At 40.5% G+C, this 72,089-nt stretch overlaps 1 protein-coding gene across 3 annotated transcripts; it reads right to left on the reverse strand.

The window, feature by feature from the left end:
• Positions 1 to 10,198: 10,198 nt before the first annotated feature.
• Positions 10,199 to 52,145, reverse strand: SHISA7 (shisa family member 7). 3 transcript variants are annotated; one of them, XM_034419502.3, is made up of 7 exons: positions 51,699 to 52,145; positions 29,563 to 30,208; positions 26,640 to 26,794; positions 24,143 to 24,208; positions 14,437 to 14,589; positions 12,046 to 12,667; positions 10,199 to 10,564 (listed from the first exon to the last, which is right to left on the reverse strand). In XM_034419502.3, exons 2-7 carry the CDS (start codon positions 30,111 to 30,113, stop codon positions 10,495 to 10,497), a joined length of 1,617 nt encoding a protein of 538 aa, XP_034275393.1. In that variant the 5' UTR covers positions 30,114 to 30,208; positions 51,699 to 52,145; the 3' UTR covers positions 10,199 to 10,494. The 3 variants fall into 3 exon arrangements, with proteins under 3 accessions (XP_034275393.1, XP_087747969.1, XP_034275395.1); XM_087891843.1 differs by having other exon boundaries at positions 10,199 to 12,664; XM_034419504.3 differs by having other exon boundaries at positions 10,199 to 12,667.
• Between the last annotated feature and the right edge of the window lie 19,944 nt (positions 52,146 to 72,089).

The raw sequence follows: 72,089 nt of genomic DNA on the forward strand, positions 1-72,089 counted from the left end.
CAACTGTTGTAAATGCATGCCAGTTGCCAAGTGCCCAAATATTGATCATGTGACCATGGGAATGCTGCAATGGTCATAAGTGCAAGGACTAGTTGATAGCTGTTCATTCTATCCATTCTGGTTGAGGGAGGAGCTGCTTTAGACTGGAGGTGATGGGGCTCGATCCTGCATCTTCTCCTTCTACTTCCATTGAAGGCATTTGTACTAGGGTTGTAGCGGTTTTGTATCCTCGGGCACTGATACAATGATTATTATGAAGTGCCAACCAGTTTATTTAAAAACTGATCGATTGGTTTCTTGACAGCCTTGAATTACATTTGTTATGAGTGGAAACTGTTTTCTCTCTGAAACATGATAAGCATGAGCCAATCAGGTGGACAAGTAGTCTTTTGATGACCGAGGAGAACTTGATTGGATTTGCCGCCACAGGAAGTAACGCAGATCTCGGTTATAGGGTGGCAGAGCACACAGGAAAGTTACACTTGTGAAATTTTGCAAGATCCACTTTAAGAGAAGGAGGTGGGTTGCTTGGGACTTTTTGGGATTAGAGACTAGTGTACCAGTGGTACTTTGGGAGTAGTACTAGTAGTCCCAAAGATGTTTTTCTTTTTCCAGGAGGCAACTTAGTTGTAATTTTTTTTAGTGTCATTGTAACTTTGAATGTTTGCTAAATGAATGGTTGCAAGTCAAAGACTTGTACTTATCTACTCCTCCTTCTTACCCTGTTTCCCCCCAAATAAGACATCCCCTGATAATAAGCCCAATCGGGCTTTTGAGCACATGGCAATAAGGCCAAGCGCTTATTTCAGGGTTCAAAAAAATATAAGACAGGGTCTTATTTTTGGGGAAACACACTAATATTATTGAAACTATATATGCTTTTCAGAAAAAAAAAATAGTTCTTATTCCCAATGAAAATATACAGAAACTTCAAAGGTTCCTCTCTAACACAAGGTCATTAGGATAAGATATAAAATTACCTAGTTGCCTATAAATGATAATGCATATCAATCCATGATTCCATCACCATGCATCTGTACATGGCCTATGTAAAAAGCAAATTATCAGCTATTCTTTTTCATTATCAAAAGACAATGCTTTAGGTCTAAAAGCAAAGATAGAAACACAGAATTACTCTTAAACATATATGAATGTATTGATCATCGATTTCCTAATCTTTAATGCCGTTTCAAAAGACTCCCTTCGTAACAAAACTCAGTGTGTGTTACAGCAATATAGAAATATAGTTCTTAATGTAAGACAATGCAAGACAAGCTGAGGATTACAAACAGCAATCCATTATCTAAGTAATCTTTAATTACTAATCCTTAACAACAAATTGGCAAAAAGAGAACTCAGTGTATACCTAAATAACAAACTGCTCCCATACGAGGCAACACCAAAATACCTGGGGGGGTCACCTTAGACAGGACCCTGTCCTTTAAGAAACATATCCAGAATATGGCTGCCAAGGTTAACAGCAGAAATAACATCCTACAAAAACTATGCGGAACAACTTGGGGAGCTTCAGCCCCAACTCTCCAATGTGCAGCCCTCGGGCTTTGCTACTCTGCAGCCGAATACTGTGCACCTGTATGGATAAACAGCTCACATACACGACTTATTGATGTTCAACTTAACCATACGATGAGGCTAATTACTGGGTGCATAAAACCTACACCTAGTTACTGGTTACCAGTTCTTAGTCACATACTCCCCCTGCACTTACGACGACAAGAAGCTCTCATTCGGGAGTATAGTAAGATCCTATTAAATTCCTCTCTACCCATTCATGGATACATTCCTGATCTCTTAAGATGCCAATTAAAGTCAAGAAATCCACCAATCTTGACAGCGCGTAAGTTGATGGCCGATCATCAGAACACCACACAAAAGTGGATGGAGGCATGGAATAGCTGTTCCCCCCAAGATGTCTCCGAGCATATCAGTCCTAGTAGTATACCTCCAGGATTTAGCCTACCCCAACACATATGGGTGACATATAATAGAATTAGAACAACTCATGGGGTGTGTGCTGACTCCCTGTATAAATGGGGAAAGACGCCTTCAGCACAATGTGATTGTGGGGCCCCTCGACAGACTATCCAGCATATAGTGAGGGAATGCCCTAACAGAAGGTATCCAGGAGATTCTAGGGACTTCCTCTGCATAACAACGGCAGCTACTGACTGGATCTCCAACTCGACATTAAACTTTGAAATGTTATTTCTGTTTTCCTTTTAGGTTTTCTTACTGTTTTTTTATTGTTTTAATTGTTTTTAACCTGTAAAAATGAAGTGTTTTAATACTGTGTGTGACCAACCATACGCTAAATAAATAAATAATTACTAATCCAAAAAGACATGAATTTTAGTAGTGTTGACCAACCAGAGGAAAAAAAAAATCCACAAGAAGTAGCTGGAAACATCAGTTTATTGAAAACAAAATCACACCAATTCAAGAGGAACATGATAACAAATGGATCTAGTCCTTAAACAACATCAACTTTTGGGCCCCCAGGAAAACAAACCCAGATATTAAGGAGTATCGCTTGCAACTCCAACATCTGATTCCATTCAATTTTTGTACTTATGTCCACATAGATTTGCTTTTAAAAACATTGAGTATTCTCCAATTACAGTTGTGGACTTCTATTTTCAATCCTCCAAGTGTAAGCCCCACCAAACCTTGTGAGAATTATTTCTGAATAAAATGTGTATAGAATTGCACTATAAATCAGGACCCGGAATGTTGTGTGCCACACATTTTCAGCTGGGGAACAGTATAGGGAGATGGTTAGATCTCAGCTAGATATGAATCTAAGCAATCATGTTGTCTTCCTTGTTTTTCTTTTCCCAAACTGTCTTTCTATAGATGCCCCGTTACATTCCAGTTAAGAAAGCTCATTTTTTTTCCAGGATGGAGAAGAAGGCACCCGGGGGCCTTTTGAATAAACCAATGCAGGGATGTCCATGGGGAGAAATAAACAAGATCAAAATGCCATGATCAAAATTTTGCCCTGTTTTTATATGTAGTGTGATAGGTGTATCTGATTCACCATCTGATTTTTTTTTTAATGCACCCCTGAACCGATGGCAAGAAGAAAAGAGATAAGCAGCTGTCTTATGCCAACAGTCTATTTTCGATGGAAATTAGCCAAAGAAGGTTGGGATTTTAGTGTTTTCGGAATATTTTCCATTTAAAATCTGAGGAAAAACTCATGAAACATTTGATAGAAGGAGGCTGGATCATACATCATTTTGTTTCTGTCCCCACAAATCGCGGTGCTTGTCATCCAAAGCTTCTCTGGGAATAAGCAGGATGGTGCTTAATGGATACATTATCACTGAAAAATATTTTCCAGTGAAAATGCTGCAAAATAAAGTTTCTGCATAGCAGGGGAGAAGGAAATATTCCAGAAAATGCATAATTAGCCAAAAGAAAACAGAAAATTCAAAGGGAAATATTCAAATGTTAAGAACTTGGAATAAATATTGTGAAAACAGATTGAAGAATATCTGCTCCAAGCCAATCAGCTAGCCTTTAAAACACCATATTGTTCTGAAGATATTTCCTGTTCTAAATGTTATATACTCATGCTCAATAGTTTTGCAGAAGTGAGATAATTTCTAGGCTTTGAACATGCATTTTGCCCTGCTCCATTTATGGAAACATTTCCCCATCTTTTCCCACTGCTTTTTCCAATCTTCTTTATGCACATACACCTATGCATGCACATACAAGCTCACACCCTCCTTCATCTAATAGGAGTAGATGGAAGAGCTGCCTAACATTTCTTGCCTAGCAGCACTAGGAATGATCCATCTGGAAGTGTTCTTCTCATCTTCCAAAGGTTTTGGAGTCAACAGAACTGTGACAATGCCTTTTTATTGTTGTTGTAAAAAGGCATTGTGAGCTCATTTCTCTACAATCACTATTTATCTCCTGTAAGATAACCTCTATGTGGTATTGTTAGAAACTCAACAGAAGTTATTAGCACACTGATTTGAGCAGCCATTGCATATGACAGCATACCCCTTAATTCACCCCTTATTGTAATCTCAGATTTCCTGGACAGACATGGCCTTCAGAAAGGCAAAAGGTAAAGTAGAGAATAAGCCCAGTCCTGATTTTAGAATTTGGGTGTTGAAGAGAGCGCTAAAAAAATAGTGACATCAATATATGGAATCACAAGCTTACTGGATTCACTAACACCCCCCAGGCATCTATATGGTTATGTCTGCACTTATATGAGCTTCCATTTGGTTTACTGTTATGATCATGCATATGGCTAATTTTAGTCCTTTGTTGATGCCCAAGAGAAAGAGACACCAAGGGTTGTCAGGTGCCGTTCAATACATACATGTTACACGGTTCTTCTTTTCCATCTATAAAAAATCCCAACTCTAATAAAAATAATAAACGTGATCATAACGTGATCACGTAATAAATATGATCAAATAATAAATGACAGCTATTGATGAATATGCATGCCAGCATTTTGGGAATTTTTTTATTTTCCTCAGACTGCCTCTGGAAATAGTTGGAATAATATAGTTTGAGCCAAAGCCAAAGAGAAGAAAGCCACCCAGGAGAGGCTGTTAGAGGTTTATCGACTGTACGTAATTTTCAAAAAAGTTTATTTTTATCCTGCCTTATTCTTTGCTGAACTCAAAGTAAGGTACATATCCAATGCTTACATCTCTGTATTCTCTAAAATCAGAACCCTGTGAGGTGAGGTGGGCTGAGAAAGACCAAGTCATCCAGCAAACCTTTCTACCTAAGAGAGGACTAGAACTCACTGCCTCCTACGTTGTATCCCAGCATCTTAACTACTACCCCAGACTGATTCTCAGTTGCCCAAATCTATTTTAGTGGGAGGAAATACCCATCTGCAGAAGGATGAAATTAAAATGCCATCCCAATTTTATAACAATGGACTCATTTCTAGAAGGAGGAAGGATCAAAATTCTTGATATATACATGCAAAAATCAACAAATATAAATTTTCCAACCCATTTTCAGAAAGAGGAATCAATTCAGTAATTCAGCTTTAAAAGAAATGTAAGGGGAACTCTGAAGTCAAAAAATGCCTTTAATGGAGCAGTCTCAAAAGGATAACAGATTTCTCAGTGTGTAATCCCAACTACAGTGGGTGTTCTTTAGAATATGTTTTTGACTTTCACCCAAAATCATGAAACAATACTAGAAGTCATGGAAGGAGTGAGACAAAGGTTAGTTTTGGGGACAAAGCAATCCTTGCTTCATACAACCAACATGAAAAGAAATCATATTTAGTCATTCGTTTCTTCTCAGCAACAGAAAATATAACATGCCTTCTTTTACAAATTTCCCTCACATGTTCCTTAAAGAGAAAAAAAAACTTTCCCCCAAACATTCCCATAACAAAACCGGTCAACAACATCCTTCACATATTCATTTTTTTCCTGATATCTTCTGTCCAACACACATATTCTAATTAAATCCCACATTCTTTCTCAATTCAAGATTCCACTCTCCCCCCCCCACGCCTTTATTTGTTCTCTTCCATTTTATTTTTTGGGAAGTGCAATTCTGCAAATGGCTTCTTAACAGGACATCGGTATCCAAACAGAGCTACTGTAGAATTCAGAGGGTGGATTTAAATAGAGATATTATCGGAAAGGAGTATCTATGGAGATTTTCAGTCATCCAGTTTATGATTGTCCCAAAGGTGCTTTTTGAAGAGGCAACTGGGCTTTCTTTGTTTTTCCTTGAAGACATTTCGCTTCTCATCTAGGAAGCTACTTCAGAAGTGAAAAACTTTTTGGATGAGAAGCGAAATGTCTTCAAGGAAAAACAAAGAAAGTCCAATTGCCTTTTCAAAAAGCACTTTTGGGAATATCAGAAAGAAGCCATTAAAATATGATTTGAATCAGTCATTCAAATGCCTTAACAATGCAGGAAAAATTTAGAAGGAATTTTTTTATAAACTGTGGAAACAAAACACTGGGGGGAAAGTTTGATTTAAGAACGTTTGGGATGCTGAAATGCAATTCACTCATACGTATGTTCATTTCAAGCTGTTATCTTATTCTTATTATGGCTTCTTAAATTAAAACTGGCTAATGTTCTCTCATGCTCTTATCCATAGGCAAAAGGGAATTTCCATGGTTTAAGCTCTCCAGATATCATTGACTGACATCTAACTACTAAAGCCATTCTTCATGAAAAAATTTTCATGCTAATTTCTAGTGCTCTATCTCAGCCTGAAGTTAACCTGAAGATAATCTTCCTTTTTATCTCCCCAACACACTGAAAACAATATCTGAAGTGTCTGTAGGAGAAGAGAAAGAAGCCAGCAGATGGGATTATTTGAGTTCCCATCAATGCAAGAAAGGACTACTAAAATACTTCAGATCTATAGCTGTTATAGAAAAGAAAATTATGGTACAGCTTCAGTTAGACCGTGACTGAGCCAGCAATATTCCTGGACATGTAAGATTAGAGAGCTTCAAATATCCTTTTTGGAATCATCTTCAGTAGACACTGAACCCTTCCATACAACAACCCATCACAGAAAAAAGGTGCCCCATGTTCTTCATTTATCTCACATTATCCTAGGTATGCAATCCATATTCTGAGGAGGTGGTAGGATGGTAGAGATCAGTCTACATCAGAAAAACATAGGCAAGAGATCAGAATGCAAATATGCATTCTTCTGAAAATAAAGCAGAAGTATTTCTTGTGTCAATCAAAGATCAGGGTTGCTTTCAATGAGCAGCTGTCAGATTGGAGGAAAAGTCCCGAGACTACCAGATTGCAATGAATGATCAACCAAGTCTGTGTGGACTGTACTTGTTCACTAAGATACAAATCACAGCTTTCAGCCACTGCCCAAATTAAACTATCTCAAACCAAGGAAACTTGAATAATCTTTCCTCATCTTCATTTTAATTTCACAAAAACTAAAGAGGTAGGTTAGGCTAAGCAACAGTGAGTAGCTCAAGGTTACTTAGTGAGTTACATGACTGACTGGACATTGGAACCTGGTCCTCTCCAATCTTAATTCAACATTTTAATTATTTGTTTTATTCTGGCAAATCCAAGCTTCATCCTAAACAGCAGTTTAAGCTGTGTTCACAACATTCTACCCCATGAATCATTCCAGAGGTGTGGGTTTCTATGAAGCATCAAATGACAACCCCACTCGTTCAGTTTACACGATAGAATATCAGATTTAAACAAGAATGAAGACAGATCTGGATATCTGAGTTAATGGTTTTGAAACTAGGATTCATCAGATATTTATGTGTGGTTTTAAATACTGGTTTCCTCTCATTATTATGTGGGTTTTTTTTAAAGAAAGAAGTACGGGCAGTTCAATCAAAAAATGATGACAGGGAATCCATAATTAAAGGCATTTTTTGTCCCTTCAGACATGCACTGGACAATTACAGAAAGGAAATAGTAATGAGCTGTTAAGATAAGCTATTTAAGAGGAAATTAATGGACTATTCATTCCTGATCCCTTCACAGCATTTATCAGGAAGCAATCAGACAGACTGAAGTTAAACAAGGAAGTTTTAATTGACATTAATGAGTATCTCTCCAGTCTCAAAATTTCTTGAGTAAAGAAGAACCTTGGCCAATGATAACGTAGTTCTTTGCTAAACACTTAAGATTGTTTTAATTCTGCTCCACTCTTAATATTGGAAATTGGCCCAAGGATGAAAGGAGTTCTGCATATCTGTCTAACTCTAAAGCATTATTCCAGAATCCCCAAAGTCAAGTTTGAAAACTTCTCTATTTCTTTTAGCAAATTAGATCCTCTATTGCTCCCTCAAGGTTTTGCATTAAGAAGTACAGAAATGAAAAATGTAATAACCCGCCAGCACTCCCCAAAAGAAAGGGGTGAAAATGGGGGTCATTAGCCCTTGATTTGAGTTTGAGAAGAGGAAAGGAGGAACACAGGATGGGGAAGGAAAGAATGAGGCAGGAATGAGCCTAGATGGCTTTAGACCAGAGGTGGGAAACAGTGGCCCTTTTATGACTTGTGGACTTCAACTCCCAGAATTCCTGAGCCAGGAATTCCTGAGCCATCGTTCCCCATGTCTGCTTTAGACAATAGCAAGCTCATAATCTGGTTTCTTTGAGGAAGAAGAGAAGGTAAATTAAAGCACCCTGTATTATAGGCTGATCCTACTGTATGTACAAAATCCATCAGGGAAGGAGATGGTGGGTGGGAAAATAAGGATCACCAGTGTAGATTATTCCAAAATGGACAAGGTTCCCTAACTTTTACAAGTTACAAGAGACAGCATTAAAATATTATCAAAAATTGAAGACATGTTGGTGCAGATCATAAAGTGATAAAAATAAAGCCTTGGAACGACAAACAAAATCAGTTTACATTTAAGAAATGAATGAACTATGAAATAGTGATGTTTCCCAGGCCTTCTGGATAGCCTTTGCTTCAAATCCTGACAAGGTTTTGGACTTATTTATTTTGGACAGGGTTTTTTTTTTAGCAAAATTATTTCTTCCACCAAAACTACAACGTCAATGGTTTAGGGGAGCACATGAGTAAATATACATTCAATATATCAAAAGGTGGTTTCCTCTCCCCCACTTGGTTTGGCAGTCTTAATCAAGACTAAGAAAAGTACAGGCAGTCCTTGATTTATGACCACAACCAACTCCAAAATTTCAGTTGCTAAGCAAGGCAGTTGTTAAATAAGTTTTGCCCCATTTTTGTCATAAAAATGGCAGCAAATCATTTAAGCTGTTAAATGAATCATGAAGTTGTTAAGCACATCTGGCTTCTCCCATTGACTTTGCTTGTTGGAAGCCTGCTGGAAAGGTTACAAATTGTGATCACATGATCCTGGGATAGTGCAGCAATCATAAATACAAGCCAGTTGCCAAGTGCCCTAGGACCATTGATCACATGACTATGGGGATGCTGCAAAGGTCATATGTGTGAAAACTGTTTATAAGTCATTATTTTCAGTGCCATTGTAATTTCAAAAAGGTCACTAAATTAATGGTTGTAAGTCAAGGACTACCTGTAATGGTGGTGGGGGGGAGGAAATTACATCAAAAAACCATTCTCCCTTATACCAGACTTATACATTTAAAAATATTTTCCAAGATTTTAAAGAAGCCATGTTTGTACTGTGCACTCATTCCTTTCACAAAGGTGGGGAAATTAGAAGATTTAAATGATGGTTGCATACACCATAACATTACACTAACATGTAGCATTATAAGGAAAAGGCAACTAATGTTCTCTCGTCTGTTCCATTCTTTCTATCTTTCTCTTCCTTTGGCAAAGCGAATGACCTAGTTTCTCTGCTTTGTACATAATCATCTAATTTGGCTACTCTTGATTTAGGTGTGATCTATGCCACTATTATAGTTAACAATTAAGCCTAGTATGCCACCTAAGCATTAAACTCTAGTGAGTGAAAATACAAATAAACTATGATCTGAAGTTGGGTTGTTTGCAATGAACTCAATAGGAACCATAGCTTGTCAGTCTGCTTTGAAAATACGGCAAACAATGGTTAATCTAAAAGAGAAGCAAACAAATCTGGGATTATTATACCAGTTGTCCTGAAAGGAATGAATGGGACTGAAGAGAGGTTGATAATTATAGAACCATGTAGGCTCATATTGCTGAAATATAATTAAATCTGAAGGAGCCCATGTTTTCAATATGGCAAAGAGTAATTTCCAACACTGGACAGTAATCAACCTACAAATCTTTGTGTATCTTTCTCCTGCATTAGAAATACATATGAGAAGTACAATGATGATTCAACTATTATTTAAAATTCAGATCTCAGTGTTTGCCCAAGATTTGCTTAAGAAAAGCTTGAATATGAATGTTTAAACTAATGAGAGTAGTAGTGGCTGAAAGCAAAATTTCAACCAAGCAAGCAAGCATTATTTTATCAAAATTATCCACAAAATAAAATATATATTCCAAAGGGCTAATTTAAGGTTGGGAGGGGGGATTTTACTTTTTGAAATCATTTTTGTCTTCCACGTTTTTATTTTTAAAGAAACACCGTGACCCACTGGATGTTTGCCATACTTTATACGTCTTTGTTTGCTTAAAAAAAGAACAGACCATTCGAAAAATGTAATGTGGAAAGGATTTTTTTAAGCATCCTGAGCATCACAGAGGATGCACAGTTGGAGAGAAAGCAGGTAGGGTTAGGATGAAGTTTATTTGTAATGATCGCATTTGAAATATCAGAGTTTTTTAAAAAACTGCACTCACAAATTCAATATGGATGGATATCCCCTGTAATGGGAAGGTAAATAAAAAGCACTAGAAAAATCGATGGAATGCAAGCAATATATAATAAGATATGTACAGCAGAATGGGTGGACTTGATTGTGCCCTACATCTTTATCATCAGAAATATGGACACGTTATAACACAAGGATAGAATGAGAGTGGCAAAGGGCTGTGTATTATGTAATACTCCACTTCCTCCACCTTCAGCACTGACCAGACTTGTTACTGGAGGCAACAGGATAAGATGGCCACTGTTCCCTTCTTGCAGCACATCTGGAAGGAAGAGGAAGAGGTGGAAGGGGGTCTCATCTATTCACTTTACCACTGTATGAGCAAAGTGAAGGTTAGATCATCAGAAGATCATAATAACCTTCGTCTGTACACCACTAAGGGCAGGTGTCTCCAACAACCAGGTCCAAGTTGTTAACCAGCCCCAAAACATGAAGCCCCATAGAAATGGCTTCATGCAAAGTGGATGAGCTGAGAAACAGTCAGCCATGTCAACAATGAGGAGTGAGGTGTACAGTGATGAAATCACCAAAAGTCAACATCGTCGCCAAGTCTGGCTACTTTGAAATCTGTAGCTATTGGCTAAGTCCATTGTGCTGAAATCATCAAGATGTGACAGGCACAGGAACCTTGATAGCATTCTTAGTTATCAAGATTGGCAGTACTATCATGAAATGTTGACATGGCCTCTTCCAACATCAACATGACTGATTTTGCCTATCACCATACAGGACCTACGTACTGGAACTGACTTTATCAGTCCATGTGATACCCTACAGTATTCTATCATAACCAGTACAGTAACAAACCTCTTTCTCCAATAATGACATCTATCACTGACAAGTCAGACAGTGTTGATGTCAGCAAAAGTCCACAGTGTTAATAGTACCATCAGAAGTTGATGGTGAGGGCATCAAAGGTCAATAAGACCCACAGCGCTTATATGAACTGCAGCTGACAGAATCCACAGTGTTGACACCATTGATGGTGTCGATGGTGTTGGTCAATGGAGCATCCACTAAGATTGGCAAGGTTCACAGCGCTTAGAGTTGTAAGAGGCAAAGGGTGCCAACCTCATAAATCCACAAGTGATGTATTTAGTCTTCAAAAATCTGAGACAAGGCCCAGAGCAATGATGCCATCAAATGTTGATGGACAAAACTAGTATTGTAATCAAAGGTTGATGGGGGCCTAGTAACTGATCTTATGCAAAGCTATCTTCATGGCTTTGGAAGGATCCATAGGCCTGATTACTAAAAATCAATTCAGCCTTGATGTCACCAAACCTGGACAGCAACAATGTCAACAGACATAGGAAGTGATAGTAGCAGCATTAATTGTATGAACCCAACTAATTTTGATATCTTCAGAAATTGACTAATACTGCATAATTGATGCCCTCTATGAAACCAAGCAGGCCTTAATATACTCACTTCTTATCATGAGCTGTAATGCTGATATTGTTAAATAGCAGCAGCCAATATCATCATCAAAGATTGTCAGGACCTGGCAGGTCAAATGGACCCAATCAGAAGTCAGTGAAGACTGTGATAGTGCCATTAGCAAAGACCAGGCTAGGACTTGACATCAACCAAGATGGAGGCCACAAGACTAAAAATAAGGGAGGAAACCCCAAGGAAAAGATAGTGAGCACCAAATAAAGGGTGGGGTGGATCAGAAAAAGGGAGAGAAATATGGCCTTGGAAAGTCCAATCAACCTGAGTTGGGGAAAAGGGACAACTCACACTGTGACCTCATTCTTGCTGCCAGTAGGAAGGTGTTGGGTTGGGTGGTGCCCTGGGATGAATTGGACTTGATCAATGGTGCTTTGCCTCTTAGATGCAAAGCCTTGGCGCCGGGTGGCGGCTGCCTGGTTACTACTACTGCTGGTCTCCCAAGGAGCAGTTGCCTTGGGGGAATTGTTGGAGGTGGGATGAGAGTTTTTCATCATCATGTGATGGTGGTCAAGCATGGGGGTGCTGCTGGCACAGACATTGGTCTGAGAAAGAGCCTTCTGATGGCCCAGGTGCATCTCCTGGAAGGGACCCGTGTGTTGATGGAGACGCTCTGGAGAAAGCAAGTGCTCCTGAGAATGCAAGTTTTCCCGGGAGAGAAGGCGCTCGTGAGATATGACACGCTCTCTTGGAATGGTGTAGTCGTAATGTGATGGGCGGTAGCTTCCCCCTCCACTTCCACCGTCTGAAAGGATGTGTTCCTGTGACATGACCCGTCGCGGATTGTGTGACTTCTCAGAGTAGCTATCCCTATCGTAGTTCATTTTCATGGCATGTAAGGGCAGCGTCCCTCGAGTCAACTCAGCAAGGTGCCTCCGCTTGGCATAGAATTCATCCAAGTCCTTCTCCGCTGCTGAGAAACATGGAGAAAAGGTGAGATGTCAGTGGATGATGGGGAGATGGACAGGTAAGATTTAAAAACAGGAGAAAGGAATGTTAGGGACATAGATGGATGGCTATGCAAATGGTTTGCACTAAATGTTTAGTGCAGAACTGCCATGCCTTCCATTTTAAGGAGCATGAACACAACACAACATCCTGTCAACGGCTATGTTCCTTCAGTGTTTCTATTCTTTCTCAGATTATAGCGAGATTGCCTTCTTTCAGAAGGAATAATTCCAAAGGAATAGATCCCCTTAGGAGTCTGCCTTGTCTTCTGGGCTGATGATCCCACTTGGCTTTTAAATGTTATGCCAGAAACTACAGTGCAAAAAGCAGTGGTTAGATCAAATGTGGATTTGATTTCATTTGATTGTAAAACAAAATGAAAATGAAATCATTTCATAATTTCTGATTTCTGTCTTATTAATTGCAATTTGATGACAGTTGCTGGAGATGTCTGGGAAATGAATCTAAGATTTTTGGAAATTACTTGTAGTTCTGGAGCCTTACACTGTATTCCAGTACTTTAAAAGTATTCCTCCATCCTACAGCTTAGGTCTAAAAGGGATCATACTAGGTGGCCACATTAAATGTGATTGAAATGCAGTATCTATTTGTCTACTGGATTCTTCCATTGATATAGAAAGATCAGTAAACTAATAGCAATCAAGTAAGATTGAAATCTTTGTAGGACTTACTGCATGTCCTATTCCTCCAATCGACTCATTCCCATATACCGGTAGCAATAGCAATAGCACTTAGACTTAAATACCACTTCACAGTGCTTTACAGCCCTTTCTAAGCTGTTTACAGAGTCAGCATACTGCCCCCAACAATCTGGGTCGTCATTTTACTGACCTTGGAACGATGGAAGGCTGAGTCAACCTTGAGCCTGGTGAGATTAGAATTGCCAAATTGTAGGCAGCCAACAGTCAACAGAAGTAGCCTGCAGTACTGCACTCTAGCCACTGTGCCACCACGGTAGCTCGACACTTGCAAGTTAACTGGTGGCAGTTCAGTGCTCTCTTTGGAAACATCCCATAATATTCTAGAGCACTAAATGTAGATTTTTACAGGGCACTATAGAAAGTTAAAACAGTGACTAGGATGTCTGAATTCAGAGGCCAAGATCTCCTCAAATGCAGTTTTCACCGAAAAGTCAAAGACACAAAACCACTTTCCTTGCTCACTTCATTTTCCTGGGTTCCATTACTACCACAGGGAGAATGAGGAGAAAGTTGCTTGAAACAATGGATCACAAAGAAATATACTGGGCATGTGTGTGTGTGCATGGGTATTTCTCATTTATAGTTCTTTTGTTAGGAAAAAATAAACACATATCCAGCTTTCACACTCACACTCCCTTTCACTTATATCTGAATGGGACAATTTATGATATACGGTATATTTTGGTCAGAATGGCCTCTGGCATGATAAATTATGCTCCCCTTCTACAGAAAAAGCCCAGGAAAATCAAACAAATCTCTCTCTGGAGAATCTCAGTGTGGCATTTTAAAGCTCAGGTGCTAAAATTCTAAAATTGTGGGAAGATAGGACCTAAGGAATAGAATTCAAAGGCTGAGGTTTTGAAACAAGTACCGGTACATAGGTGAGAAGAAATATGCTACATCACTTATTAAGAGCTACTAATCCCAAGGAATAGTCTTGCAAGATGGTTTGTTACCTTTTTCTTTAAAAAACAACAACTCCTCAGTTTCTTTTGTAAATAATGCAACTTACCCAATCGTTTGAGTGAGGAGTAACGGTTGAGTTCTGACTTGATGGCTGACTCGTAGGATGGAGGCAGATGGGAGAGGTTGTGAAATGAACGAGCGCAGCTGAGGGTATTGTATTTGGTTGAGGAATGGCTTGGGGTATCATTCATGTGCCAGTCTTTTAAGGGAGCAGAGAAATTAGAGGAAAAAAATCAGTTAGTCTTCGTAGACTTGGTTTCTGCTGCATTTTACTTTACTTCAGGAGTGAAATTTACTTACCTTCGCTACTGGTTCGCAAATGTGAGCACTCCCACTTGCTCGCTACGTTCATGTGCAACACCTCTGTGCATACGCAGGACTTTCTGCGCATGCGCAGAGGGTCAAAAACAGGACGTGATGAAGTCTGGGCGGGTGGGCGGAGCCTCCCATTGCCGGTGCTATAGGTTCGCCTGAGCCGAATAGAACCGGCTAAATTTCACCACTGCTTTACTTGATTTCACACTAACCCTTGAGTCTGGAATGGAAATCATTTGTTCATTCTGCTCTGGCGCAGAATCCAGATGGCAGCTCTCACATCCTGTTCCATTCCCATGGCCTCCATGTGGGTCCTCCAAGGATATCTCATTGAGGTATGCAAAACGCCCACTTCAAATTCGGGATAGCAGACATTTATTTGTTTGTTTGTTTTGTTTGTTTATAAATTTTATTGGCCACCCATCTTACCATAGGGTAACTGGGCAGCTTACAGTCATAAAAATATGTCTATACGTATACAATTAAAACACAGACATTGTTTTACAAGGGGCGGGAATCCAAAATTGTTGTACTAACTATACCAATCAGTTTTCAATTACGAAGGATGTCATGTGCATATATTGTTGTTTTCCTTTAAGACAATTTTTGTTATTTTTTGTTATGTGTATTTTAAAAATATTTTGATGTTTTGCATTTTAATCTTTTTTCAATAAACTAAAATTTTTTCAGGGGGTGGGAACTAAATAATTAAAATCTACATTAAATCCTAAGGACACATGGGGAGGGCGAGGGTGGAGTGAGTAGGGAGGTGGGATATGTTGTTATTCGATCAACCACCTCCAGTGTGCTGTTCCCTCACTGGGGCCCTAGGATAATTGGCAGAGCCATGTTTTTAGGCCTCTACGAAAGGATAGGAGGCTTGAGGCCAGCCTCACACCGGATGGCAAGATGTTCCAGAGGGCAAGAGCAATAGCAGAGAAGGGCCTCCTCCTGGACCCACCAACTGGAATAATGGGGCTGACATGACCCACACCACCATGTGTCCTCTGCCAGCATGAGTGGCACGGGCCAATCCCGTGGGGTGAGACGGTCCCTCAAGTAACCTGGATCCATGCCATGAAAGCCTTTAAAGGTGATTACCAACACCTTGAACTGCACCTAGAAGCAGACCAGTAACTAATGCAGTTCATGGAGCAGTGCTGTTATTGGGTTCATTCTAGGCCCCCCCCAAAATTGCCCGTGGCACTCTGCACCAGCTGTAGCTTCCGAATGTCTTCATCCCAATGTGCAATTTGATTCAAAGAGGTGAGTTGACTGGGCAATTCAAATCTTCAAACTGCTTTGACTGTTTACTTTAATAAAAGGGAATGTGAAATAGCATAAATCCTCCGTTTCTTTGAATTGATTTAAAAAAACACCAGCTCAATTTGGCCCGGTGAACTAATTTGGCCCAATGAGCTAATTTGACAGTTTGATCCAAAGGAGAGCATTGATTCAAAGGCCTTTCAAGGGGTGCTTTCAATTAATACTCAATATAACTTTTGCCACTAGGGAAATTAGCAAGGGGCGGAGAGTGCCAGGGTCTCTTCAACACTAGCTGAGAAACTTTCCTTTTAAATCAGCTGTTTTCTTGCTCAATTCAGCATTACCAGCTGGTTTTTAATTACCTATTTTCTATTCCCCTCTGGCAGATTCTGTAGTAACTCATTTAATTTTTTTTTCCAGCATGAGGAATTGCTTGTCCCATTTCATTACCAACTGGTCTTCATTTATGACTGCAACACTGTGATTCATTATAAATGTCTCAGCAGCCATGTTAAAAATATATTTTCCACTCAACTATTTCCTTTGTGTGTATTCCCCTCCACCTGTTTCAGGGCACAGCTTCAACAGCCTCAAAGGTCATCTCCCTTTCCAATATATGAACAACCCCCCCCCCTTTCTCTGTCCCCACTTTTTCATTCATCTACTCTTTGCCTTGCTCCCAATTCTGGCCATTACACAGAAGTAGCCTGTAAGTAGATACAAATGGAGTCCTCCTCTCGTAGGAAAGTATAGGTCTGGGGGAGAGACAAGAGGAGATTTGTTTAGCTCTTCAATTCCTAAATTTAAAAGTGCTGTGACATTAATCATACAGTTAGCAGTTGGGCTAGTTGATTAGTAAATAATCATTGCAGAATGCCTGCGGTTAGATCCAGTTCATACTTGGATAGGGGACCATGCAAAAATAACAGACTGGAAGTTGGAAAAAACTTTTCTGCAGTGTTGCCAAGAAAAGTACATGAAAATGACCATTAAATTACCAATTAGTTACAGGTAGCCCTGGACTTACGACCACAACTGAGTCCAAAATTTCCATTGCTAAGTGAGGCAGTTGTTAACTGAGTTTTCCTCCGTTTTACCAGCTCAGCATTACTGACACCTTTCAATATGCCTTGTTATCCCACCTTGCTCAAAGACTCTTAACTTTCTGTTTGTTTGATATTATTATTATTATAACGATGTTTGAAAAAGAAATTGGCTATCAGAAAGTAGAGCAAATGCTTCTTTAAGGCTTTGATCCCATATGCCCCACCGAACACAGCAAGCCTTCTGAATAAGCATGGAAAAGGTGGGCTGATTTCTGGAAAACCACTGCAGATTTGTGTACAGATAGTCCTTGACTTCCGGCCACAATTGGGACTGGAATCTCAGTCACCGAGTGAGTCATCATGTGACTGGATCTGAATTTACAACCATTTTTACTGCAGTCGTTAAGCAAATAATGAGGTCATTAAATGAACCACACGGTCGCTAAGAGTATCAGCTTTCCCCAATGGACTGCTTGTTGGAAGCAGGCTGACAATTCGCAATCATGTGACCTCAAGATGCTTCAATCGTCATAAATGTGAGCAGATTGCCATTCAGTCAAATTGCAGTTACGTTTCTGTGAGGGTGGTGCAATGGTCATAACTTCAAGAAAGGGTCATAAATCACTTTTTCCCAAGTTGTCATAGCTTTGAACCTTCACTGAACAAATGGTCATAAGTCAAGGACTATCTGTATGTCAATTGCAAGTACAAAGAATTGTTAGGGGTTGTCTGAAACTCATTTATTTATTGTACATTAGACACCCTCAGACAGAAGTGGGTTCAAAAGATAATTTAAAACGAATGAACAAAACCCATTTATCAAACAGCAGCAGGTTATAGGAAGGACACAAAGAGCAAAGCACAAATTCAAAAAAATTCTGATAGAAAGTAGAGACAAAAAAAAGACACACCAAGTTTCCTTCATGGGGCTAATGCATATCAAAGGAGCTGAGCCTAGAATGCATAGGGTATACTTGCTCATTTGTCTATGCTTTAAGTAGTAATTAGTAATTAAGTAGTAATGCTTTAAGTAACCTGATGGTAGAAAAATAAGACAATGACGGTAACATAGATCAATGTTGGTTAGAAATTTTGAGAATGCTAGCTGGAGATTTAAAAAATTAATGCTGAACATACCTGGAGAGCATCAGATTTGGGAAGACAGGTAGAGGCCTACCGGATTATAACCCACTAGTCTTTGTTTAAAAATAAAATACAGGTAATCCTCGACAGTTCGTTTAGTGACAGTTCAAAATTACAACAGCCCTAAAAAATGTGACTTTTGACTATTTTTCACAGTTACGACCTTTGTAGCGTCCCCATGATCATGTGATCAAAATTCAGGTGCTTGGCAACTGGTTCATATTTATGACCATTGCTGTCTCCCAAGGTCCTGTGATCCCCTTTTGCGACCTTCTGATAGGCAAAGCCAATGGGGAAACCAGACTTGCTTAACAACCGTGTTACTGATCTGTCAACTGCAGTGATTCACTTAACAGCGGTAGCAGGAAAAGTCGTAAAGCAGGACAAAACTCACGTAACAAATGTCTCATTTAACAACCTAAATTTTGGGTTCAATTGTGGTCATAAGTTGAGGACTACCTGTATGATCTAAAGGTTGGCCGACCCAATCTTGTTTTAAAAAGATTAACCAAAATAAGCTCTATACCAGTGTTTGTCAACCTTGGAAGCTTGAAGATGGGTGGACTTCAACTCCCAGAATCCCCCAGCCAGCGCTGCTGGCTGGGGGATTCTGGGAGTTGAAGTCCACCCATCTTCAAGTTTCCAAGGTTGACAAACACTGCTCTGTACCAAAAACTCCAATCCACCCGTCAGTGAGTCACTACCTCAACAAGACAGGAAGCCTATTCTTTCTAGGAACAGAACATCATAACCTTAGGCCATCTCAGTATGAAGCTCCCAGTCCTACAAGCTATGCAAGGCTGAGCTCCATATGGCACAAAGATCAGGCAGCAAACTGCTTAAGTTTGTACTTGCTTAGCAAGTACAAACCAGTGCTACGAAACAAGCTTTGTTTGAGCAAAGGAAACCTCCAGCCTTGGCACTTGGCTAACTGAGGTACATATTCATTTTCCCTCCTGCCAAAGCAACTTGGTTGCCAGGATCAACGATTTTAAGACAAACCTGGGATTAATTTCTATCCCTGAGCTCCAACCTAACTGCCATGAAGGAAGGGTCATTCTATCAAGCCACCTTCTCTGTTTTTGTTCCTGCCACCTTGTCTTTCCTCTGAGGGCCACTGTAATTTCTGTTTTCGTTGTTTCTTCCTCCATCTCTTTACTAAAGGCTTCAAACCTAGCTCACTTTTTTACACCAGGTGTCTCAGCTTCCAGATGTAGGTAAACTAAACCTCACAGTAGCCTCGGTCAGAATCATCAGCCGTGAAGAATGGTGCTAGGAGCTAAGACGTGAAAGACCAAAAATTATTGACTTCTGAGAAATAATCAAATCAAAATTTTTATTACAGTCATAGACCAGTATATGCTAAGAAATGATTCTATGTCCTGATAGCAGGATGCTTCAACATAGTGATAGCATCTTAAAATGGAAACAAGTCAAGACATCAACTGGACTTATTCCTGAAAAGAATAGTGACATTCTAGATACTTGCTCTATTGCATCATACTTACGTAGCTTGAAATATTCAACTCAATGAGGCTTACTCCTTTGAAAACATATATAGGATTGTGCAGTCCTATCGTTCCAGGGATGTGCACAAGGAGGGAGTAAAAAATCAAAGTAGTTGACCTAACCATGCAATCAAAGCCCCAACCTTTTTTTATGTGTTGTGGTTTTACCTGCATTTTTTTTTTACATCCATCTTACCGACGGAAACCGCTGTACCATTTACACTTATTTAGCACTTACCCTGTTTCTGCGTATCATCCCAGAAACCAGCTAGAATAGGTTTTGTGCCCCTCCAGAAAAGGCAAACTACATATTACCCTAAATCCGTGATGGCGAACTGATGGCACACGTGCCAGAAGTGGCATGCAGAGCCATCTCTCCGGGCACGCCAGCCGTTGCCCGTTGGCTCTTCCAGGTTTCAACGCTCACATGCACACAAGCCAGCTGGTCTTATGTGCATGCCTACCAGAACCCGGAAGACCAGGTGACCGGCGCACAAGCACACACCGGAAACCAGAAGCTCAGCTTCCTGGTGTGTGCATGCATGACATGGAGTTGCTCTTCTGGTTTCCAGTGCTCCTGCACATGCGAAGACCAGCTGGCCAGCGTGCATGTGTGCGCCGGAACCCGGAAGAGCAACGGGCGACAGCTGGCATGCCTGGACAGATGGCTCTGCATGCCACTTCCGGCACGCGTACCATCGATTCGCCATCACAGACTTAGGGTAACATGTAGTTTGCCTTTCCTGGAGGGAAACAAAGCTGAAATTCCAGTTTCCAGTGTGTGCTTGCATGCCAGCCAGCTGGCTTTTGTGTGTGCATGCGTACCAGAATCTGGAAGACCAGGTGACAGCATGCATGTGCACACCAGAAACCAGAAGCTCAGCTTCCTGGCATTCACATGTGCGCTGGGGAGCTGCTCTTCGGGTTTCCTGCACTCTACCCCGTGCGTGCGCACTCCCGTTTTGGCACTTGGTGCCGAAAAGGTTCACCAACACTGCCCTAAGTATTTACTTGTGTCCACTGTTTAGCATTCATCACACCTTTTTCCACTGAAAAAGAAGGAATAGGATAGGAAGCCTTGATATAGACTTGGGATAGGAGGAGGGTTTAATCATTCCTGAAACCCATTTCCTATTCAATATTTTCCTTAAATCACTGTTGCTAGTTGTAGGAAATAGTGGTTCAGGATTCGAAGAGGAGCTGGGGAGGAGGGAGATAAATTATAATATTTCTAAGCTATTGTAATATTGACAATGGTGCTCTGTAGCTTTGGACCTACATTGCAGGTCCATTGCAATCTGTTTGATTGCAATGCTTGTTCTGCGTATCTCCATCATAACTCAGCTCCCAGTGCTGTAAAAGCAGAATATAAACATTTTCATGTCATATACTCTGTGACCATCATGAGTAGCAGGCAGGAACTATTAAATTATGTGATCCCTGTTTGCGCACAACTCTGCCCCTTTCATTTTGTGCCAGCATCTACCTGGTCTTCTGGATGCACATGGCCTGCAGAATGCAGTGTTTTCTCAACCTTGACAACTTTTAAGATGTGTGGACTTCAATTCCCAACTCGCAGCAGGGTTGGCTAGGGAATTCTGGGAGTTGAACTCCACACATGTTAAAGCTGCCAAGATTGAGAAAATACTGCTCCAGTGACACTCCAGATAAGTGACTGGCCTTTCCATTCTATAACAAGTTTTGGCTGGTCAGGATCTTAACCTTAACATTTTTTAGCAGCGATGCCAATGGGTAGGGATATTTTCCTCTGGTGGGGTAAGTGGTTGAAGGTTCTTTGTATTTTAATCCATATTAAATTACACTATAGTGTCATTTCATGGTGTTTCCTTTCTTAAAACATGGTTTAGATAAGGCAGTGGTAGCAGAGGCAGACCAAGTTTGGTCCTCTGGATGTCCACATTTGGACCAGATCAACGACGTGAAATTGATCAGGCCTCCACTCTTAGAATGGGTGTCAGCGAAGATAGACGACTTCCAAGGAATTTGCATATTCCTTGTCTCATTTTTCCTGTCTCCCAATATGTGTTGGCTTAGCTTATTTCATGATGCAGCCATGTGTGGGTGTCTATGCGTAAGTGTATAATTGGATGTGTGTCTGTCTGAATAGGAATTTGTTAGAGTGACATACACATACACCCTTAACGTTTTTTTCTTCCTTTTGTAGTTGTAGGAGCACTCACTAAACATTGGCTATTTGGGGTAAGATCATTATTAAAACGGACATGTATTTTCTTCCATTTTTGTGGTGGTTTCAGTTAACGAGCATTTGCTTGATGTTTTAATAAAACAATTTAGACCAAAAGGAAGTAAACAGATTTACGAAGCCCAACAACATGCCATTAAACCCAAGGGCATGTTAATTGCAGTCTTGAGGCGACTTGATTTCTTTCCTAAGTAACTTTAAAATAATTATAATTTAATTTAAATGTATAAAACCATACGTTTCATTGTTATGTGTCCCTGAAAAGGTGCCCTTTTGTTTTTGACTGTAAACAATTCAACTTTGGAATTTGCTGCCACAAGAAGTGGTGCAGCCTATTAGCCTTCAAAAATGGTTGGACCAATTTCTGGAAGTCATGAGGATCAAATGCCTTGTTGGCAGTAGAACTGCCTCTGGAGGCTATCTACTGGGAGGCTAGTGGACTTCCTTGTGCAGTTGGTTAGCCACTGTGAGAAACGACTGTAGGACTCAGTTGGCCATAATACAATATACAACCTGATACAACAAGGCTCTACTTATGTTAAACAACATGGACATGTCCATCTAGTCTCCAGGAGTTAAGTTCAAGTCTTCGAAACTTTTTTGATGGTAACCCTCAAAACTGGTTAACTGATTTAACTTTCTGCTTCAAATGATAGGTGCCTGTGAGAATGGAAAGAAGGGAACTGACAAACAAGGATCATGATGGTCACAACATAAAATTCCTTGGCTTATATACAGTACTTGCATCTGGCATTGGGTCACAAATAGAAAAGGATGAGATTTGGATCATGACATTGCAATTTTGTCATTCTTTTCTTCGTCACAGTTTGTACTAGATGTCTATTCTCAACATCCATATTCATCTCTGCCTACTCTATTTGGTGACCCACCCACATTACAAAGGGAAGAGCATTAAACCTTTAATGCTTTAAACCTTTAAAGTGCTCCATGGCTTAGGGCCTAGGTATCTACGAGACCACCTTCTGCCACCGATAACCTTCCACCAGCCAATACACTCCCACAGAGAGGGTCTCCTCAGGGTGCCGTCAGTCAAGCAATGTCAACTGGCGGTCCCCAGGGGGAGAGCCTTCTCGATGGGGGCACCTGCCCTCTGGAACGAGCTACCCCCAGGGATACGACTGATTCCGGACCTCCATACTTTCCGACGGGCCCTGAAGACTTTTCTATTTCAGCAAGCCGGACTGGCTTAAAAATTTTAACTGGTTAATTTTATGGATAAGGGGTTTTAAATTGGGGAAGCCAAATTAATTTAATCATGTTTTAAATTATTTTAATTTTCATATTGTATGTATTTTAATCTTGGCTGTTCACCACCCAGAGTCCTTCGGGAGAAGGGTGGTATAAAAATTTAATAAATAAATAAATAAAATAAAAAAATAAAACTGTCTATCTCAGAATCACCTTTTGATCCAGGGGAGTTCTTAAGCCTGTTTTTTTTTAAAAAAATAAAAATAAAACAACATATGAGATCAGAAATCTACCATATACACTCTCCTTAAGGTAGCACCTCCCAAACTTTTTCCTTCATTACCCCAAACCATTTGTCAGAAAGTCTTATTGAACGTCAAGGACCGTGGTAAGCCCCTTCCTTCAGCACCATTGCTGAATGAATGGTCGTAACTCAAGGACTATCTGAATTATAAAACCAACATCACTGAACTATCTTTATGTCATTTTGCTAAATTACCATTGGTAATTCCCCTGATTTTTCATCATAATTTGGAATACATAGGGAGCTTTTTGAATATATTTTAGTACATGTGGCAATCTGGAAGTCAATTTAAGTGTCCTTGCTGTGATCAGTAATGAGTTCAAGTGTTGTTATCAAAAGAAAAAACATTTTTACCCAATTTTGGGTAATTTACCCAGCTTTGAGAAGCAGTGCCTTATGTTGAATTCATGTTAGTTAGCCATAGCCAATAATTTCCTATTCTTCCAATAAACTGCAGAAAATTGAGGACTCCTAAATACACTATTGATGTGAGGTTGAGGTTGTAAAAGACCATCTATGTTGTATATCAATTTAGGGAACTTTTCAACTGAAAAGTAGCACCACCATATATAAGCCATTTACATATAAATACATATAAAGCTCTGGGTGTAAATGAATGATAAATGTATGAAAAGGTATATAACAAATCAGTGATTTGATGGGACTCTCCCAACACTTTTTGCATCTTCTGTTTGTATCAGTCGCTAGCTAGGGATCAGACACCACTGGACACTTACCCAGAGTGGCTGTGTGGTGTTTAGGGCTGTTGACGTTCAAATGGATGTAATTGTGATGCATATTATCTGCAAGGCAAAAAAGAGAAGCATGCATGGAGCCGCGCTGCATGTTCCCGCAGGCGGCCACTAGAGGTCATCTCATTCAGGTTTTTTCCAAGCATCAGCTCTGGACTATGGGTACCAATCCCGCTTGCTTTAAATCAGAGAGGACCCAAACGCATTTGGTCCTCCTCTTTGCAGCTTTTGGTCTGCGTCCAAACATGGCAGTGCTCAGAACACTCTGCAAAGGGAAATGATCTTGTTAGGTCTCCTTTTGAAACTTGTTTTCCTAGATTGCACATGCTGGAGGAATGTGATCTGCAGAAATCACCTGTGAATTATTTTCACCACAGAAAGCTAAACGTTAATGTTTACAGGGCAGTGACAGGTATGCAGTTCAGCGGAGAGAAAAAAAGTGGGCAACTTTCTATGACTCCCAGGTCTTGTCTGGTGCTAGCATTCTCTCTTTCCCTTCCTTCTTACTGTGATTTTTCAAATTGTTTGACAAAGAGAAGACAAAGACACAGAAAACAAGGAACAGTATCAGGATGCTTTTCAGCACCTGGATAGCAGATTTTACATTCACCCACTCCCACCTCCTATAAAGCTCGGGCTCTCCTATGCATGCTGCTGCCCTTCCTATCATTTGTCTGTTGCTCTGTTTGGGCTAGTCTACAATCACTACCTGAGTTTGCTATTAGAATGATTATGGTCATTTCCCTGGCAGGACTCTGAGAAGAAAGTGCAATGTCCTTGAACAGAAAATCACACTTTCCTTTTCTTTTCACCTGGAAAAGGAGTAATTTTGTGTCTGAATGCAGTTCTCTCCCCCTCCTAACTACCCTAATATTAATGTTTGAGCCAGCACAAAGACAGCCAGACAGCTAGAATTGGTTGTCATGGCAAACAGGCTGTTTCCCCGTTTTTTGCAGCTTAGTTCCTGCTGCTGAGATACATATATAATTTAAACGCTGCAACCTCCAAGTTGCAGAAGTTAGCCTGAGATACTCCTAGGGGGAAATTGCAGAGGGGAAGGAGCTGGAGAAAGGATGGAGATAAAACACAGGGGCAGTAGAGTGCTGGTAGTTGGCAAAAAGTTATCTCAGTGGTTCTAGGAAAGTGTACTGCATTGTGTAGATACATTGTTGTTTCTACTCTCAGTAATATTTATCTAACTTTTTTTTTTAATCCAAAGAGGTTTGAAAAGATCTTCCATTTGGATCTTAACAACCAATATTTATTCTCACCAGAATTTAGACTCCAGACAATGGAAGTGCCAGATCTACAGACAAATAATGAAACTTTTACCTTTTTTGACTTCTTGGAAGGTATGCTTGATTCAACAGTGAGCCAACATCCAGGAGAATGTTTCTTGAAACCTGTGTATTCCGTCTTGATTTCACGGCTTTTCCACGCTTTGCAAGATGGGATTGGTTCAAATATCATGACCTACTCATGGATATTTCTCAGTTTGTACAAACCATGGTTTGGCATTACAGCCAATGGATTATAGGGTTGTAAAAAGGAAAAAGAATCCTTTTGACCATTGTCCAGTTCAAAGCTTCTTCTTAGTTTAGAAATCAAGCTATATCACTCACCCTATTCCTGACGCAAATTATTTTCATCAGAACATTTGCAGCCTAATCGAGAATTTGGAAATGATTTCCAAGAAACAAAGACCAAAATGTTTACCTTACTATGCCTGAGCTTGAGATCCCTTATTGCAGTGTTTCTCAATCTTGGCATATTGAAGATGGGTGGACTTCAACTGCCTAGAATTCCCCAGCCAGCTTTTCTGGGAGCTGAACTCTACATATCTTCAAGTTGCCAAGGTTGAAAAAACACTGCCTTATTGCATCTTCACTCTTAGATCGTACCACTGGAATTTCATAGTATGTTTTGGATTATTATTATTATTTGCAAATAGAAGAAGCAATAGCACTTAAGACTTATATACCGCTTTACAGTGCTTTACAGCCCTCTCTAAGCAGTTTACAGAATCAGCATATTGCCCCCAACAATTTGGGTCCTCATTTTACCCACCTCGGAAGGATGGAAGGCTGAGTCAACCTTGAGCCTGGTGAGATTTGAACTGCCAAATTACAGGCAGCTGGCAGTCAGCAGAAGTAGCCTGCAGTACTGCACTCTAACCACTGTGCCACCGTGGCTCTTTATTAGATATTTGTTGTAGCATTATTTTTGCTGTTTAGAAGTCAATAAACCCAATATTCCCCCAGTATTTAAAACGACCAACACCAGTGACAGCATCAAATCACTGGTCCACTGAAGTCAACAAAGTAACCAGTGACAAATCACTGGTCCACTGAAGTCAACAAAGTAAAGAGTAGATTACTATAAAATTACCTTTGGACAAGGTAAGCACCTGATCAAGGCAGAAATTCAGTGGCTATTTGAAAGTCACTCTCTTACCCAGCAGCCCCACCTCTCTTTCTCTTACCATGACTACTTTTGGAAGGTTTCACCGCATTGTACAGATTCTTCGGAGGACGAGCTGAACCATTGTCTTGGAAGTTTGAATTCATCACAAGGCTGTTGTTGCGCTCAGAACATGAGGTGGTGCCTGCTTGATGCCTGAGAATGTCAACCAAAGCCCTGGCCAGGGGAAAAAAAAAAGGCAAATGTTCATGGAAATCATAAAGTGTACACATGGATTCTGTTGAGGAACCTGGAATGTGCATTTAACCATCTGCATGTTGATGTCACCCTATCACCCATCTCCTTCCACTAATGACTGTATGACTGTAACTTTGTTGCCTGTATCCTTACGATTTATATTGACTGTTTCTTAATATGATTTGATTGCTAATGACTATCATTAAGTGTTGCACCTTATGATTCTTGACGAATGTATCTTGTCTTTTATATACTCCGAGAGCGTATGCACCAAGTCAAATTCCTTGTGTGCCCAATCACACTTGGCCAATAAAGAATTCTATTCTATTCTATTCTATTCTATTCTATTCTATTCTATTCTATTCTATTCTATTCTATTCTATTCTATTCCTAAATCGTGTGACCAAACCTCTCCAAACAGGTGCCTTTCATATTCCCACTCTGAATGGGATGCAGCGCAGAATCATGTAATTAAATATAATTAGGGAACGCTAAGTTGTGGAAGGAGAGCTTTGTGGAAGGTGACTTATGACCATTTTTCCCACTTATGACCATTGCAGCATCCCTATGGTCACATGATCAAAATTCAGGCACTTGGCAACTGACTCATATTTATGACAGTTGTAGTCCTGGGGGTCATGTGATCCCGTTGTGACCTTCTGGCAAGCAAAGTCCATGGGGAATCCAGATTCACTTAATAACTGTGTTACCTACTTAACAAATGCTTAAATGATTCACTTAACAACTGAGGCAAGAAAAGGGAAGAGCCTTGGTAGTACGGTGGTCTAAGGCACCCTGTTATTAAGCTGGTTATTAAGACCAGCTGCCTGCAATTACTGCAGGTTCGAATCTCGCCCAGGCTCAAGGTTGACTCAGCCTTCCATCCTTTCTAAGGTAGGTAAATTGAGGACCCAGTTGTGGGGGCAATAAGCTGACTTTGTATAAATATACAAAAGGATGAAGGCTATTGCTGAGCACATTGTAAGCCACCCTGAGTCTCCGGAGAAGGGCGGCATATAAATCAAATTAAAAAAAAAAAAAAGTCGTAAAATGGGGCAAACTCACTTAAGAAATGTTTTGCTTAGCAACATAAATTTTGGGCTCAATTGTGGTCGCAATTCGAGGACTATCTGTATAGGATACATGTTCTGTAAGAGAGTATACTTTGCTTGGAGAACAAAAGATGATGAAGGCAAGTGAACAAGCTTCTAATGTGAAGAACTGTCTGTTAAGATGTTTAATTTAATAGCTGGAACAGTTGTGGATAATGGGCCAGTACACTACAGTGGTAGTTGATTGGTTAGACGCATGGGTGTCAAACTGACGGCCCGCGGGCCAGATGCGTCATGTGCAGGCCTCACCCACCCCAGCTCTGTGAAAGGGGAAAACGTTGCGACATGTCACGTGACAGCAACGTGACGTTGTACGTTTGACACCTGTAGGTTAGAGAGTGCAGGTTCTTGCATTAGGCAATCTACATTATGATTGGTTACTGGGTGTAAAGGGGGAGGTTCCCTTTTTTCCCAGCTTTTTCTTTTCTGTATGCTGTTTTGTGATTTATCTGATGATTTACCACACGATGTAGTGATGTGCCTGACTATCTAGTTCACTGCATATATTGATGTAAAATAGATTTATTTATATAAAACTACAAGTTCGTGTCAGCGTCTCTGACTTCATTTGGATGCCTACTGCGCAATTCCTTGACACTGTCCCACAGAAGGAGACAGCAACTTGTTCTCTATCCTCTGGAATACTTTGAATGAATATAAAGAAATAATTCATCCAATCCCATTGTAGCATAGACCTGCTTGTCTATTGTTCAGAATTACAATTATCAATTTTTTCTTGATACTTGACACTTTTATGACTCTTTACGTTGTAACACAGAAGTCTGGACAACTTGCACAAGGTTCTCGGGAATTTTCTAGCAAGGCCATTCAGTTTGCAAAAAAAATTGTTGCCTTTGCTATCACCTACAGTGAGGTCTAACCATTAGAGTGTACATACTGTATATTCCTTAATTCTCCACTATATACGGTAGGTACATTCTGCTGCAACTTCGCTTGCATCTGTGTGGGATGATACCATTTGTAATCCAATACATCTCAAGAATATCAATTTTTGCTCTAGAAAATATTAGTTCTTTCAGCCCTATTTCTCTGAGCCTATAGATCAGTGTCTCTCAACCATGGCAACTTTAAGACATGTAGACTTCAACTCCCAGAATTCTCCAGCCAGACTGAAACTAGCTGGCTAGGGAATTCTGGACGCTGAAGTCCACGTCTTAAAGCTGCCAAGATCAAGGAACACGCAATTTCTTTTATATGACTGTTGCCTGGGTTGCAGCTCTTCCACCTCTTCCCTCAAGATTATTCTCATAGCCCATTACAAATCTTTGGTTTGTGGAAGAGACTACAGCTTTGAGACAGAGCCCAACATTGAAGACCAACTGTCTCAAGTCAAAGTAACTGAAAAATATGTGATGAAAGAGACACTTTCTTACATCTTGAAAAGCTACTGCTAATGCAAGTGGGAAATATTGGTCTCCCTAAATTAGACAAATAGGCTGTCTTGCCACAGGCTGGTTTCCAGTTGCACCTAGATTTAACAGCAAGTGAAAATATATCCCATTGAACCCTAATCTGGAGATCCTTTAGATTTGGAAGCAACTCAAGGGTAGCATCTAACCCTCCATCAATGGATGAGAATACTTCTGTGTCCCTCTCTGCAGTTCATATCCTTACCTGGGCACATTGAGTTCTCTCCCATGGGGTCTCCTGGAGGCTTTGCTGAAAAAGAACTTGATCCCGACTCCCACAGCTAAGGTGAAGCTGATGACGCCACAGATGACATACACGGTGCTGTTGCTCTGCTGCTTGCTACCGTTGGGTACATCGGGCCCATTCGTGGCTGTGCCAGCAATGGTGGTTGCAAACCACTGGGGGCTGTCACGGCACTTCCCTTGCTCCAGCCTCCTGGATCGATCATCACAGCAGAAGCGGTATTGGCAGGTGCCACAGCAGAACCGGTAACCTCCTGTGGTACAGTTGAAGGTCGCATCGTATTGCCCCATGACATCATAATAGCCTTGGCATGTTTCAGAGGGCCGGACTTTGCTGATTGTGCTCGTGGTTGAGTTAGAGTTTGGTGAGGTCAAGCGCTTCAGATGGGCTAGGAGGCTGGGCAGTCCCCAACTCTGATTTGTATAATGTGGTGCCTGAACTACAGCTAAGGCTGTATGGCCAGCCAAGGCTTCAAGGGATGCATAGAGCATGACCGTCAGCAACTGATGCATGATGGGGGAAGGTATGGGGCTGAGAAGCTCAAGCCAGGCTGGCCAATGTGGTGGGCCTTTTAGAAAGTGTATAAAAGTGATCAAGGAAGCAAACCCTATAAAGATAAAGAAAGGAGTGTTAAGAAAAGCCCAGTGGAGTGAATGCCAAATGCTCCTCAATTTGATACAGGTAGACCTCGACTTACAACAACAATTGAACCCAAAACTTATGTTGTTAAGTGAGACATTTGTTAAGTGAGTTTTGTCCAATTTTCTTGCTACAGTTGTTAAGTGAATCAATGTAGTTGATAAGTTAGTAAGCCAGTGGTTAAGTGAATCTGGCTTCCCCATTGTCTTTGCTTGTTAGAAGGTCACAAAAGGGTTACATGACCTTGGGACACAGCAACTGTCATAAATATGAACCAGTTGCCAAGCATTTGAATTTTGAGCACGTGGCCATGGGGATGCTGCAAAGGTTGTAACTGCAAAAAATGGTCATAAGTCACATTTTTCAGTGCTGTTGTAACTTTGAAGGGTGACTAATCAAACAGTTGTAAGTCGAGGACTACCTGCATTAACAACACAGGTTAGCCTTCTCTAGTCTCTTCCATAAATCTTGGGACTCAACCTCCCCAAAGGGCTTGTCAGAGGGCATCAGGTTGGAGAAAGCTACGGTAGAGCCATCAGGAGCAACTGCTGATGATAAGTTTCTCCCTCATGAAGTTTTCCGAATCAACATCTGTCTTAAAATGTATGCTAGGTTCCCTCAATCTGAGATCATCCAGAATGAGAACTCTGATTTAACAAATCTGAATTGCATCATTTCAGAATGGCTGATTTCAGCTCACAGCCAGGATAGCAACTTTCAGCCTCCAATTCCATAATGATTGAATATTTCATTCTTTACAGCTTTGTACAACATGGTTTATTGCTTCCAGTTTAGCATGATGTCTGAATTCAATTGCTATGGCTATGGTATATAGGTCAGGGGTGAGGATCTATGGCCCTTTTGTGACTTGTGGACTTCAACTCCCAGAATTCTTGAGCCAGCATGAATCAAGGTGAATCAAGCTACTGGGGCTTATTCAGCAAATCAGCATTTTAAAAAATCCATATAGCATGAAACAGGAATGTAACTATTTGGGTTTCTGAACAGCATCTGAGTCTAGTAACTAGTGTTTATTTCATTGGGAGATTCTATTAGTAGGAGCGGAATGTATTGATTTCTCTTGCTATCTTTCCACTTAAAATAGCTCTCAAGGTGGTCAGTAAAGCTATAATGAATATGTTACAATTCAAATTCGAACTCTTCAATAATAGAGAAATAAGCATGCTCACCAGAATAAAACACCATAATTATTAACTTAAATGTTTCTATACCACTCATGCTCCCAGAGAAGCCCAGGATATTTTAAATAAGTGAATAAAATTTATTAATAATTTAAATAAAATCACCTCAATAAAGCAATTTGTTTTAAAAAGATAAATAAATTAGAATTCATTTTCAAAAACAGAAAAGCTAAACCATTACCCATCTTTAAAAATAATTTGATTATATTTAAAATATAAATAATATATACTGTATATATATATATATATAAAATAAAAAATATTTAAAAATAATTTGATTATAGACTATATGTTGTTTCATAAATGCCTTGATGAACGTGGCTTTCTTTACTTGTGTGTATATATGTGTGTATGTATATGTAGGTTTTCAACACTCCTAATGTTTGATAATATCATTTTGCCAACTTCTTTTCAAGCCATATATTCAATTGCTTTGACTGAGATACATCAACTAGTGGCCAAAATACATGTCAAATTAAGCCTAAAAGGTCAAGAGACAGTTCAAGATAATATCCCTATAATTCATGTTCAATCTGATCATTCTAAAACATTATAAATTTCCATGCTTTCTCATTCTCTTTCATTCAAGAGGAAAATATGAATCAGTGGAGTCTCCTTGACATTTTCTACCACCTGGAGAAGTGAATTTTGGTTCCTGCTCTCCAATTCTTTTCATTTCACCACCCTGATTAATGCAACTGTATATACAGACTCTCTTCCAGTAAGTAGGATGCTCGGGCAAATATTGGCTTTGTCTCAGATAAAAGCAGGATGCTTTTCTGGAATCACATAATCAAATGACATCTTCACTCTATCATGGCAATCTGTGGCAGAAGGTAGTCTGGAGTCCCAGGAGGGAAGGATTACTTCCCAGGGAACAAAGAGGCAGCAGAGCCTGGAATGACTGTTAAGCAGGAAGTAGATTAAGATGGCCGCTCTCACTAGCAGTTCACAGTGTGGAGTCCTTGGTGCTCTCTGAGCTTGGCTGTTTTCTTGCAGACGTTTCATTACCCAAATAAGTAACATCATCAGTGCTAGAAGAGAGTGGGGTTTGGTCCCTGTTTATATACAAATGGCTTTCCCTGTCAGAGATATTTTACTAGAAGAGTACTCAAATCTTCTGCTCGAAATAAAATTCCCTATCCCACCAGGCTTGAAATTATAGGTCTGAATAGCCTCGAACTATGCCGTCTACGTTCCGAGTCTGACCTATGCTTAGTTCATAAGATTATTTACCAAAACGTCCTACCTGTACATGAGTACTTTAATTTCAACCGTAATAACACAAGGGCTATCAATAGATTCAAGCTCAATGTAAATCGCTCTAATCTTGATTGTAGGAAATATGACTTCTGCAATAGAGTAGTAAATGTCTGGAACACTCTACTTGATCCTGTTGTTAGTCTCTCTCTAATCCCTATACCTTTTACCTTAAACTGTCTATCGTGGACCTTTCATGTTTCTTAACAGGTCCCTAAGGGGGCGTGCATAAGCGCACCAGCGTGCTTACCGTCCCTGTCCTACTGCCCCCATTTATATGTAATCATTCTATGTGTTTATGGCTATGTTTTGCCTATTTATATCCTTTTATTTGTGCCAATTTTTTTCATGTGTCCATGTCTACGTCTATACTGTTATTTGTTTCCTTATACTTGTTGACAAATAAATAAATAATAATAAATAAATAATAGTGTTGGTGGGAGTGATCTTGGTGGTTCCTTGATTAGGCTGTGGTTTACCCTGATCAATGTACAGTATTATCAATTCAGACTAAAAAGCTAAGAGTAAAACAGGTAATTAAATGTCTGCAAGAAAACTGCAAGCTCAGGGAGCAAACAAGGACCCCATCTCCTACTATATTCAGTTTTTAGATGTTTACTTTCTAGTTTTATGGTCACACTACTAATGGCTCCAAGGGACTTATAAAACAGAATGAAACAACATGAAACCAAACTCTAGCATTGTAATATATATAACATTCTAACAGAATAACAGAGCGAGAAGGGACCTTAGAAGTCTCCAATCTCTTCTTAAAAGCCTCCAGTGATGGAGCATCCACAACTTCTGGAGGCAAGCAGTTCCACTGATTAACTGTTCTGTCAAGAAATTTCTCAGTTCTAGGTTGGTTTTCTCCTTGATTAGTTTCCATCCATTACTTCTTATTCTGCTTTCAGGTGCTTTGGAGAATAGGATGACCTTCTCTTCTCTGTGGCAGCCCCTCAAATATTGAATCACTGCTATCATGTCTCCCCTAGTCCTTCTCTTCATTAAACTAGACATACCCAGTTCCTGCAACCGTTCTTCATGTTTTAGCCTCCAGTCCCCTAATCATCTTTGTTGCTCTTCTCTGCACTCATTTTAGAATCTCAGCATCTTTTTTATATTGTCTGGTAAAAAAAAAAACAAAAAAAAACCCCCTTTCACACACACACGCACACACACAATCCCCAATCTTTATTGGGCAAAGATTCTGCTTGAATGCCATCAGCAACTTGCTCCATAATATAAGCCCCACCAGAGAGAGTAAAAAAAGGAGAATTAAGTGCAGAAATGAAACACATCCATTTATTCACTGAAGCACAAATGTGCTGGCTTTTTGAATGAGTAAAGAAATGGGTGCATAATATTGTAGGTGCCACAGGAATACTGAACTAACATTACATGGTCTGACATAGTCTGACATTCTACATGCCTAGTCATGGGTAAGGTTCTCCCACCCACCCCCACCCCCACCCCCACTTTTTTTGAGCTGCAATTGGAAGCCAGCTTGTCATTGGTCATTATGGTTATCAAATATATCTTTAGCTGAAAGCGTAAACTGTTTCCTGGCTTTTAACTGAGGAGACAGGCTGCTGCAAATAATGAAACACTGCATGTGGCAGCAAAGTGGATTTTTAACAATGTACCGGGGATTAGGATCAGAATTGGAATCATACCAGCATCTCATTTTTCCCCCACTAGCTGAAGGACTACGTTTCCAATTTTCCCCAGAGTTTCTCTTATATTTCCCACACAAACATTTTCCTGGCTTTTAAGTAAGGCCCATTTAGGTCTTCAACACATCTAGGGCAGCAGATCTATTGGAGCCAACCCCATTCTCATTTTCCCCCTCGCCTTAGAACACAGTGCTTCTCAACTTTAGCCATTTTAAGAAGCATGTTGGCTGAGGAATTCTGGGAGTTGAAGTCCACACTTCTTTAAAATGGCCAAAGTTGAGGGTTGCCAGGTGTCCACTATTTGAGTGGACAGTCCGCTTTTTCACATTATGTTCACTATTTTTTTTTCACAAAATAGTGGACATTTTTTTTATTCAAAAGCTTTATGATGAAATGGTACGTAATCTAAAGCTGTACAGTCTAAGAGAATAAGGATAGGAGAATCGTGTTTTGTCTTTTTTTTCATAAATTAGAATGAGACAAAGATCGAATATCCATTGAACTCGATTCTCCGAAAAAATTAATGATGAGATTAAAATAAAAATATAGTATAAAATTATGTACAGTTCACATTTTTAAAATGTATTGTAGCTTGTGTTGACTGACCTAAAATGGCGTGTTAAAATGTTTGTCAGAAAATATATAATTTAATTGTAATTTTTTTTTATTTTTTTACTACTTAACACCCCCCCCCCCTGCCCTGCTTGTCCGCTATTTTTTGGAAGCAGACCTGGCAACCCTATGAGAAACACTGCCTTAGCTTATATTAATGTATATTCCATCCATATTTTTTCCTTTGTTCTTCACTGAAATCAAAGGCCAGAAATGTGTGGATACATCCAAAGTAATTCTTGATTGGGTTTTTAACTGCTGTATTTTACTGCCATGAATGAAAAATACTGATTAACGTGATCCTCTCAAATGGACTCCTCTATGTAAGGGGCTTTGATAATTGCTAGCATTGAGGAAAAAAAAATATTCCTGAGTGCTTGGACACTCTTCATGAACATCTTCCTGGAGTTCAAGATATCAGGAATGATATCAGGAATGGATGAGTAGATAGATGTTTATGGTAGAGTATCCAGAGCTACCTTACTAGAACTTGGTAGAACTTCAGCTCCCATAACTTCAATCCAGCTTTATTATATGTAAATGGAAGGATGTATCTGCTGACAGGAGTAAAAAAAGGATAGAAAAAGTGCAATTTCTAGTCACATAAATAGCATAACATTGTTCCTTTTCAGGGTAAAAAGGAAGGGAGGGAGGGAGGGAGGGAGGGAGGGAGGAAGGAATTTACCCCAACAACAGTCATTATTTTTAATTTTTTTTAGTTATACATCGTAAATAGCTGCCCATCTCACCCAGATAACTTTGGGCAGTTTGGAAGAATTAAACACACCCACACATGCACATGTGCACACACACACTCACACACACTCACACACACACACACACACACACACACACGTACTTTTCTATCCTTGAAAAGCAAACCTTATTCCCACTACGTTCATCTACCTCATACTTTACATTGCCTTTTGTTCTCTATTGTTCGTTCTGAAGGTCTCATTAACGCATCCCTGCCACATCTTTCTTTGTCTTCTCATTGCTTTCAACCCATTCATGTGTTTGCTTTGTAACTTGATCTTCCATTCATTCTCTTTGCAGTATATAAAAAACTCGAAAGTACTTTTTTTCATAATGGTCATTCACTTTTGTATTCAGTTCACATTCATTTAGTGCCCATTCATTCCTGACACTATTGCTTCTTGTTATGCCACACGTGTTTCTTAATTATCCCATTCTCTGTGCATTCAACTTACTTCTATATAGTCAACTGTCATTGTATATACCTTAATGGACACACACGTACACACAATCTTTTTTTTTTTTTGCATCTTGCAATAAATTAATACTATCCATGACTATCCTATCAACATAGGCACATCCTAATGTTTCTCCATCCATTTCCCTATCTTCAATAAAGATACCAGAAAAATGCCTTTTTGGGGTGCTTGTGTGCCTTTTAGTCACACAAGCCTTTTTGGGGTGCTTATGTGCCTTTTAGTCAGACAGCTTAATTCCTGGCAACTGCCTGAATTAGTTCCTGCATTTTTTTGCCATTGGTGTATTATTTGCAATTATCCCATCAAACATAGCTATCTTGATAATTGAGACATTATTTTCACATCCATACATCCATTGCATCAGATAATTTACAGACAATATTGAACTTGGTGCATTAATAGTCAAACTTGATGTGGCAGCTTTCCATTGTACCGGTGATTTTAATAGGACTTGTGCATCCAACTTAATCTGGAGAAAATAATTAAAACTATTTGTTATTTTAATTAAAGTAAATTAAATTAAACTGTACTTTGGAGCTACAATTCTTTTAAAATGATCAGCTAGGAAGATAACTCTTGTTAATCAGCACACTTTATTAAAATAAAATAGTTATAAAAAACAGCAACACAGATTGTTTTAAGCAAGGGCTTGTTAAAATTTAAGGTAAATTCCTTTTGAAAAGAGAAATTTTCTTTAAAGTAGGGGAGAAATGAGGATGGTTCTTCTAAAATCTGTCAGATAGCACCTATTTTGGGAGCATATTTTTGAACGTTTGTTCTAATGCTTTTCTTTTAAAAAACTAAACTACTTGTTTTTGTAAATTATTGGTTTTATGCTATTGTATATCATTCATATATATATATATATATATATATTCTTCTCTTTTCATAGGCCTTTATGTGTATTTTTCTCTCAGCCAGCTCCTAGAAGCACAAGGCTAAAGACACCAGCCTGAAGATGACGAATGAGACTTCGTTGAAATGTCGCCAAGGTACTTCCAATTTTACGTGGGAAAAAATCCGAATAACCAAAGACCTATATATATGTTTTCGTAGATTTTCATGGGTAGAGGTATGCAAGTTTTGGTGTATTCGGGTCTTTTCCCATGTAAGATTGAGAGTATACTCTCAATACTCTCAATCTTACATGGGAAAAGACCCGAATACACCAAAACTTATATGTAAAAAGTTAAAATCTCTGGTGTTTTCCCGCGTCATTATAAGTTTGTTAGTTAAAATGTTTAAAATCCTGGCTAAGGTCACAGCTCAGAATTCTCTAAATTCCCAAACAAAAACCTTTTTAAGGTCTTTCAAAAAACTCTGGCTGAAATCCTAACCAACACTTTAAGGTTAGGCAACGTTTCGACAAGCTCTCTACCTTGTCATCTTCGGGCCTTTATTATCAGTTTAGAAGCTGTGGGTCATGCTTCATTATACTAGCTGCAGCCTGAATGTGTGTTAATGGTCCAGTTTTCTCTGGCTCCCTATTACCAACTGTCAACTGCAAAGAGGTAAGAATTCTAATAGGCATCACATTCTGAGCTGTGATCTTAGCCAGGATTTTAAACATTTTAACTAACAAACTTATAATGACGTGGGAAAACACCCGAGATTTTAATTTTTTACATACACACACCCGCGAAAACTTAAGAAGATATATATATATATATATATATATATACACATACATACATATACATACATACATACATACATACATACATACATACATACATACATACACACACACACATTTTAGGAGACCATCTAAGATTCCTGAATTATTATCATTAATTTTAATTGTTTCCCTTTTCCTTTTTCTCTATTTTGAAACATAGCTTCATTAGGCCTCTGGAATACTTGATTGAATAGAAAAGCAAGATGAAATGAAATGAAATGAAATAATGAAATGAAATGAAATGACAGAAGTTGCAGATTAAAATTAGTTAAAGGGAAAGAGCTGAGGTTAATATCAAAGACCAGAAGGTTGGTTATAGTATAGGCTGCCAAAGTGCAAAATGTTTTTGGGGACATCATAATACCAGAGGAAAAGTTAATAGTCTTCTGAAGTCATGGACTTCCACACTTGGATGACATAAAAACCAAGACTATTTTACTTCTTTCTGGCAAAGCATATCAATAACAGTTGGAATATGGAAAAGGTTAGGGTTCCCACATTTGACAGTAAAAATCAGGATGACCCATTAAATGGCCATAAGAAATAGTTTTCCTGACCACTTTGAGACCACCTAAAAGTCATCCAAATGTTTGCAGGTGAGATCTGATAAGTCTAGAAAGCTATGTTCCCTATTTTACCTTTCAGTAACTCACAAAGCTATAAAGAAAGAAAGAACCTTAGCTACTCAGCTATTCTATCAATTTCTTACAGAAGACAATAGTCAACCACCTCCAAGAAGCTCATAGAGTAGGCAGGATTCAAAAGCAATTGCTCACTTCCACAGTGGCCTTCAGCAACACATATCTGATACAGTATTAAAGCAAACCCCAAACCACAGAGTGCCATAGCAATCCCTTTATTAACTCCAAAACTATTTTATTGCTTTTGAACTCCCTGTTAGTAAACAGTTGCATGATTGGCATGAATAATCTATCTCTGATGTTAAATTTAACACTCACATCCAATCTCAGTTGTACCCACGCACAAATAAGCACACTGTTTGCTGAACGGGTGCCAATTTTGAAAATGTTGTTGGAAAGTATGTGTTCATCCAAATGTGCATATACAAATATGTGTATCTGTACTTCCATACCTCATATATATGCATCGTGTAAAATTAACAGCCAATATAAGCTAATGCTGCTAGCTTTGTAAATGGCAATGTACTATTTTTATTGGTTTCAGCAATTAAATACCTAGTTGAATGCTTATATCTAATAGCTAACACTGTCACAATCTGGCTTTTCCCAGCTTGGTGCCCTCTAGATACACTACCATAAAAACATATAGAAATCCTGACATCTATGTGTATCTGATTTCCATTGAACACTGTCTCTAATAGTAATACTCACATTGCTATAATGCTGATTCTTAATTTGCCCTTTCCCCCCACAAAACGGAAAAGCTTCCTAATGTCACTCCTTTTCTTCGAAGGAAAGACTGCTCAAGCCCTTTTGTCAAATGTGTTACTCCTCAACAACAGTTAAGATTTTTTTTTGTTTTCTTTTTATCCAGTCTTTTGTTTAGACTGGATCTGGCATTTTTATCCACATATCAAACCCTTTTCAAAAACCTGGGATAGGCAGATGTTGTTGTTTGATGATGTTACAGATATGGTTGTTGGATGTAAGCTGTTCCAAGTAAAGCTGCCTTTTGCAATTGACTGATGATGATTTGGTCAATGCCAATGGTGTTCAAGTGGTGTTCCAGATGTTTGGAGATTATTCTGCAACTGATTGATTTTAGGTTTTTATGATGGCTAAGGAAAATGGGAACTCCCTTCTTCATGGCCAGCCTACCAACCAAACTAAATTACTTGCTTCAAATGACTGCTTCTCCAACAAGTAGGTTGTCAGAAGAATTGCAAAAAAAATTCTGAGCTCCCCAAATGTATAGATACTTGGCTCCACCAAGCTACACATTGAACCAAAAAGTATCATTTCAAAATACTTGTTTTTTTTAATGATTTCTTATCTTTTTTTTAAAAAAAACCCTCTGTTAGGGACCCAGAATCATATGTTTGAGATTGGCGACCTAAAAAAAATCAAGTAAGTAAAAACAAATATTATTATTAACAAATAATTAATTCCCTTTTTCAAAAAGGAAAGCATCTGTGTCACAAAGGAAGTTTGCACCTCAAGCATCTTCTTCATTGGGATATTTTACAAGTTTTCAAAGCAAAGTGATATTTTATGCCTGGCTCATTTAGCATTTGTGAGGGTGCTCACAAGTGTAGTAATTGATTCTTCCCAAAAGATGGAAGCTGCAAAATCTTATTGTATTCCGCCTTTATTATTTTTACAAATAACTCAAGGTGGCGAACATATCTAATACTCCTTCCTTCCTCTCCTATGGTCTCCAAAATCATAACCTTGTGAGATGAGTTGGGCTAAGAGGGAGTGACTAGTCCAAAGGCAGCCAGCTGGCTTTCAGGCCTAAAGTGGGAGTAGAAGAAACAACAAAGATGACGAAGTGTCTAGAGGCTAAATCCTATGATGAATGGGTGAGGGAGCTAGGTATGTCTATCCTATCGACAAGAAGGATTAAGAGAGAATATAATAGCTGTCTTCCAGGACTCAAGAGGCTGTCACGGAGGGGATTGGCATATTCTCTAAGGCACCAGAGGGCAGGACAAGAAGTAATGGGTGGAAGTTTGTCAAAGACAGATCCAGCCTAGAAATAAGGAGAAATTTTCTGACAATAAGAGCAATTGTGGGTGCACCGTCACTGGAGGTTTTCAAGATTAGACTGGACAACCATTTGACCGGGATGGTATAAGGTCTTGCCTTGAGGTGGGGAGAGTTGGAAGAAGAAGACCTCCAAGGTATGATTCTAGAACTCACCGTCTCCTGGTGACTGGCCCAAAGTCACCCAGTTGGCTTTCATGCCTAAAGCAGGACTAGAACTCACAGTCTCCTGCTTTCTAACCCAGTGCCTTAACTGCTGTATCAAACTGTCTCTCTTTTTTCCCTCCATGATTGTGGCAGTCAACAGTATTTTCCAGAGGGTTTTTTTTTCACCAGCAGCTTACGCAGAAAACATGTGAGTAGTAGTCCTTTTATTCTCCCCTGGGTCACTTATTTCTGGCTATTGGTTAGTGCTAATACAATGCTTACAGGGTTTGAGCTACCTCAGGGGTGGGTTCCACTTACCTTTGCTACCGGTTCGCAACGGAAGCGTGTGCTTGCACACTTGCTTCTCTTGCGTGCGGTGCTTCTGCGCATGTGCAAAGTGTCCGTGATGACATCCAGGTGGGTGGGCGGAGCCTCCCACTGCGGTTACTACCGGTTTGCAAGATCCGGACCAAACCGGCAGCAACCCACCACTGATCTATCCCCATCCTTACCCCCATCCCACTGGCATAAAAGACTCTCACATTTCATTTTATGACACCTTCCATTCTATAATGAACATCTCTAGCACAGGGACATTCCCAGAGGATCAAACCCACGCGTGGCCATAAAAAATAGATGAAGCTCCCAAGTACCTCCTAAAGTTAAGCAATTGTGAATATTAATGTGACAGAAGGGGAAAATTATTAATTACAGTTCCAAGCTGTGATTATTATTGATGATATTTAATTTTAATCAGACTGAGATGTAAGGGAATTTCAATCAAATTTAGTTCGGGTGCTCCCACCTCTTAGAGTCGGTAGCTTACATGTGAATCTTGCCAAAGGATATTTGCATATCCTTGTATGAAATATGAAGTTGTAATATGTTCATCCTAAATGTTTTACGTCCATTCTAGCCGGTTCTTCAGAATATATTTTCCATCACAGCGAAAGAACAAAGAGAGCCTTATGGTTTGTCACACTGGCAACACAGGAATAATTTGTAAAATTGTATCAAAGATGCACATATGTGCTTCCGCCAGAAAATCCTGTCTATTTCAACCTTTCCTCAACAGAAACATGCCCCTCCCCTTTTGACTAGGATTGTCCTCATTTGCCCCTCTTCTAATTTTGCAATACATTTTGCAAGATGAGGCACCCAGCATTGTACACTGTCTTCTAGATGCAGCTGCTGAAAACTAAAAGATTGTGCCAAAGGCATTACAGAAAAGGTCAGTTTTTTATGGAGGGGACAGAAATCTTGCAGCAATCTTCCCAGAGTTTCACTATGAAGAATCTTGGATCAAACTGGAAAACAAAAATACAACGCTTGCAAGGGTTGACCTAGCCCCATCCCACTGGCACAAAAGACCCAGGAGTGATCGTCTCACATTCCATTCTATGACATCACAAGGTTGCGTTTTACAATGAATATCTCTAGCGTTATTGAGCCCCTGGAGCTTCCTTGATATAGCTTCCCATGTGTCTCCCCAACAGTGTAGCTAGCTCATGTGGCCTTACTGCCTTTATCAAGGAAAGAGGCTTGTGAAGGGCCCATGGCAAGCAATGCCTGTGTGTGGGGGGGGGGTGGGCATGTGCACACACACATACACATATAAAGGAGGTGATGGGAATGGACACAGCACCCTCTCCTGCTTTCAGAGACCAATGTCTGTCAGAGACATGATTCAGGATTTTTCAGGACTGTCCAGCGCTAGCCAGTAATAGATGCTGGGATATAATTCTGAAATCATCAGTACTGAATGTGCCAAACAATCCCAGATGCAGGCTTAAGACGTTCGCCCAGGAACACTTTGGTTTGTGGCATAAGCATTCTGAGTACAGTCCAAGAAACCAGTAATCACCTTTAAAGATGTACTGGGTTTGGCTACCTCTGAGTTAGTTTATGTAGGAGAAGGAGTGACAGAACGTGGAGGTGGAGTTAAAAGAGGGATCAGCCTAGAATCCCTACGTATCCACAAGCGAACCAACCTCCCTTAAATTCTGTTGACCCTTACCTAACTACAAGATAGCTATTGATTAAGAAGATTTCTATGCATAGGTATGATTAGAAATAAATGAGTTCAATTGGACCTTCACATGTGGACTTGGTCTTTCATGCCCTACGGCTTACTTCATTTTCTTTACTCAAGGCATGCCTGCAGAGTTGCTGATAATTTCTATTCCTTTGGAGGTGTGAGGAAAGAGAAATGAAGGAGAGTATCTTGTGGAAAGTCTTTTCTTATGGAATGGTTTCCCAGGAGCTAAAAGAACCATGTTCTCACACTTTCACACTCAGCAAGCTGTAGAAAATATGGCTTTGGAGGGCTGAATTGAGGGTGGACAGAGACAATGGAGTATGTGATGATTTTCTGATTTTGATTAACAGGAGCAGTTAATACAGCAGATGTTTTCTGCTATAATCCCTAAAAATAGGTCTTTTTACATATGTCTAGTGGTCACGTTTGTATTTTAACACCTGTAAAGGCCTGCTATCTTTAGCTTGATTTAATTCATTTGAGGGTCAAGCAGACACCAAGCCTACCTCAAATGTCAACTAAAAATCCATTCTATTTTTTAAAAACACCTACTAAATCTGTATACCCAGTGAAACTATACTATACTATACTATGATGCAGTGGTGAAATCCAATTTTTTTTACTACCGGTTCTGTGGGTGTGGCTTGGTGGGCATGGCAGAGGAAGGATACTGAAAAATCTCCATTCCCACCCCACTCCAGGGGAAGGATACTGCAAAATTCCCATTCCCTCCCCATTCCTGGGGGAAGGATATTGCAAAATCTCCATTCCCACCCCACTCTGGGGCCATCCAGAGATGGTATTTGCTGGTTCGCTGAACTGCTCAAAATTTCCACTACCAGTTCTCCAGAACCTGTCAGAACCTGCTGGATTTCACCCCTGCTATGATGTTGATCTACTTGGAACAGAACAGACTGGTTAATACATTAGGGATTAGAACAGGAGTGGACAACGATGGTCCCTTTACGATCTGTGGGCTTCAACTTCCAGAATTCCTGAGCCAGCCAGAATTTCTGAACCAGCCAGAATTCCTAAGCTCAAATGCTTGTCAAAAGGTTGCAAAAGATGATGACATAACCTTAGGACACAGCAGCCATCAGAAATATGAACCAGTTGCCAAGCATCTGAATTTTCATCACATGATCATGTTACAAAGGTAAATGTGAAAAACAGTTATAAAACACATTTTTCAGTGCCGTTGTAACTTTGAATAGTCACTAAATGAACTGTTGTTAAATCAAGGATTACCTGTAAATGGGGTTGATCAATTGATTATATATTATTATATGTTTACCAAGCAGTAAGTCCTACCATTTTAATGGAACTTACACCTAACAGGATTATAGTTTAAGCCTGGTATAACTTTGCATAAAGGAGGGAAAAAAATCAAAACTTTTGCAGTTTGGTGTTCTTATGTTTGTCTGTCTATCTATCTATCTATCTATCTATCTATCTATCTATCTATCTATCTATTTATTGGTTCGATTTATATGCCGCCCTTCTCCGGAGACTCAGGGCGGCTTACAATGTGTTAAGCAATAGCCTTCATACTTTTGTATATACCTGCTTAGTAGGACTTTCGCCCCCCTCCCCCAAGCGGTGTTCTTTTTTATACAAAGTCAGCTTATTGCCCCCACAATCTGGGTCCTCATTTTACCTACCTCGAAAGGATGGAAGGCTGAGTCAACCTTGAGCCTGGTGAGATTTGAACTTGCAGTAATTGCAGGCAGCTGGTGCTACTTAACAGCACTTTAGTCTGCTGCGCCACCAAGGCTCTTCTAGTGGAGATCAAAAGAATATCATCGTTCCAAAGATTGTAATTTCATCCCAGTAATTTTTAAATCAAGCACACACAGTAACATCAAGCACATATATGAACATAAGAATTTATCCTATAGTAAGTCAGATTCTTGGTCAGTCTACCACACAATATCAACACTGGTTGTGGATTTGCAAGATTTCAGTTAGGAGACCTTCTCAGTCCTACTTGGAGATGTTAACATATGAAGTGTAGATCTACTACAGCAAAGCTCTACTGCTATTTTCTACTATTCTTTTCATAATAGGATTCCACCAGACAAAAGTAAAGAAATATCTTTCCTCAGTTTGCCGTTAGATCTAATGTACTGGTATGTACATTGATGCTTAGTGGATTTTTTGAGTGACTAAGATCAGATTAACATTGCTAGGTATTGTACAAGCAAGAACGTGACTGCTCTTGTCCTTCAAAATAAAAAAAACACGGTAGTTTTCAAGGCATCTTGTAAACTTGAATTACGTTATTTAAATTTACTCACAATGAATCTTATTTTCACATTTGTGAAACTGTATGAAGAGGCAGGTTGTAACATGTAAGGTGAAGCACTTGTAGTATTTCGGTTTGAGACACAAAAACCAGAAGGGTAAAAACTAGAAACAACTATAAGGGTGGTGATATCATTCAGAGTGAGATTTCTCTTGGGTATTTTTTTTTAAATTATTTATCTCACCCCACATCGATTTCTCAGTCATTAAGAGATTCATAAATAAAGGGTGCCCAAAATTTTGGATCCCTTGTGGATATAATCCATAGGTTCTTCATAGATAATCTTGCATCAGCTTTGGTCCAATTTCTTCAGAAGAATTCTCTTCGTACAGAATTTGGATTATTTCCCCTTTCAGTTATGAGGATTTAAAACACAGCGTTCTCGGGTATCTGGCTAAAATAACCAATTCCTCTGCCCCCCAGTTGCTGGCATTTGCCTCTGCAGTGTGAGCATAGCAGTACTGATTTCTAAACCATACAACTGAGACTATGTTTATAATGGCCTATTCAGTGACCATGATGGTAAAACTCTGGTGGACTGTAGGGTCCTTGGTGATCTCTGAGCTTGATGGTTTTCTTGCAGACATTTTGTTACCAAACTGGGTAACATCATCCGTTGTCCCATTTGTGTGCTTTCTGAAGCCTTTGATGCCCATATGTGGTATTGATAGAAGTGGGAGAACTGATGATGTTACCTAGTTTGGTAATGAAATGTTTGCAAGAAAGTTCAACACAGTTCTGAGCTACCAAAATTCTTTTCTATTAGTACTCTGGTAGACATTTGATAGGGGGGGGAAAATTGGCATTTGTTCTAACTCTGTGAATGGTATATGCCTTTACTTATTACTTCACATTTACTTTTTACATATATCAAGTAAAATGGCATTGCATCATCCTGTATTTTTCTGTAAACATTTTTTATTTTTAAAAAGTCAATATAATGATATAGATGTGCCAGTTTCTAATTGCATGAATTTCTCTTCATTCTTATATATTAGCGTTCTGCCCATTCCAATTTATGATGTGATATTTATTTAACTTGCTTACTTACTTACTTCCCTATGTAGCCATGTGTTGTGTGGTGTGTGAGTGTGTGAGTGTGTCTGTGTGTGTGTATGTGTGTGTGGAAATATGTGTCTGCCTTTGTGCAGTTCACTGTGTGCTTTTTTCTTTGATAGAGCAGGTGTCTATCTTTTCCTCTCCATCTGGTTGAAAGAGAGTTATTCAAATGAGAACTTAAAAAGCAGAGAGAGAGAATGTCCCTTTCCTTTTATATATATAAGGGATTTCTGGGATGTATTAACAAGGGAAAGGATGGTTTAACCAGACCTGTAAAGCACTATTGAATTGGTGGCTTGTGCTTCCATTATGGGCATATTACAAACCTGGAATTATCATCATCGAGTTAAAATGTGCATAGTAGACTTTTGTGGCTATTACATGGAAAGTGCATTTAATTCTCACATCTAACTTCCAAGTCACATTAGCCAGGTGCAATGTGAAAAATGGAGAATTCACAGGCACAATGAGGAGCTGTCAGACTTCACACCAGGCAATAAATATCGACTGCCCAAAAACTGCATTTGATAATAGTAGAAGCTTCGGAAATTCAACGCAGTTAGATAAATTGCTCCACTGAGAAAGAAATCATATAAATGCCTACTGCAGAACAGAGCTATTAGGCCTATATATAATGCAATCATGGGGTTTAAATCTTAGGTCTTTTCTTCCCTTCCTTTCAAATCAATTCTTCTCTTCTTTGTGAAAGTTGGGGACATTTATTTCACGTTTACAGAACAGTTCTCTCTGCCTTAGAATAACTGATTCTCACCAGATACATCAGTACATAATAACATACTTTGGTGTTTCATGCTAATTAATTAAGAGTAACTACCACTATTTCTACATTCCCTGTCTTGTATGCCAATTGGAATCCTTACTGTTTCTATATATTTCCCTTAAAATGTTTGGGGTAAAAATTTGGATTTAGAGCAGCATAGAGTGACCAAGAGAATAAAGGATTTCATGTTAAATAATTAGGATGTACAATGCAGTATATTACGTCCCTCACAACAGTCCTATTCCAGTCAATACAGTCCTAATCCATCTGCTCTTGACATGGCCGAAGTCTTCAGATGAATGTTAATGGGTAAGCTTACACCTGGTGAAGTAATAATTTGCCTATGGTTTTTGGAATAAGACATAATAGTTAGAAAACTATAGTGCACACACAACATATTGACACAAAACAAAATAAACCATATTATGGCTTTGTACAGTATGTAACTCTAGCTCAGGGGTGAAATCCAGCAGGTTCTGACAGGTTCTGGAGAACCAGTAGTGGAAATCTTCAGTAATTCGGTTGACCAGCAAATACCACCTCTGTCTGGCCCCAGAGTGGGGTGGAAATGGAGATTTTCCAATATCCTTTGCCCAGGAGTGGGAAGGGAATGGGGATTTTGCAGTATCCTTCCCCTGGAGTGGGGTGAGATTGGAGATTTTGCAGTATCCTTCCCCTACCATGCCCACCAAGCCACACCCACCAAGCCACGCCCACAGAACCTACAAACATGTAAATGAATAGCACTGAATTTAATTCAAGACACACATGCAAATTTGGTTTTGATGGCTGTTTCCAATAGTATAGCAGAAAAATTCATGGAGATAAAAAGAGATGTACTCCTTCAATTAAATGGCTTATAGCACAATAATTTTTTTTCCTGGAACGCAGCAGGCTAACAAGTTACTATTCTAGACTTTGAATCCATAGTTTCTTATTAACTCCTGCTACCTATATCTTCTAAAACAATTATATGTTATCTCCATAATACATATAATATAAGCATACAATATTGAATTATTCTATAATCTGCCAATATTTAATATAATATATTTCACTGAATTCGTACTGTTCTACTAATATTTTGATATATTTTTTATTTTTAGATATTGAAGGAAGAGGATGCAAATTAAAAAAAACAAACTTAACCATGTTTTTCATTTGATTTTATTAAAACAGAAAGAAAGAAAGGTTATTTTTAAAATGTTTTTTCATTCGATTTTATTAAAACAGAAAGAAAGAAAAACCCACCATAACCAATAGAGCTTTAAAACATATGAAAGTGCATTCTGAAATAATAGCCTTGATTAATATCAATAGCTATCACTTATTCATCAAACAACCTTTAGTTAAGCTCCAGATCAAACGAATTGAGATTCGTTGCCTCATATATCAGATGTACTTTATATTGGCACATTAAACACCTCAAGCTATTTATTTCTGCTAGGGCTACAAAAGAGAAGTAATTTATTATCAGAACAAGCAATTTCCAGAAATCTTTGCTTCCACCATTCTTGCAAAAAAAAAGAATGTACTGTACAGTTACTCATACAGCTCTTTTGTAAGCTCAATCAGTAGAACTGCACAGAATATTCGTAAACCTACTCCAAAATAGATGCCAAGGAACTCTTGATACCTTATAGATGTACTGGAGCAATGAACTCCAGAATCCCCACTAAACATACTTCGGAATTCTGGGAATTGTTATTCAAACATATTTTGGAAAATCTTCATCTTGTGGAAGGCTGTTGTATGATTTTAAGCAAACTGACCATAGTTGAGGAACAAGACAGAAATATTTCCTATTGGATAATCTGGAAATATTATTGATCTGCAAACTGTTCTAATGCTATATATCATATTGGGCATACGTCTACAATGACCAATTTTTTTGGGAAAAATTAAAAACAAACCTGAAAAGGGGGCAAATCTGAGAGAGGTTCATAAGGATATTAAAAAAACCCTATTGTTTATGTTTATAATCCTTTACAGAGAAAAATTCAAGAGCAAACCCAAGAAAATAAATAATTAAAGAACTGTCCTTTATAATGAAGGACCTATGGTCGCTATGCATATGACCCACTAGGGTCTGATGCCTAGATGAACGTTTAGGATTCTTAAGGATGCCATTAGGATTCTTATTTTCACCCATATTTTTCCAGTGGCAAGGCAGCTAATATCCCAGAATGTGATATGTCAAAAGTTTGACTCCATCAGTACACGCTCAAGCTCAGAACCTCAGAATTTAGACCCAAACTTCAGAAATCCCTGAAACTCACTGCAAAATTTCCTGTAGCAATTTCCAAAAAGCTGGGTAACTCATTTTTTTTCCTTTGCCACCCCATTTTCTCCTCTTCTTCTCCCCAATAAGTGGTCCTCATTCATCTGAGAGGCTGATCCAGGCAGCCTTGCTGTTTCCATGGCAACATTGCCATGGAAACTGCAGAGTCCATTCTCTCCTCCCCCTTCTCACCATCCTTTCTTCGCAATTCCAGCAGTCTCTCCCTCCATAAATCCATTAGGGGAACTTCAAAAAGCAGGAGGCTTCTGCATCACCCTTTAAAAAGCAGGGAGGGGTGAATATATATATCCCGTGAGAAAGCACAGGAAAACTATCAGCTTGATGGGCTACTTCCTCCTGGACCCCACCCCATCCCCAAATCTTCTTTCGTAGCTGTAGCTGTTTCCTTCAAAACCTGTTCCTTATTATCATTTTACCAAGCTGTCTTCCTTTCTCATACATCTTATTTTGGCTTCCCTCTCCATATTCCCTTCATCTTCTTAATACCCTTGGCCCACAGATTACCTGGGGTGCACCTGACAACTTTTCCTTACAACACATCTCCACCTCTTGGGACTGATTTTGTGAACAAGGATGGCCTATATATATTTGCTGTCTGTCACTGCTTCTGGGACTTGGGTTTACTTTAGCTCCTTTGTTCATCCACACACAACCAATCTGTGTGCTTTTAGCCAGATGCATGAATCTACCTCAGCTCTACCTCAGCGTGCAGAATCATGAGGGTACCCATTTTTCCCTCAGGTACACCGTTATGCACCCATAAACATTTTGAATACCCAGATCGGCACAAACTTCTACCATGTGCATTGTACTCTCACACATGCCTGAACGCCCACCTGTGCAATCCATCCCATAGTCCCACAGCAATTATCTAGGAATCTTAGTGCCTGAAGCACAAACATAATCAGACTTACACATACACACACGTACATTCACACACGTGTGTACACACAGAGAGAGAATCTATGCATATGCATAGTCAACCCTTTTCAAACGGAGACCCAGGAAATAGGATTCAATAGATGAAAGCTTATTAAAGCAATATCCATGAATGGTTCCTTTCATTTGCATGTTTCAAATTCGTCTCTAGCACCCATTTTCTGCAGGATAGTTGCAAAGTGGGGGGAGTGAGGAGACAGGAATAAAAGGGTAGTGCTATGGTTTAATTTGTGCTGGCTTTGCCAGCCTGTGAAATATAATTCGTTTTTATTCTATTTTAAATTTTTGTATTTATGTCTTTTATTCTGTGGCTGTTCACCGCCCTGAGTCCTTCGGGAGTAGGGCGGTATACAAATCCAATAAAGAAGAAGAAGAAGAAGAGCAGCTTATATCATCATTCAGCATATTTGCGAGAAAGAGTGAGTGTGTATGTGCGTAAGGAAGGTTTGTACAGTAATCAGGAATTCTCATGTGTGAAAGGACAGGCATCGATCTTTTGAAATGCCTCACACTCTCAAATATATCTAGAAAGATACGCACACACACACACACACGCATATACAAAGTAACACATTCACAACCTGTCACACACACAAGCTGCCACGGATACAAAGCAGCAGGAAGTGTAATGCACAGTTTATGATTTGATATGCATACCCACACAAAGGAACTGGCACATGCCCAGAACTGCAGCAATATAACATACTCTCTTACACAGACACACACACACAGGCACACAAAGCCCCTTATAAAAGCCCCAAACAGCAACAAAAAAAAAAACCCTCTCACACATTTGCATATCTAATGATTAATACTTGACCTATCTAGATCAGCAGCACTAAAAAACAGGGAACAAACATAGACAATCACGCTCGACTGAGAATTAAATATGAACAAGTGGATAGCAAAACATTAATTTCACAATCAGCCCCCTCTCAAATCCCCACATATTGACACAATCTTATGCAAAGCTAACATCCCCAAGAATGACAACTGTCCCATCGCACACATTAGATCAGGAATCCCATCCTATTACACCATCCCAACAGCACTGTCACAGCTCTGATTCAAATCCCCTCACAACTGACTCTGCCTTATATACCAAACCTGGGTGCAGTTGCATCAGAATGGGTACTAAAAGCAACAGTCAGCTCGTTTTTTGGCACAGACTGAATAATTCCTCTTCCCAAACTCTCTTCTTTAAAAAGAAGGAGCGAGACAGCGCATTGTTCTGATTGTTTAAATACATTGCTAATCAGAAAGGTAAAACCAAAGGCAAAAAATAGTATTTTGTGCCAAAGACACATAAGTGTGCCCAAATTCTGGGGGAAACACCTGCTTGTAACTTTGACATATGCAAGCATCCACCATCAAATCTGAAGGCACTCTTGATATGTAACACTATCCCATCAATACCTCTATAGCTAACTTTCTGGAGTCTCCTTCTCTTAGACTGTTCTGACACACCCAGAACACCCAACCCGAGTTATCAAAGACATTGTTGCCTCTTAGTAGGGAATAGCAATCAAAGCCTTACCTTGATCTGTTAAAAAAGAATCCCATACAAAATTCTTCCCCTGTGGTGTAAGGTTTTTTTTTTCCTCTGCAGCCCCTGAGTGCTGTTTGATTCAAGGGGAAGCACCAGAAATGTTAGATGTTCCTCTCCACCTTCAAGAAGGAAGCATTTACTTTAATGAGGGAGGGAAAAATACCCCACTTTCAAAGTCGGTGCTTTCTATTAAAAAAACGAAATTTCACTCTGAAAAGGAAATGCAAGGGATGAATTAAAGAAGATGCCCGAGGAATTCCATTGGACGGCTGGCAGGCAAGCGAGGTGTTTTGATTGGTGAAGGAAATGCGCTCGATGGGAACTGCAGCCCCTCACTCAAACCTGCGTGCCTTCCTCTGAACTGTTTTCAAGTCCCAAAGGAGTGGAGAGGGTGAGTGGGAAGAGCATTCATTAACAAAACGGGTGAACATCCAGCAGAAGATGGGGCAAAGAAAGAGAGATGTAAAAGCCTAGGATTGGACAGGGATAGCTGTCAGTCAAAAAGGACCCAATATATCCACGTTTCAGCTCATCCACCCCTTACCCCCCCTCCCTTGTCTCTATTCTGGGAAAGGATAGGAAAAAGAAAAGTTTGCTGTGTGTATCTACAAGAGATCCAGGAAATCCTGAAGTTTTGGTTAACATACCTGGCTGCTTGGACTTCTCTCGAAATAGTCCTAACCCTTGAAAATGCTGATTTTCCCATCTGAATATGGATGATCTGATGAATGGTTCCCCTGTATTCTTGTATGCAGAAAAAAAAAAACAGCTCTTGCATTTGAGAAAAAGAGTGGAGTAGTTTGCATCTGCGTATATGTTCTGGTGTCTTTATTTTTTTAAGATACTCTTTTACAAGAACACACACACAAAAGCATGATTGAGCTTTTCTTGTAGATTTCCATAGGCACAAATTTTCTTTTGCTCCAAAATTTGAAAAAGCAAGGGTGTTGCACCCATATTGGTTGTCACTGACCAACTGGCACCTATTTTAATGTAATTTGGATACCAGCAAAGTTTTTTTTTCTTCTGTAATTTTCCCAGACTTTTAAAGCAGATGGTGTTTTATTTCCTCTGCTGATTGATTTTATGCTGTTTTGTATTTGTTTCTGCCAATCTTTTTTGGGCTGCTGTCTTACATTGCAATTTTTTTTCCATATTTTGGGAGGGTTTCACTGCCATTTTAAGCTTTCTTGAAAAGCAAATAATAAATCCCTAAAATTCATAAATTAGACCACCCCAAACATGCTATAAATAATTCAAAAGAGCAGGGTTTTGCTGTGACTGATGGAGTTGGGGAATCAAAAATTGTAGATTCAATGTAATGAAAAAAGATTGAAAGAAATGGTAAAGCTATGAACAGCTCCATAAGTAAAGATGGAGTGTTTGCACTTAAAGTGGAAGGAGATGAGAACCTGAGAAAACTATACATTAAAATAGCAAAAGGGCATCTTCATTTTGCAGTGACTTACTGTTTTATATAGCTTCATATTTAATGATATGAATCCATTCTATTTTTTAAAATGAATTTACATGCTATCTTTTTACAATGCACCCAAAGTCATAGTTAAAAATAACTATCTGTCAAACGGAACAGAATCTATACGTCTCCTTAATTTTCACTGATACAGTTCATAAGAACAACATTGACTAATGGCTTATTAATCATCCAAAGAAAAAGAGTCATCAATTGCAAGAATAAATAAACTTCAGCAAAAGTAGAGTTAATAAGGTTATCATTAAAATTTAATAAGAGCTGAGAATAGGCAGGTTTCTTGGGAACAGCCACTGCATAATATTGGTGCCACAGCTGAGAAGGCTGCCTCCAAGATGCTTTTCAAAAGGTAATTGGATTTCTTTGAAAACATTTCACTTCTCATCCAAGAAGCTTCTTCAGTTCTGTTCATTTCAGAACTGAAGGAGCTTCTTGGATGAGAAACGAAAAGTTTTCAAAGAAAAAACAAAATCCAGTTGCCTTTGAAAAGAGACAACCATGACCTAGATGATTGAGAAACTCCATAGACAATGAGAAGACCCTTATATTGAGCTAGAGCAGTGGTGGGAAACCATGGTCCTTTTATGACTTGTGGACAAGTCCTAGAATTCCTGAGCTCAGGAATTTTCATCATTCCTCTTCCTTCCAGATTCTGTAGCTTAGGGGTAGGGACCCATGATCCTTTTATGACTTGTGGACTTCAATTTCTATCTGGGATGGAAACTCCCAGATGGAAATTGAGGTCTACTAGTCATAAAAGGATCATGGGTCCCTACCCCTAAGCTATAGAATCTGGAAGGAAGAGGAATGATGAAAATTGGAAGATTATGTTGCATAAATGTTACAAAAGTAAGGAGATGACTGCTGATAGAAACCATTTTAAAAGACAAAAGAGCCAGTGGCAACTGGTCCTAGCAAATCCAATGGTGGAGCCTCACTGCATCACCAGTTATTTCACTAGATTGTATTTGTAGAAGAAATTTCTCAATATCTGATAGAACCATGGGAGAAGAATAGGCAGTATGAAATCTGTGCTATCTTGCACATATAGCAATAGCCTTTAGACTTATATACTGCTTCCTAGTGCTTTACAGCCCTCTCTAAGTGATTTATAGAGTCATCCTATTGCCCCCAGCAATCTGGTCCTCATTTTACCAACCTTGGAAGGATGGAAGGCAGAGTCAACCTTGAGCCACTTAGAATTGAACTGCTGGAGTGAGCAGTGAGTTAGCCTGCAGTATGCATTCTAACCACTGAACCACCACAGCTCTACTTTTTGGGGTCCTGATGATGACAGCTATTTTGTAACCTCTGAAGGGACTATAGAGATTCTCAGTCATCCAGTTCATGGTTGTCCCAAAGGTGCTTTTTTCAAGAGGCAACTGGACTTTCTGGTTTTTCTTTGAAGACGTTTTGCTTTTCATCCAAAAGCTTCTTCAGTTCTGACTGGATGGTGGGGAATGGAAGGATTTACCTTGCAGACAGCTGGTCATTTGAATTCTTTTAGCAGGTCGTTAAGGTCACCTGGAGAAGAAGGCTCCAACCAATGTGCACCACTCAGGTGACCCTGATGACACAGATAAACCTCCAGTGATCTTAACGTCTTTCTAAAAGAATGTAAATGACCAGCTGTCTGCAAGAAATATAAATCCATCCAATCAGAGCTGAAGAAGCTTCTTGGATGAGAAGCGAAACGCCTTCAAAGAAAAACCAGAAAATCCAGTTGCCTCTTGAAAAAAAGCACCTTTGGGACTCTGTAAAGTCATGCCTATAAGGGACTTCAGCAGTGTTGCAAATTGGATCTGCTCCTCTGGGATCCTACGGCATCACTGCCCTTGGGCAGCTGAACCAATTTACTCCTAGCTCAGTTGCAGATCAACAGAAGCCTGCCATGCAATGCTACAATTCTATGAAGCTTGGAGGAATATACAATCCCTGTTCTCTGTGCCCATATCAGTATTTCATAGGGAGGTGTTGTTGTTCTGATCATGTAGATTTATTGTTTGATTTTTTTTATTATTTTTTTTGCAGGGGTTGTATCTCAGTTCACTTGTCAACAAAGAGGCTGGATTCTACTATCCTTTAGCTTTTAGTCCCAGGGAAGCTGTCAGCTTCAGTTGAGTAACACCTTGGTCTAGAAGAGGTGAAGCAAAGTCATGGACTCGTTTCTCATCTCGTCAATATAAAGTGAGATTCTTTTTCCCCTTACCATTGTGTTCATCCTGGTGGAAAGCAGATGGGGACTTTAATTTCTCAGGCATATTTTAGAAAATAATCTCTGCCAAGTATGAGTCTTCCAGGAAATTCTTCACTTGTCTTGCTGGCAACTTTCAGAAAGAAGAGTCAACTAATAGTTTAGTTTAGTTTACTTTATTGTCATTGCACCTCGTACAATTAAATTAAATGCCATCTTCAGTGTACATTATAATTAGAAAAATAAAACACAAACACATCCTTCACATTCTATACAATTGAATTGAAAACCCGATATTGCATTAATATTGCACCATACAGTAGAATTCAATATAGTTATTGCCCTGGGATAGAAGCTGTTTTTCAGCCTATTTATCCTTGTTTTTATTATCCTGTATGTCTGCCAGATGGTAATAGTTCAAAAAAAGGGTGCCCAGGATGAGATGGTTCTTTAAGAAAGTTTTGAACTTTCTTAAGGCAGCGGGAGTTATAAAGCTCTTCCAAAGAGGGGAGAGGGCAACCAGTGATTCTCTGGGCAATGATGTTAACTCTCTGGACTGCTATCCTATGTGCCACTGTGCAATTGGCAAACCATACACAGGTGCAATAAGTTAAAATACTCTCTATGGTGCAGCGGAAGAAGGTCACCAGCAGTTTTTCATTCAGTTGATGTTTTCTGAGAAGTCTCAGGTAATATAATCTCTGCTGGGCCCTTTTGACCAGTGCTGCAATGTGAGTGCCTCAGGTCAGGTCCTCTTTTATGATAACACCCAGAAACTTAAAACTGGCCACTTGCTCCACTCGGTCTCCATTGATAAGCAAGGGCTGGATGTCTGATCTATTCCTTCTATAGTCCACTATAAGATCCTTGGTCTTATTGGTGTTAAGGACCAAGTTATTGCCTCCACACCACAAAAGCAACTGGTCCACCTCATCTCGATAGGCAGTTTCATCTCTCCACCCCGGAGATGAGTTTCACCACTGTTGTATCATCTGCAAACTTAGTAATAGTATTACTAGTGTGATAGGTGAAGTCATGCACATAAAGAGTAAGGGACTCAACACACCTGTGGTGTACCAGTGTTAAGAATAAGGGCTGAAGAGATATGATTACCTAATCTGACCCTCTGAGAGCGGCCAGACTGGAACTCCATAATCCAAAGGCAGATTGAATAATAATAGGAAAAGCTTAGTACTACCAAAGTGGTAGTAACAGGAATGATGGAGAAAGTAATGACATAGTTTGGGAACTATTGTGACCTAGGTCCAAGTAGCTATTACCAGACACAATCAGTCCTAAACAAACATATTTTATTAGAACAGCTGAGAATTACTTCATTCTCAGCATAGTCCAAATAATTCCAAAACAAATTCTTCATAAACAGCCCTTCGGCCTTATTACCAACTTTTGTCTTCTTTGGCATCCTGCCAAAGGCTTTTCTTGGCAAAAATTCAGAAGCAAGAGACGCTGACAAGAAACAAAAGATCCCAAGAGCCGTTGCTGCTCTTTTAAGCCGTCTGTGAAGGGCCAATCATCTCCTGGCCTTACTCCAGTAGTGGGTTGCTCCCGGTTCGCACCAGTTCTCAAGAACTGGTAGTAAAAAATTTAATAGTTTGAGAACCGGTAATAAGATTGGCTGGCCACGCCGGCGAACCGGTTTCTGGCCGGTTGCCGTTCGTTTACCCCACCCACTCCCAATCTATTGCTGCCTCCTGAGTCCCAGCTGATGGCTAGAGGGAAAAAAACTGTTTAAACTCTTGCTGGGGCTTCAAAGGGCTGCCCTACAACTGATCAGTGATAAAAGAAAGCAAATGAGTAGACCGGTGCCTGCAAAAATAGAAAAAACAGCCCCTTTCCGCTTCAGTATAGGTTAATTAGCACAAGTTGATTAGATCGGCCTCCCAACTCTCAGCTGATTTGCTCTCAGCTGTTTTGGGCAGGGCTCTGCAAAGAGTGCTGGAGCAGATTCCCCCCCCCCCGCTATGCTGAAAAAACAAAACTGAAAGTAAAGCAGGGTCTTTCCTGCAATGTGACAAAATGAGGCAGAGAGATTTCTTTTTCTTTTTCCTCACCAAAAAAAGTAGGTGCAAACAATGGGAAATTTAGGGCAAAAGAGGAGAGTTCAAGATTTTAAAACACAAAAGAAAAAAAGCTCTATTTAACTAGGGAATTGTAATAATTGAGATACTATTAATTGTACAGTATATTGTGTTGAAAGCAGAAATGGTTAAGTTGTGGTTTGGAGGAATATATGGGGGAAATTATTTGGTTTATTATTATTGGTAAATATAATTAATTGATTTGTAAGAAATTGGATTGCATGGAAATAATTGGAATATTCATGTTCATATTGATTAATATACAAAAAAGATAGTTATATAAATAATTGATTTATATTAAAATGTTGAATTTGTATTAAACAACTGTAATATTATATAATTAACCAATGTGAGGATGGATATAAAAATAGATGACAATGGGAAGGGGTATAATATAGAATAGAAGGGAAAAATTGTATTTGATTAAGATTAGAGATGAGGATGAAGGCTAATATTGGTTTTTTTAAAAAATAGATGAGGAATAAATATGGCAAAAAGGAAATATAGAAATTGTACATTTAATTGAAATGACTAAACACTGTTTAAATTTGTGAACCGGCCAAATACTCTGTTCAAAGAAAATACATTGTATGTTTGTATGTGTGTTTCTAATTATTGCTATTTATTCATATTTGTTCTCTTTTATTCTTTAAAGTTTAACAATTCATTCTTTATCTTAATATCTTTATATTTGTTTGGGGTTGGCTTTCTTCCCTTTCATCTTTTTTATTGTACAGCAATCTTTCTCCTCAAACCTACCACCTCTCTCTTTTCTTTCCTTCTTACTTTCTCTTCCCCCCTCTTCTTCTCCTTCGTACTTCCTCTTCCTTTCTCCTTCTCCTCCTCTCTTCCTCCCTCTCTTACCCTCACTCCTACTCTAATTTCCCTTCCCTTCCTTCATCCCTCTCTATTGCTGTATCCTTTTATGCATATGGACTACTCAGAGGGCTGAAAAAGTTATTTTTGACTGGTCCTCGCCCTTTTGACCAGTCCTCACTTACGACTGTCCTCACATTTTATGTTTTTGCCCTACCTTGTCACCATGGTGAAGAGAAGCAGTTGTGAAATGAGTGACACGGTTGTTAAGAATGCTACAATGGGCATAAATGATGACCAGTCATAAGTGCGAAGACTGGTTAAAAGTGCGAGGACCTGTCAGAAATCAGTTTTTTCAGCCCTCTGGGTAGTCCCTATACACATAGCCATGGCCACCTGGTCACATGACCAGCTAGCCATGCCCACCCAGTCACATGACCTCCAAGCCACGCCCACAAAATAAGCCACGCCCACAGAACCGGTAGTAAAAAAATTTAGAACCCACCCCTGCCTTACTCCCAAGTTGTCCTTTTTGCTTTAGCTGCTCTTGCCTTCTGGCAGCTCTTTGCATGCGTGTACAAGGAACAGGCTCCTCCTATTCCTCTGCCTCTCTGCTATCTGCCACTGAAGGCTCTGGAATCTGCGCATCACTCCCAGATGGTCCTGGCCCCATCTTTGCCTCCGATGCAGAGCCCTCGTCTGGGTTTTTCCCTGACTCCAGGACTGGCCCATTGTCCTCCCAGCCTCCTTGTTGTCTGACTCCACTGCCAGCTCCGCAGGCTGCTGGTGGACCACAACAGGAATACTTGATTTAAGGGACTAGGGCCATGATGGTGAACCTATGGCATGCCTACCACAGGTGGCACGTGTAGCCATATCAGTGGGCACGACAGCATGCGCACACCAGCCAGCTGATTTTTGGGCCTTCTGGGCCCACCAGAAGTAGGGGAAAAGGCTGTTTCCTGCCTCCAGAGGGCCTGGGGGTGGGTGGGGGAGGTTTGCACATGCGCATGCCCACACCCATAATTTATGCGCCCCCCTGCACATGCGTGCGCAACCCCCTCCTCCCCTGCTCCTGGCATGCGATGGCCTGGTAGGCCCATTTTTCTTTCTTACCTTGCTCCAGATCCTCTCTATGCATCTGGGGAGGGCGAAAACAGCCTTCCCCACCCACTCTAGGAGTCTCTGGAGGCTGGGGACAGCAAAAAACATCACTTCCTGTCCCACCGGGAGTTGGGAAATGGGCCCTTTTAGGCCTCCAGAGGGCCTCTGAGGGAGTGGGAAAGGCTGTTCTCGCCCTCCGCAGATGCATATAAAGGATCTGGAGCCAGGTAAGAAAGAAAAACGGGCCTTCCCCACCCACCCCCAGTCCCTCCAGAGGCAGGAAACAGCCTTTTCCCCTACTCTCCTGGCACGCGATGGCAAAAAGGTTAGCCATCACTGGACTAGGGAATGTAACTGAACACTTACCGGTATTTTAGATTTTTTTTAAATGATTTTAATTCCTTGGTAGGGGAATATGAGAGAGATCCTAAACAAACAGGTGCTAAAAACTCAGTTGCAAACAGTTTTAAATGGTGTGCAAAGTTGTATTCATCTGGTTCAGTTCCAAGCTGGGAGAAACACACTGGAAACATGGAGGCTAATTGGAAAAATGCTTTATCGATGAAGCAGGACCACATGGGATTCTGGGTAGTTTATCACATGGAATTGAGAGTATGGGGATGGGTTATACCTTCTCTTGGGCTTTGCACTTGAGCTTCCTATTCCTGTGCAAGAACATGTATTTTATTGGCTGTTGTCAGACTCATATGAGGCCATGTAGGGGTTATGTAGGGGTCATAACTGGCTCTATAGGCAAGGTACAAATCCTAGGTGTTTGTCTGAGCTAATTTGGTTGAAGTTTGGACTGCTTTGAGAGTGATGTAATGAGAATGGGCTTGTGCTGAAAGGGTGTTGGGCAATTCCTATTGTGGCTTAATGGGTTTCGTTCTGTTTTGGCTCTTGGGTAAGGGTATTTGTTTATCAATAGAGCTATCTAGATACTTGTCTTTTTCTTTCTTTTTTTCTTTTCTTTTTAAATTTTATTTGTTTATAAAACAATACAATATGACAAATACAAAACACAAAACATATATTCCCTTTTTACACAGTTTCGTAACAGTAATCTTCTATTGTTTACATTTCCCCCTAATTCTCTTATAATATATATATATATATATCCTTCCTGTCCCATTATCCCTTAGTACTCTATAACTTCCTCCGCACATAACATTAATTTTATACATTATCCTACAAACACTTTCTGTTTGAAATTTTTTCCCAATCATTTTTGTCCACTATTCCTAAATGTCCAGCCAGTTGTACCATTTGTTCCATACTGCATAGTATTCTGTATCTTCCTTTTCTTTAATTTCCTTTAGATACTTGTCTTTTTCAATAAGCTCTTTATCTCTTAAGTGCTGACATCTGCTGCTATTAAGGAAAGAGGGGGTTGCTTTCTGCCTCTAAAAAACATGTTTCTCCATTTTTCGCTTTGGGAAATATAATAATCTGCCTTTTTTAATATTCCTCAAAATATTTCATTCTTCTAGGAAGGGGGGTGGCTTCCCACAATGGGAAACATAGTGATAGTCAACAAAGAATCCAAAGAACCAATATCATCTTCACTATTTTTTTTTAAGACACATAAAAGACACATGCAAAATTGACCATATCTCCAAGAAAGGATATATATATATATATATGGCCCTAGAACAGTGATGGCTAATCTTTTCCAGACCAAGTGCCCAAAGCGCTTGCGCTTGCCCACGAATGCCCATGAATGCCCATGCACACGCCCGAACCCGCAAAATGCAATGCATGCACAGTCCCCGTGCATGCGCCACACACTTGTGCCTTGTGTCCCCATGCCTGCACGCAACCCCCCGCATGCACCACACCCCCATACATGCATGTGCAGCCCCCAAATGCGCCCCACCCCCACGCATGCATGCGCACCCCCTGCACATGCCCTGCCCCCCCCCGCACATGCAGGGCAGAGACCTGATGACCAGCTGGCTGGTGGGAGGCATGCGCGGTGGAGCTGAACTGGGGCGACAGCTCACGAGCCCACAGAGAGGGCGCTGCATGCCACCTGTGCCACGCGTGCCATAGGTTCACCATCACGACCCTAGAACAACAGAGAGAGTATCAGGAAAATCAAAATCAAAATCACTTCAATTATATGGCAAAGCAAGGATAGTCAGAGGACTAGAAACAGATCTTAGTAAGGAGGCATGAAGGAATGAGGAAGGTTTAGCCTTGAGAAGAGAATAAGCAGAGGAGATGCGACATTGTTTGATTGAGCATGATACGGAATAATGGTTTTCAATTACGTTTCAATTACATTGATTCTGATTCAGCTTTAGGGGGAAAGACTTCATATCAGTCACGGCAGTTTTGACATATGAACCAGTTACCTAGAGAAGGAGAACTGCCGGTGATGGGAAGACTCCACCTGTTGCATTTCAATGGATCTGGCAATTATTGTAACCACAGTGTATTTCTGGGGAGGGAGAGAAATGTTGGCACCTGTAGTCTGAGAAAGGATCAGGATGTATGGCCCGGGTATCTCCCCTGCCAGGTAAATAATCAGGAAGCCACAGAATGTGTGTCTCTGCCAGTTTTCAGAACTCTGCCAGAAATAACACTGCTTTCCTTGACTATTATCTCTGCTTTTTAAAACAGTCCCCAAGGAGAAAAGAGATGATTGGACAACTAATTATTGTTCCCAGTAGAATCTCTGGCAGTTGTAAATTTCATATAGTACAAATTTATCAGCACATAAGCAATTATCTTGATTGAGTTAGGACCTGAATTAGCCAGCAGCCTGGTGCTATAATTGCTTCGGTAGTTGCGTGAATTGCATTACAGGAGTCTCGTATCAAGCTGCAAAACGCAAATGCAATCCTCGTAACTCTTGCCAAGAAGAACCAGAGGTGATCCTCAGTTATCGCTCTTGGTTCTAGAAAGAGTTGAAGGGGCATCCGGGTTGAGGGTGCATCTGATGCAACACTGGTCTGAAACGGTCATAGAGCAGAGTTTCCCAGCCTTGGCACCTTTAAGAGGTGTGGACTTCTACTCCCAGAATTCCCCAGCCAGATGCTCTTCTGCACCCAGAAATGAAATCAGAACGAGGGGGAAGGAACATTCCAACACTGGTATTCAAAATCGTCTTTGGCACATCGAACTAATAAAACCACAAGACATGGTGGCAGTCCTTGATTCCAAAATAAGATAAGATCATCTTTAATGTCATTTTTTTTCCTGTGGAACTCTGGCTCACATTTGTTCTGTCCCCGTCTCACACATGCACACAAACAGTCAGCCAGGAGTTAAATAAAACTTGCAGACAATAAATTCCTTCGATAACAGGACTGGCAGCAACCCAGTAGCTGCTTGCCAAGAACTTTACTCACAGAGTCAGGTGTTCCTCCTCTGTCAGATAAACCAAAACAAATACACAAAGCCACAGAATTGTCAAGTCCAATCCGTATTAAATCTAAGGCAGGCAGATAACGTAGTTTCAGAGATACAATGCGACTTGCTAGTTGTTCAGTTTTGTCCGTCACAGAGCCTAAATAGCCACCACACCCCCTTTTATCCCCTGTGGGGTGTGGTCCAGTGACTCAGCTTAATCTCTGGCATGCCTCCTTTTCTGCTGCGTGCGCTTGTCTCTCCGACGCTGGCGTGGATCCAGCCAAGACTTATCTCCGTCACTGTCCGACTGCGACTGTTCAGAGATACCTGGCTTCTGGCCAATCTCTTCTCCTTCGGGAGACACCTGAGGCATTGCCAGAGAGGAGGGTCCTGGAGAGGGAGGCCTGACCAACTCCTCTCCTTCACTTTCGGAACCTTCTCCCTCCAATAAGACGGGCTTGGGGGTTGGAGTCACAACAACATTAAAGATGAAATTCTGTTGCCTGTTCTCAAAAGTGTACACATACATAACCCACATGCTATAAATAGGTAGTGGGTTTCAAATCTCATTGCTACCAGTTTGCTCGTGGTCATGCGTGCACTTGTGCGTGCGTGTGGCTCTTCTGCGCATGCGCAGAGACGTCCGGGCAGGTGGGTGGAGCCTCCCGCCACTGCCACCTCCGCTACCGGTTTGCCCGGTGAACCGGTAGCAACTCACTACTGCTATAAACATACATATGTGTATACCTACACACTAACATATAAATACATATAAATATTAATCACAGCTTCCACTCATTGCTTCTTGTCCTGCCCTCAGGCGTTATGGAGAATAAATCAAAAGAAAGGATATAAAACAAAAATCACCAATGTTCACCTACACACAGAGACACATACACATAAACACATAGACAGGCATGCCCCTACACAAACACAGTCTTCATGCATATATGTAGGTTTGAGAGGTTGGAGGTGACTGCAGAGAAAAGATTAAATCCAGACTGGCACTGGATGACCTTCCTTGAGAGAAGGGATGGGAACGTATTGTTTATGCAGGGCTGCTGCATTATCTTGGAATCTGCTAGGAATCCATTGGGATCCAGTAGAGAGCAAACAGGGTTGGAGCAGAACCAGTGGTGGACTATTTTTCTGTTTCTGACACTCCCTTTCCTATGCAAACTACAATCTATTCCTGGGTTCAGCAGGCTGATGGGGGGGAATGATGAATCCCTTTTAACTGAGAGCTAATACAATTATATTTGATAAGATTAATTTTCAAACTAGAATGAGCCTGCATGAATCCAGATGGAATGGTACAGACAAATTTTGAAAAAGAAAAACATGAAAGAGGGGTTGTATGCTGTTAAATTATCACAACCAATAGGTTAATTTATCATAGATTTTTACATCTTGCCTTTTCTTCAGGAGTTCAAAGTAGTATAAGGTAGCCTTTGACTTACAACATTTCATTTAGTGACCATTTGAAGTTACAATGGCACTGAAAAAAATAACAGTTTTTCACACAACTATTGCAGCATCCTGACGGTCATGTGATCCAAATAGGGATGCTGGGTAACTGGCTCATATTTATGACGGTTGCAGTGTCACGTGATCACCTTTTGCGACCTTCTGACACACAAAGTCAAATGGGGAAGCCAGATTCACTTAACCACTGTGTTACTAATTTAACAACTGCAGTGATTTTGTTTAACAACTTTGGCGAGAAAGGTCGTAAAATGGGGTAAAACTCTCAACAACTATCTTTGGGCTGGATTGTGGCCATAAGTCGAGGACTACCTATATATACAAAACCTTGTCATATAGAAGGAGTCACAGGTTCAGAGTTTGCCTCTGGGTTTCTAAGCCTGAGGATGAAATACAACCTGGATCGCCAAGGTGCTAGTCCACCCACTTAATCACTATATCATACAGTATAGGCTCTCATAAGTTCTATCTGATTACAGGTAGTCCTCAGTGGTGAATTCCAACCAGTGTTACCACCGGTTCTCTTCACGCACATACTTTGCAAGCACACTGCCCAGCTGAGGTGCGGCAATCCACTCTGCCGCGCCGATCAGCTGGGCTAAAAACTGAGAAATAAAGGTAGAATAAAGTGGGGGTGGGCGGGAGAGCCCATCTCCCAGTCAAAGAGAATCGGTTCGGTGACATCACATATTCACCGCTACTGGCTCTGCCGAACCGGGAGCAACCCACCACTGGTAGTCCTTGACTTACGACCAGAATTGGGATCAGAATTTCTGTATGCTAATAAAAGCAGTTAAGTGAGCTGTGGCCGACTTATGACCTTTTTTTTTTGCTGTGATTATTAAGTGAATTGGTGCAGTTGTTAATTGATTTTACTTGTTAGAAGCCAGCTTGGAAGGCATCAAATGGTGATCACATGACCTTGGGATGGTGCCAATGTCATAAATGCATGGCAGTTGCAAAGCATCCGAATTTTGATCACACGGCTGTGGGGATACTGTGGCAGTTGTAAGTGTGAATATCGTAAAACACTTTTGACAGTGCTGTTGTAACTTTGGTCACTAAATGAATGGTTGTAGGTCAAGGGCTATCTGTATTTGATAGTTTGGTGTGATGATTAAAAGACCTGGAGTAGAAACAGGAGATCATGAGTTCTAGTCCTGCTTTGGTCATGAAACTGGATGACCTAGTATAAGTCACTCTCTCTGAGTCCCAGGAAGAAGGCTGTGGCAAATCATGTCTGAAAAATGTTGTTTGTTCAGGCTATCACTTGGAATCAAGATTGACTTGAAAACCCACATTCATACACAAACCTGCACTTGACCCTTACTTTATTTAAAGCTTTGTTTCTCAACTTCAGCCACTCTAAGATGGATGGACTTCGATTCCCAGAATTCCCTAGCCACCATTGAAGGCCATCCATCTTAAAGTGGCTGAAGTTGGAAAACAGTGATTGAAAGCATCATAGAATCATAGAGATGGAAGGGAGATGGATGGTTAAGAAGTATGAAATATAGGTAAATAAAGGGACCTTTATTACAAGCCCTTACCTAAGGCAGGAGTCTTTATGACAACTTGAACAAATGGCTGTCCAATCTTTTCTTGAAACCCCCAGCAATGGAGCATCCACAACTCCAGGAGACAAGCTGTTCCATTGATCAATTGTTCTTACTGTCAGGACATTCTTCCTTAGTTCCAGGTCGAATCTCCCTCTGACAAGCTTCCACCCATTGCTTCTTGACCTGCCCTCAGATGTTATAGAGAATAAATCGAAAGAAAGAGTATCAAAAAGAAAAAAACCTACTTTTTAAAAACTCCACTAACATGGAATCAGTGGATAGTAATAAATATGTCCTTAAGCAACTTAGAGACCTAACAATAACAGAGAGAAACAGCATAGCTATATAGTATGCTTGCTGTCAAGTTATTAATGCTAGCACAATTGTTTGTCTTAATCGTTTGTTACAGCTGGCCCATTTCAGTGTCAACATCTCCTCCTCCCTTTTTCTATAATTATCCAGACTGGGTATCTCTTTACAAAATCTGGTGGACAAAATATCCTTTGTTCATGCAGCATCTATTCCTTTGAAATGCCAAATCCACTAAGATTTTGAAGAAGGTTATCCATTCTTCCCCTATCAGCTATCTATCTCATAAAATGTGAACCTCCTGTGTTTGGAAAGACAAAGTGGAAGTTTGCATTAGGTTGCAAATATCTTGGTATAGGATTGTGCATTGGCAAAGTGGGTCACAGCACAGATGTGACAGGCCTCTGTTCTTTGTATGTTGGTTCTATGTCTGGAAATGCAGCAAATTTGACCAAGGCTCCTGCTGTTTGGACGATTCAATTTTCCAGCTGAATTCGAGCAGCAACATCACCCTGGTGGCTTCTGAGCGTTTGTTAAAAATGGAGACTGTGCCACAGGGCTGTAGAGGAGACCTGTGCGCACTTGGCATCCCTGATATTTCAGAGGAAACTTGAGATGCAGAAAATCAGTCGCTTAAGAGCCTGGCCTCAGGAACAATACCAGCTTGGAAGGTAAAAGGGCATCTGATGCTCATAGAGGTGGCTTGTCTCCTTGCCTTAAGCTGATGGGAGTCTGCTTCTCTTGCTAGACTAGATAAAGAGCTGTGTGTGGAGGGTATATGTATATGTGTGTGTGAGAAAGAGACAATTAGAGATCTATTACCAACCTTCTTAAGCTATTTCTTGAAGAGCAGCCATACCCAGAGGCTTTGTCTGAGGCTATCCCAGAGGGTCTCATTTACTTTGGCCATGTCATGAGGAGGAGTTCACTGGAGAAAGCAATTATGTTGGGGAGAGTTAGCAGTAAGAGGAAACTAGCCTGTCAAAGAACATGGTTGCTGGACACCATCAAAGCTGACACCAGCCAGAGCACAAAAAATTTCAAAAGAAATGCAAGATTGGAAGATGTGGAAAGGCCCACAGAATCACCAAGAATCAGACACAACTGAATGGATGCCATCATCAATCAGAATAGTGCTAAATGGGACTTTGGAGATCTTCTAATAGAACCCACTGCTCAAGCAGGAGATCCTATACCAGTGATGGCTAACCTTTTTGCCATCGCATGCCAAAAGCAGGGGGAAGCATGTCCATGTGCCCACAACCATAATTCTATGCGCCCCGCCTTCCCCCCGCGCATGTGTGCACGATCCCCCACGGTCCCTACGCTTTTGGCACACGATGGCACAGTGGGTCCAGTAGGCCCATTTTTTGCTGTCCCCAGGCTCCAGAAGGGACAAGATGTCAGCAAACGGACCATTTCCGACCTCCAGAGGGCCTTCAGGGGAGTGGGGAAAGGCGTTTTTGCCCTCCCCAGGCTCCTAGAGAGGTTCTCTAGGAGCTCTGGGGAGAGCAAAATACGGGCCTTCCCCACCCACCCCAGGCCCTCCAGAGGCAGGAAACAGCTGTTTCCCTACTTCCAGTGGGCCCAGAAGGCCTGAAAATCAGCTGAATTAGCGTGCCCACTGATATGGCTCCGCGTGCCACCTGTGGCACACGTGCCATAGGTTTGCTATCACAGTCCAATACCATTCCAGATAAGCGGCTGTCCAGTCTCTTTAACAGCCTTCAGTGATGGAGCACCCGGAACTTCTGAAGGCAAGCTGTTCTACTAGTTAATTGTTCTCACTGTAAGGAAGTTTCTCCTTAATTCCAGGTTGCTTCTCTCCTTGATTAATTTCCATCCATTGTTTCTTGTCCTGCCCTCTGGTGCTTCGGAAAATAAGTTGACCCCTTCTTCTTTGTGGCAGCCCCTCAAATACTGGAATACTGCTATCATGTCTCCCCCTAAAAGTCCTCATTTTCTCTAGATGACACAAACCCAAATCCTGCATCCATTCGTCATATGTTTTAGTCTCCAGGCCTTTAATCATCTTAGTTGCTCTTCTCTGTGTTTTTTCCAAAGTCATCATCCTCCATCATCATCATCATCACCATCAACACCAACATCATCTCTGAGGGCCATAGGGGGGCAAAAGCACCGATATCTGCATATTTATATATTAAGCTCAGATTTAATTCTCTGAGACGCTAGAGGAGGAACGGCTGCAGCCTAACCTCCTCCGTTCTTCCCCTGCAGGTCTCCAAATGGGATCGTCTTTCACCACTTTTCTCCTTCCCAAAGATTTCTGTTTTTGTTTTGTTTTTTCTTTCAGCTCCTTTTTTGCTAGTCCTGGCCTTCAGCCATCTCTCCTAGACAGGAAAGGCCCAGAATCGCATTTCATGACATTCTTCCTGCATATAAACAGCCGCCCCCACCCAGAAACAGCCACATGGCGATGCCAGGCAAGGCATTCCTGCTTTACTGCTGCCTGTTCCCTCTACCCCTCCTCTTCAACCCCATTCCTAAGTTTATCCGGCCTGGAGGAAGGGGGCTGGGAATTGGCAATTGGGCTCAATTAGCTGATGTTTCCGAGTGTGAGGAATATCCGGTTGCCATGGGGACGGGGAGTGCCGCGGTAACCAACAGGGCTCCTTTTCTTGTTCACTACCTACTTCTCTCCACGCCATGCTGGCACAAGGAGCTACACAGGGACAGGAGTGGGAAGCAATGCCAGGGATGGTGTTGGGCATAGTTCTTTTTGCCTCTGCAGGGAATGCAAGCCCCTCCTCCCATTTCTTTTCATTGTGAGAAATTTCTGCACACAGCATCAGATCCTATAGCGAGAAGTAAAGTAGGCAGGTTTTAGCAGGAAGTTTCATTGAAAGGATAATTTTCTTGCCATTACTGGCATGTGGGCGTTGGACACCTAGGTAACGCCTGCCCTGGACTTAGTGCCAGTTCTCTCTCTGCTTCCTCTCCTCCTCCTCCTCTTCATATTGGGGATTTTTCTGGAGAAGAATCAGCCCAGAGACCAGCTTTTTCCTTGGTGACTTCTTGAGTAGTTCAATCAATTGAAGAAAGTAAAACTGAAGAAAAGGATAAATCAAAACTGAAGACAAGGATAAATCCAATCCACTGGGGCTTAGAACCTTTTGAGGCAAGCCAGTTGACTCAGCTCAGTATTTTACCATTTAAAACTTTTCAGGTTTTCAGCCCAGAGACTCTTCCCTGCATACAGACAGATGTCGAGGGATACAGAAGCCACTCCTCTCCCTGTTAGCTTTAGCAAGAGACAGTTCACCTGGAACCAGTAATTTGATGACAATCCTAAAATTTTGGGATAACCCAGTTGTTACTTTCCTAAACCTCTCCATAGTCTTGAGATCCACTGAAAATGACTTGTGCCTTTCAGGATTAGTGAATCTGTAATTATACGACTTCCCAACAAGCACTGTCCTAATAAAAGAGAATAGTTGTAGCTGAGGGTTAAACTGTGGGATCCTTGATGCTGTCAGCTTGCTTGTCGTTTCATTACCCAACCAGGTAACACTAGGTAACACTGATGAAGTTTCCTAGTTGGGTATTGAAACACCTGTAGGAAAATAACTAAGCTCAGAGAGCACCAAGGAACCCACAAATATTGTCCTGAGAATCTTTGGGTTGACCCCCTCTTCTTTGTGGCAACCTCTCAAATACTGGAATATTTCAGGAACTCAGGAACTCTCTTCCATGGGCTCTAAATTTGCCTCCTTTCTCCTGGGTTCCAAACACTTTTGTGCTGGCACTATTTCAGTTGCTAGGCCGTGTTTCATTTTTACTGTGCTTCATCTATACTTTAGTTTGCATATTATCCACCCTTCCCCTGCAGAAGAGAACAGTCATAATCTCATCCATTTCAGTGAAGCCAAGCTCTCATTCTCCTTAAAGAACTTACTCCAGCATTAAAACTCAGGAGCCAGGAGAAGAGGTGAACCAAGACACCCACATACACCCCACATACAATGGGGAACAAATACCCCACAAGTTCTGCAGAGGTTCCCTATAGCCCCCCCACAAAAAAAAGGCAGATGACTTCTTTGGTGTAATTTGAATTACACCAACCCCAAACTCTCAGACATGGCCAGTATGGTGGGGTCACAGAGGTGCTGATGTGTTCTGGAAGCTGTGGGGAATCCTCCTACGGAAGAGTCCACCATCTTCATCAGAAACAGATCAAGGAATAGGAATGTAATCTGAGGACTAAAACTCAAAGTTGTTGGAATACAAAACAATTTTATTGAAACATTTGCAAAGGCTGGTGGATCTCAATACACACATAGGCAAGAGACCACACTCAAGTAGTGAAAAAACATACTTTTATAATCATCCCTACACCCCTCAGCTTACGCCACATCATTCCTTTCCAGGCCCAGTTTGGTCACTTGCTTTCCGGCTGCCTAAAATCTACTATATCCCTAAACTATCAAGAGCCTTGATAGTACAGTGGTCTACGCACCCTGTTATTAACACAGCTGCCTGCAATTTACTGCTGGTTCGAATCTCTCCAAGGCTCAAGGTTGACTCAGCCTTCCATCCTTTCTAAGGTAGGTGAAATGAGGACCCAGTTTGTGGGGGCAATAAGCTGACTTTGTATAAATATACAAAAGTATGAAGGCTATTGCTTAACGCATTGTAAGCCGCCCTGAGTCTCAGGAGAAGGGCGGCATATAAATCAATTAAAAGAAATTTTTTTAAAGTTAGTTAAGCCCTTATTGTCACCCAAACTTGCTAACCATTAACTCCCCTCATGTCTCCCTTATCGGTTCCCCTATTTCATTAGAATTGCAACATAGTCATGGAAAAGAGCATTTATCAAGTGAAAGAAACAGTGAGAGAGAGGGAGGGAGGAAGAGGGAGAGAGGGAGGGAGGAGAGAAAGAGAGAGAGAGAGCATCTAAGCATATACATTCTCAGCTTGGCCAAGGTTGGCTCTCCAGCCAGTCATGCTCTCCAAAAGAAAGGCCTTTTCTTGAAAGTTAAGGCTTATGGGAAATTATAAGTAATACAATTGAAAAGCAGATTTAAACATGGCTGTACCTTGGACATGTAGTTCATAAGCTATTTGTTAGTCTATGTAATGGAAAATTACAACTGACTGTATTGTATCTCACAGTAACATGAGTTCTAAAGCCTTCCAGTTTTAGTTGGAAGGTGGAGTTAAATTGCTCACCATCTATCTTTTGAGTTCAGCATGAAACTGCACCGGCTACCTTGCCTGGAGCTGTTGACCTCTTTCAGCTTGCCCCTCAATGGTGCTGTCCTGATTTCCCGTGTACAGGCCGCATTAAGCAAAGCAATTGGGCCAACCCTCTGGCTTTGCTTCCCAAGCAGTCAGGGCACAGATGCGGGGATGGGACCCGGCTGGGCAGGGGCTGAATTTTGATAGGCAGCTGACCCACCTCCTTTCCTGTTTGCCTGTCGATGCAGGAGAGGCTGCTTACCCAAAATCTAAACCCACACTCAAAGCCCCACAGCTCCCCACAGCTTACTAAGCATCTGTTTGGCAGCCTATAGGAGCTACATGGGGAAGAGATGCCTTTTTCAACACCTGGCAGCCCCCTCCATGACCATCAGACACCTGTTGGCGGGTTGCAGGGAGTTTATCTGCCGGGAGGGGAAAGAAGAACAGTAGCAGAGAACTGCTGGAAGATGAGGTGTGGGGAGAATGCCTATGTATTCACTGATAGGCAGCAGACTCTCCTCTCACCTCATGAGTCAGTTGGCTGCACCACCAACACAATCGTCAGCCAAGTACATTTGATTTTACATACCTTGGAAGGCCCAAGAGTTGCCTTTGGCTTAAGGGGCAAAACATGATTTTAATACAGCTAAGGACAGTTTGAACCTGTATCTCTCATGGCCTGAAGATGAGATGAAGGAAGGCAACATCATGAGATGCAGCCACATAGGAACAGGAATATATATCTGCAGACTCCTGCTGTGT

Source organism: Pantherophis guttatus, chromosome 4 (genome assembly GCF_059756535.1).
Source record: "Pantherophis guttatus breed Tessera chromosome 4, ASM5975653v1, whole genome shotgun sequence".
NCBI classification, from domain to species: domain Eukaryota; kingdom Metazoa; phylum Chordata; class Lepidosauria; order Squamata; family Colubridae; genus Pantherophis; species Pantherophis guttatus.

Bases quoted from the DNA above. Each gene is read 5' to 3' on its own strand.
- SHISA7 (XM_034419502.3), bottom strand. From the start codon at position 30,113: ATGCATCAGTTGCTGACGGTCATGCTCTATGCATCCCTTGAAGCCTTG. The intron at 26,795-29,562 runs GTAAGGATATGA...TCCCCTGGCCAG, and splicing joins AGAGAACTCAATGTGCCCAG to GGCTTTGGTTGACATTCTCA. The intron at 12,668-14,436 runs GTAAGTTGCATT...CATGTTTCTCAG, and splicing joins CTCCTCACTCAAACGATTGG to CAGCGGAGAAGGACTTGGAT.